At 36.0% G+C, this 72,089-nt stretch overlaps 2 protein-coding genes and 1 long non-coding RNA gene across 3 annotated transcripts; 2 read left to right on the top strand and 1 right to left on the bottom strand.

Annotated features, from left to right (window-relative positions):
• Nucleotides 1-23,791: 23,791 nt before the first annotated feature.
• LOC132063353 (uncharacterized) lies at nucleotides 23,792-29,024 on the top strand. Its single transcript, XM_059455858.1, has 6 exons — nucleotides 23,792-23,982; nucleotides 24,071-24,146; nucleotides 26,813-26,957; nucleotides 27,056-27,370; nucleotides 27,457-27,716; nucleotides 28,465-29,024. Exons 1-6 carry the CDS (start codon nucleotides 23,916-23,918, stop codon nucleotides 28,733-28,735), a joined length of 1,134 nt encoding a protein of 377 aa, XP_059311841.1. The 5' UTR covers nucleotides 23,792-23,915; the 3' UTR covers nucleotides 28,736-29,024.
• A 2,142-nt stretch (nucleotides 29,025-31,166) lies between these two features.
• On the bottom strand, nucleotides 31,167-37,018 carry LOC132063355 (uncharacterized). The gene is made up of 3 exons (XM_059455859.1): nucleotides 36,720-37,018; nucleotides 35,451-35,548; nucleotides 31,167-31,895 (listed from the first exon to the last, which is right to left on the bottom strand). Exons 1-3 carry the CDS (start codon nucleotides 36,885-36,887, stop codon nucleotides 31,331-31,333), a joined length of 831 nt encoding a protein of 276 aa, XP_059311842.1. The 5' UTR covers nucleotides 36,888-37,018; the 3' UTR covers nucleotides 31,167-31,330.
• Nucleotides 37,019-38,980: 1,962 nt separating this feature from the next.
• LOC132062522 (uncharacterized) lies at nucleotides 38,981-42,344 on the top strand. The gene is made up of 2 exons (XR_009416200.1): nucleotides 38,981-39,077; nucleotides 42,002-42,344. It is a non-coding gene; the product is annotated as an uncharacterized LOC132062522 (long non-coding RNA).
• Nucleotides 42,345-72,089: the final 29,745 nt, after the last annotated feature.

Consider the following 72,089-nt stretch of genomic DNA (forward strand, 5'->3'; position numbering starts at 1 on the left):
AGAGTCCGATATCCGATGTTTGTTCCGGAATCGTGGATTGAGTGAGCGCATGGACTTCGCAGGTCCCCAAGGGTAGTGTTGATGAAAATCCTCCGTGGGCAAAGATCCGGAGTCTCCTTTGTTTGTTGGGCAAATATCTGAGACGAGTAGCACTTAGACTTCGCGAGTCACCCTGGGTTGTGCTATTGAGACGTCTATACTTCCTTCTTGAGTACATGTGTACACAGCATTGCATTTGCATTCATACATTATTGCATTGCATTGCATTATATTATTTTGTGATGATCTGGTGATTTACTTGTGTTGATCCGATTCGGATTGGATATATTGCGACTTGGCACACTTGGGTTTAGATGCTACAATTTAGGTGATGACGTATATTGGTTCTGACTTGTGATTGGCTTATACTTGATGATTTATTTGCTTATCTTACTTTATTGTCTGAATTATGTTAGCTATACTTAGTCGGCCTATGATACCTACCAGTACTGTGGTTTTGTACTGACCTGCACTTGTTGCATTCTTTCATGAGTGTAGAGTTCCAGATTGGATCTTCTTCCGTCTCCCGTGGCTGATAATCACTATCAGGATTGCTTTGAGTCTACAGGGTGAGCACGAGATGTCCGCTGCCTTGAAGACCCTTCTTATTTATGTCTTACTTTCCCATTCTGAGACATATACAGATTTGATGTATTATTATAATTCTAGACTTGTATATGTCGGATCTAGATGCTCTTGTATGGCTTAGACCAGACCCTGGGTGTATTTTCTTATTTCCGCACTTTCTCCTATACTATTATCGTAAGACTTACGTGATTTATTCTCTTCCGCTTAATTGATTTATTTATTTATGCCTTTATTATCGTTGGGTTGAGGGTTCACTTACCGAGGTGTATGGGAAAGGTAAGTGCCCGCACCACTTAACCAAATTGGGTCGTGACATGAAGTTACACGTGTATACCACTCCTTCATGCTTTACTGGATATCCGTGTTTAGCTTGTTTAATTGACATGCACCTCATATTATGATTGATAATTACATTGCCACCGTTGTGATATGGTAAAAGTAGATATTTTTTTTCGTTAGCAGTATTGGCCTAGAGTTGGTATAAAAAATACAGCCAACCAGATTATTCTTTACAGCTTTCATTGAGAAGAATTCATATTTCTCAAATGTGTTCCTTTCCTTGCGGTTTTCTTGACTCAAAAAGAGCGTTGGTGATAGATTTCGTCATGATGCTCTAGTAGTTTCTTATAGTTTATTTTTGAAGTTTTGTGTGCTTGTTAATTTATCTGATGTAAATACCGCTAATCAGTTATGGGTTTATTATCTTTCTACGGCTGCTCAAGTTTCTCCATTGCGGGATCAGGGTCTTACGTTGTGGGTAGGGAATTTGGTCAGCTAACTGATTTGTTCGTTGTTCCTTAATTCATACAAAGTCAGTTTCTACTAATTAAATCCATTGGGCGTAAAAGTTTAGCTGGACTTGACAAGTATTTAGTGGAAAGGAAAATTTTAACATATCTAATGTATACATGTAATTAAGAAAAAGTATTTAGTATACCTGGAAAATGTTCACCACATATGCTAAATGATTTAGCCAGGTTCTAGACAAATGCTTTTCATTCGTTTTGACGATACAGGTATGACTTTTTTTTAAAAAAAAAAAATAATTGCGAATCTTCTAGATTTAAATTTGTTGCTCTGGATATATATTGGGCAAAAGCGCGTCTTGAGGGCTTGATGCTGAAATTTATCTTGATGTAATGGGTCTGACAGACACCATCAAAAATAAAAATAAGGCATCAATTCAAGACTGTGCCAAAGCAATGATATTTCTCCGCCCCTTGATGAGGGTTTGTAATTGAAATATCTCACTGTTAAAGATCCTCTTATGCGGTGGAATAATTTGAAAGATAGACATGATCACTTGAAGATGGTCATTCTTCCACAAGCACGTTTTGATTGGATTTGAGGGAACCTAATTGGTTCCGGATCATTTATGCCTCAAATGTGTTCCTGAAGAACAATAATGTTAGGAGGGATTATGATGTTACTTTCATATCCCTTATGATGTTACTTTCATATCCCTTAACGGCTAAATGAAAAATTTGCAAGAAATATATGGCCACTAGAAGTGACAATATTTTCTATGTAATGTTGTGGCTAATATGCCAACAATTACCTAGAAGTGGTAATATTTACATAGGCTTGTTGTGATTACAACTGATGATATCTTAAAGAAAAATCCTCTACATCATATGTAATTATGTATGCCTCGATTTGCTCCTGAAGTAGCAATAACTTAAAAGAGGTTCTAAGCTATCACGATTTGATATGCTTAAGGCACGTTCAAAAGATTCATTCCTGAAGAATGAGAACTTTTGATAAAAGCTATAAATATAGATTCATTCCTTGAAGTGAATGTGATAATAATAAAGCTTATCAATACAGACGTGCACTTGGTTGTGAAGATATCACGATCCACCTCCAGAAGAAGTAGAATATTTGAAAAGAAATATTTTGAATATTTTATGCTTTACTCCTGAAATAGTAAGGCTTTGAAATTTACTCTTGAAGTAGTAAATACTCTGCAGATTACTTCCGAAGTCATAAAACTTGCAACTTACTCCCCGAAGTAGTAAGACTCTGAATTCTACTCTGAAGTAGTAGAACTCTTGAAATCTACTTCTGAAGTAGTAGATATCTGAAATTGAAGTCTTTCGAAGAGGTCATATATGATAGCACCATTTATCCTGGATCGTAATTGTTACGATAAGAAAATAAATTGTAGTAAACCTGAAGTTTACTAGCGAGAAAAATGGTTATCATATTGAGACTATAAATTATTGGAAGATTGAATATCTTCAAGTTACTACGAGTACGAAACACGTATGTGATACGTTACCTGAGCATAATGGAATCACGTCACAATAAACCAAAAGTTTATGACATAAATTCTTATGCAATAGTAAATTAGAAGTTTACTAAAATAAATAGCCAGCATTTGTCATGGTAAACTTGAAGTTTACGGGTACAGCATTTGACAAGATCATTTTGGTCTTTCTGATTTGAATCTGATGTGCTAATCGAGTATTCGAAATATATTGAAGAACTAGAAGATTCTTCAAGAATTTATTTGTGTTGCTTGTTCTCATGATAAGTTGATTACACTGGCTAATGTTGGGATTGAATCCTCTAAATTCTGATAAATACAAAAGGTAAATGTGCGCCCCTTCACCTGCGATGTGATGTCTTGGATAGATGCATCCATGAAACGGTCACATATACATTTATTGTCAACTGGCAGTTTGACATTTACGAAGTTGCTTGCTCAAAATAATTGAGTTGGAAGCACAATTTTTAGAATATGTAATCAAGACAATTCATCTTGATAATGTTGGTTTATATCTAAGCTGGTTTGGCATTGGTTGCCTCCATAATATTGCTAAACCATTGCTTATGAGAACAGTTCTTCCAATGTTGGTCTGAGATATGACATATTGCATACAACGGCACTTGTATGCTTTAGACTAATAAATTGTGATAAATTCTCCCCTCATAATTGGTCAGGGTCAGGAACTAGATATTTCCATCTTATAGCTTTTGATTTGCGATATATGATTAATGGATATAACATGATGCACACAGATGGACTTCCCAAAGAGATGTGGATATGTGTTAGTTTTTCTAACATAAGGGGGAGAGAATATGCATCTAAGAAATATGTTGTGAATTATCATCAGTATGATCCTCAAATATATTCAAGTCAAATAAGCATTTGCTGACCCAACTATTTCATATTTTATCTGCAAAATGCTCCTAATGTCCCTGAAGGACAGAGTCTACAACATGCATGAGCATGGTAAACCAATCGGTTCCAAATGTAATAATCCTTGAAAAGGGGAAGGAGCAAATGATCATAATAAGGAGGCAATGTGCTCTTGAAGAGCCTACGATATAACACTTCATAAACCTATGAGAGGTTCAGGTACCTGAAAATATGAAGTGATGAGATCTCAGTAAGTTATGTCAAATTGTGAACCGATACAAAATGATATCTCATCGACGATATCTTTGATATAATATGGCGCGCAATATTGTATAAGATTGTGAGGATCTGAGTTCTACGTCTCTTAAAGCTTGCTGACGTAGAAATAATTACCAAGTGATATGATACATCTTGGTAAGCGTAAACTTTATTGGACCTGCAGTCCAGACATTACAAATTCTTGAGGAACTTGTTCATAATCCTTATATGGATTAAATTGGGTAAGGTGAAAGTGATTTAATCACCTCAGTGAATATTCATTGACGAAGGGAACAAAGATAATCATGTTTACCCTTATCTCTTTATGATAATCAGAATCTTTCATATTTTTGTGCAAGTTGATGACTTGAATACAGTAGGGGAGCCAGGAATTTTGTCAAGGGTGTTCAAATTTTAAAGGAGTGAATAATTTTTTTAGCTGAGTGGGTGTAGAAAACATTTTTTTTTTTTTATACTGATGCATGGGTGCACCCAAAATTTAAATTCAAATTACATATCATTTAACTAAATCATACGAAAACATATAATTATGAAACTATCAATTGTATAAATCAAAACTAACAATTTTAGCTACTAGTTGAATCATATAAAGAATGGCACACATCAAAACTAATGTAAAGAAATAATTTTGAAAAAAAAAAAAAGAATAATCATGCAACATAAAAAGAAAATGAGTAACTACTTCTCTAAATTGGTACAGTAAAATAAAAAGTTATAGTCCAAAACAATCTACAGGTAATATGAAAAAAGAAAAAAAAATAATAGTTGAAATGAAAGGAAGCCTCTAATTTTTTTTCTTTTTTATCGGTTGATTTCTTCTGAAAAAGTAGAAACGAGAAGAAGAATATGGACATTTTTACTTGACGTTTAGCATTTTATATGACACATTTCTTAGTTAGTTATTTATATAGACATGTAATTAATATAACAAAAAGATAGAAACGTATATGTTAATGGGTTCAAAATTAAAGAAGAATTAGTAGGAGTAAATACGTACTGCTAGTAGAGTCTACAGCACGTCTTAGCTTTGTCAAGTATTGTTTTTATTTATTTTCTTAAAAATGACTAGAAAAGGTTAAAAAGTGCCACGATCAGGAATCGAACCGTAGACCTCCATCGCTTCAAGTGAACACCCTTACCGCTGGACTGTCTCAACCAAGTGTCTGAAAGGGTGTTCATTTGTCTATATATCAGCATATCAGAGAATATTTATTTTACCTATATACACGGTATAATTTTTCGGTGACGGGTGTTCAGTTGAACACCCTTACTTGGTTGTAGCTCCGCCCCTATAAACTATATACTATTTGTTATAAATAATATGGCTATAAGAAGAATATTTTAGAGAAAGAGAGGAGAATTCTTTATTTCTCTTGAGTGATGAATTTATAATGAAAGAGAACCTCTATACTTATAAGGGAAAACTAACTTGATCCCAAAGTCACTAACGGTAATTTTTCTCCTAAAGATAGACATCCACAATAATAAATAATATTTATAACACTCCCCCTTGGATGTCTATTTGATGGATAATGTGTCATCTGATAAAATTATTTATACTGGTAAACTTCAAGGTTACCATGCCATGTGCTATTTGTTTTAGTAAACTTCTGATTTACTATGGCATGAGTTCTTTTTTGTATCAATAAACTTCTGGTTTACTATGACATGTGATTTCATCATGCTTATATTTTTGTAGTACAATATGGAGAATAGAGAGGGTAACCTTTCGCATATATATTTCGTACCCATTATGATTTTGAATATATTTAATCCTCCCATCCTTTATAACTTCAATATGATAGGCATTTACTTTAGTAAACTTCGGGTTTACTACAACTTGTGTTTCGATCATAACAACTTTGTATTTTACAATCTAGAACGAATGACATAATAGTATTTAAACTCTTCGAGTGTCATCAATCTATTCTCAATAACCAAATATTGGTTAGACACTGCTGGTGTCACGATTCTTGTAGACGGACAACTAGGCTCTTCTGGAGACCTTGATCATTAATTTTGTACTTTCAACTAATTCTTAGGCATGTATTGTTGGTATCATGAAAAGAAAATTTAGTTAGACAATGCTGGTGTCATGAAAGAAAACAGTAACCAAATGAACATTTTATAAATTTATAAATAACAAAAAATAAACATTATGTTCTAAACTTCAAAAGATTTCAAACATATCCTTCAAGGACATTCGCCATTAACAACTGAATATTTTGTCATAGTGCTAACCACATAATTATTACATCATTCAAGAAAAATATATAAATTTGTTATTTCCCTCGAGGAAATCGATAACAACTAATCATACTATATCGATATGGTTATAGTTAAAAAAAAAAAAAAAAAAAAAAAAAAAGATATGTTTTCATTTTCTTTAGAATGATACTTAATAATAAAATTAACCAAGATGTTTCTGCGTACGACAAATACGTGATGCAATAACTTTCATACCACATGAATAGTATGTATATCCTTTATTATTTTGCCTCTCCAAGAGGTAAGTTGCGGTATTTCTTTTATTCACTTCGGGGAATCAAACCTAATCATTTAAATGCACTTTATACACAGCTTTCAATAGCTCATTATTTTCTCAAACGCAAGAAGACATTGCTTCAGAATATTTTTTAAACATTTTCAATGTCTTAATACTTCAGGAGTAAATTTCTAAGTTAAAATTCCTAGTAAATTTTTGAGTTTTACTACTTCAGGAGTAAATTTCAGATTTACTACTTTAGGAGTAAAGTTCAATGTCTTACTGCTTCAGGAGTAAATTTCGAATTTTACTACTTTAAGATTAAAGTTTAAAGTTTTACTACTTTAGGAGTAAAATATACATTCACAATATATCTTCTCAATTATTCTAGTTCTTCGGAAGGTAGGGCGTGATATTTTTACAACCAAGAGCAAGTCTTTGTTTATAATCTTTACTAAACATCATCACATTCACTTCAGGGAGTGGATTTATATTTGTCTTTATCAAGAGTTTTCATTCTTCGAGAATGAACATAATCATCTGAATGTGTCTTTACCAATCAAATTATGATTGCTTAGAACCTTTTTAAGATATTGCTACTTCAGGAGCAAATCGAAACATGTATATAATGTATAGAATTCTTCTCTAATATATCTTCAATACCCATAATAACCCTAACGAGTCGATTAAAATATTACCACTTCTGGTGATTATAAATATAAATCAATTCAATCATAAAAGACTTGGAAAATATTGCCACTACAGGTGGTCATATGTTTCTTGCAAAACTCTATTGGAGTTAAGTGGACCTAAAATTGTTATCCAATTTATAATCCTTTCATTAAAATGATTCTTAGCAAAACAAGTGTCAAAATAACTACTGTACAACAATACGTATACTTGGCACACATCTTAATAGGTGATGGTAAACATAATAAATAAATCAAGAGTAAGCAAAAAACCCAAATCAGTTACCTGTATCGGCCACAGATCGAATGAAGATTTGTAACATATCATACCAAATAAATGTACTTTTTCTCTTGATTTCTAGCTCTTTAAATAACAATCTAGCAAAATCAGTAGACTTGGCTTCTTTAAAATTTTCATTTTTTTTAAAGACTATATAAAAAGACATAATGGAAAACCATATAATTGCCCGGTAATTAACAATCTTATGACAATATTAGGAAAGAGAATAAAACTTACCTTGATCACTTATATCATGCCAAGAAAGTTCTGCGTTGCTAATCTGCAATTTAGCATACCATTCTACCAAAGGCTTTGAACAATTAATATATATGATTACACAAATACCAAACCGAAACACTTAACTTCTGGAGAAACAGATCTATAAGTTTTACATATACCCAATAAAATCCTACTAAATATATTGTACAAATTCTCTTCTCTTTGCTCTTTGTTGCTAAATTTAGAATTCATTCACTAAAACAATTAAGTTATCTCTTGGCAATACTGATCTAGTTAATATAATATTATCTTATACCGTGAGAAAGTAAGGCTCATTAGATCATAACAGCCAGAATACATACTGTTAGTTTTCTCTGGAAGCAGAAGCACTTCGTATGTGTCATACCCTATTTTAACCTGGGTCAAAATAGTTTACAACATCCGGGTAATTCCGGGGTTAATTAAAGTTAAGGAGTCGCCACCTAATTATTTATGGTGAATTAGGGCACCTAAGGTAATTAAAGTAATTATCTAAAGTTAATTTGTTTTAAAGTCTACGAAACCAAAATTCTGAGTAAGGGTTCAACTAACCTAGAGGGAAGGTATTAGGCATCCTCTAAGTTCCATTAATAATGGTTAATCCGACCGGACTTATAATTAATTAGGCTAAATATAAATATAAGGTTGTAGACAAGAAAATAGCTTTGTAAGTATTTGCTAAAGTTATAGATAGATATATGAGGATGATAAAATAAGACTTGTGAAAATAAAATAGTGCTTCTAATGCTATAAAAAGATATGATTTATAGATAAAAAACATAATAGTTCTATTTAAAATAAGACTTGTATGAAATGAGACTTGTAGAGGAGGTACAACAAACGTGAATTTTAGATGAAGGTTGTATTGTATGAATATTGTGATGTAGAAAAATCTAAACTTGTTTTTGTGAATAGGATGCAAAAGGAAGTGAATTTCCTTTCTCTTTTATCAACTTTTTTTTAAAACTAAAATATGCATCATTCTTGAAAATGTGTTTATAAAATATACTTTGAATTTATATTTACATATATAAGAAAATATATTGCAACGTGAATTCCAGATTATTTGTAGCAAGAACGGACAAAGAAAATAACTTTTAAAATGTTATAAAGACATACTCTTGAAAATCAATAAAAGTGAATCTTATGGAATTGATTGGTTTTCCTTAAGTTAACTACCCATTATTAAACCAAATTTCACTAATTTGCTAAAGTTCATCTAAATTAACAAGCAAAAATGTTAATCATACCACACACATTAAATGCATACAGAATATAAAGATAGAGTAGATGAGTCAAATGGGCTCGGCCCACTTTCTTGACCGCTGCTGATCCGTTTCATTGTTGGGCCATTAGCCCGATTTTCCTTTTTGTATTGCTCGGATCCGAACGAGAGGATTTCGTTGGGCTTTTAGCCCAACACCAAATGCGGGAAATGGCGAGTCCAACTCGTATGCGAGATGTCATGCATAAAAAAAAAATGAAAAGAAAAGGATTAGTATACGATCAAGGAATTATATTAAAACATATGAAATGTAAACTCAAACAAACCAGCAGATTGTGTATATTCTATGTATATCTTAAGTATACCTTATATATACACACTCATGAGGTACATAGAAAGTCAATATTTTAGCTGCTCAAAGTATCTGATGAATAAAGAAAAAATAGCTAGCCTACAAGAATTTATTCCACATCTTGAATCACACATGCCCATTGGGGCTGTTGGACGCCCAGTTACATTTTAAGGGATGTTTCAAAACCATTGGGGCCAAAACAGATTTATACCATGTTGAGATAAACTTAGCAAAGTTCAACTCATATCATAGCTTGACATCTGGATGTATGTTTTTAAAAGGGCTGTCTCAAAATAATAAACCAACTTATAAGATCCCATTGTTTCACTCTCAAAACTGATTTCACAATTTGAAAGTTGTGATTAAAAAAAAATCGAATTGTTGAAAGATGTTACTGAATTGTGAAAAAAAATATTCACGCCGAGTTACGCACAACAGGCAGGTTTGGAAGCTCTTTGGGACACAAAGGAATACTTTCAAGAGATCAACAACTACACTAGGCATTTAAACCATTTTATGCAGGAACCTTAACTGGATGGGATCAGACCACATTTCAAAACAGCCATTCTTTAACCTAAATAGGAATCTACCAAAAGGAAAAGGGGAAATCATTCCAAGGGACCAAACATCAGCTTTCAATATCTAATCAGGCAATACGTATTGTTGAGGAAAACACTCAAATGCATTCAGGGAATCATCTTGGCAGTTATTTAGATGTGACAACACCTAATCCTACAATGAAACTAATCCTGGACAATCTATATTAGTTGATTATTGTTTCAAAAGAACACTTGCAAACAAAAACATAAAGGGGAACGAGCAGATACGCCAAAGGCCATATTCCAAAGTCATGTTTTTATTAACTATCCCTAAGGTTCAAACAAAGACAAATACGGTGTTTTTGTTTCGAACAATAAACCAATTCAAACTGTATACGATGGAAAGAGCAATAAAACTGATAAACACTTTAAGGCAGCTATATCCAACCAAAACTAAATTCATACTCACACCATCATTAACCTATCATTTACACTTTTCAAGACTATTGGCTTGGTTCAATCAAGCACCGAGAACTAAGGCCTCTTAATAATCAAAGAAACAATAATCTGTTCCCCCCTTTCTTTACTCAGACTAGCATATAAATTCCCCATTTCTTGTCAACAACCCATAAACAATTAAGCAAGAGAAAACATGAATGACATTCACTACAGGTTGTATGACTAACACAAGTTTCGGATGAAGTTATGGGCAAAATCAACTATATGGCAGAGTCTACATAATACAATTTCAACTTAGCAGATATCCAATCAACGAGGCTGAGATCAGTTTGGAGAAATTAAATGTCTATATGTCAATATTAATCTGAACTGATCTGAGCTAGCCATAAATCATATTGACGGCTACATTAGCACATATTCCATTAACTAAGAGGTAAGACCTAAATAGATATGCTAAACTACTACCAATAACAATTCAAAAACTAATGACACAAAACTTAAACTAAACACAAACAAAAGACAACAAATGATGAACTAATCAACACCAAATAACTTAACAGAAGAAAGATTACCGTTTTCGAGTGCAGTGAAATGGGTATCGACGGCCTCGAATCTACCTCGACTCCAAAGTAAAAGCCGAATTTATAAAAGATGGATAATTCAACACTCCAAATGAGCGTTTTCAGATATAGTGATAGCAAAGATGAATATTTCAAGAGGGATTAAGGTGTTGATTGTAATTTAGAATCCGAATAAGTCCAGATTTAGAATAATAACGAAAAAATAGAAAAAAATGTTGAATCCTGTCCCCCCTGGCTACAGACATAGCGATGTATTTATAGGTAAACAAATAGCTAGGGTTTCATTTGGGCGGGATGTTGAAATCCAAAATTCGAAATTGAGTCAAAGAAACCTGCTAATCCGAACGTTGAAAGCCCTTCACGTGACTTGCTTCAGATGTTTGCCCGAAATGGACCGAATCTTTTGTTCTTTGTGAAGCTGTTCTGTTTTGAGGCGAAAAAATGGGAACTCTTCCTCTGTCAACAACAGAAAAAGCAAGCAAAGCTGAAAAGACAATTTTGCATGGAAATGGGGGGGGGGGGGGGGGGGCAAGGTCCGTATAAGCTTAAAGGGTTTTGGTTCTTGGTTTAGAAGAGGAAAGAGATGACGAAGTGAAGGGGAAGATAGTCATGTGCGGCCATTTTGGTTGAAGGGAACTGATTGCTTCATTAGGTTTAGGGGATAAAATATTGGGCCAGTCGGGTCGGGTAGAAGTGTTGGGCTGCTGGTGTGGCCGAAAATTGATGAATAATTGGGCTGCTTTGGCCGAAAATGGGCTGAAGAAATCATGAATAATTATTCCCGGGTTTCTAATTTAATAAATAGTATAATATATACTATGATAATTAGTGATTAGTATGTAGAAAATAAAGGACTTAATAAAAATGATGACGAACCATTTTGAAATTTGTGATAAAGTAATAATAGCGATGTCGATAGTAAAAATAGTGAAGATGAAAAATAACGATATTAATAGTAGTAGCAATAAAATAATAGTAAAAATAAAGTATTTAGCTCGTTGATAAATTTAGAAGCTCCAGGAAATAAATTAGAATAAGGAGGGGCAAAATTGGGTGTCAACAGTATGTACCTTAAGTTTTCTTTTCTTATCAAGGCAACCATCTTTAAAAATATGCATGATCATTCTTGATATAACCTTCTTATTTTTCTGATTGATATGGCAGACGAAATACTAAGGTTTCCATATGGCTTAACCTAATGAATTCGAAGGTTGTCGGAAGAGATTAAAATATAACTTAAAGTTTGAATATTAGAGTCTCATGCTAATAACGTGTTATAAAATAATAAGGCTACAAAAAGAATATTGTAGAGAAGAGAGGAGAATTCTTTATTTCTCTTGAGTGATGAATTTACAATGAAAGAGAACCTCTATATTTATAGGGGAAAACTGACTTGATCCCATAGTCACTAACCCCAAATTTTTCTCCAAAAGATAGACATCCACGATAACAAATAATTATCTGATTGTTAGAATGTAACAACCAAAACATTTTATAACATATTTAGAATCGATATCTATGTAAAGTCAAGATGAAATTAAAAAATGTTCTCTCCAAATTTTCTCTCTGACTTGGGAGATGTTCCCACCTTTTCTCTCTCCTTCTAAAACTTTTATGGGAAGACCTTCTTCTTGTTCTTACCATGGGAAAGCAAGCATTTTTCATTTCAGGGGAAAAATCTTTTGAACTCGTTAGCATCAGGGACACAAAGAATAGATAGTTCTCCCTTATCGAAAAGAGCAAATGATTTACCAGCAGAATCAACATTGATGATAATAATATTTGATGGATATGTGATGCCATGAGGCAAGCATCACGGGGGGCGGGGGATCTCTACAGAAGATGGGGTAGAAAATAGCAACAATAGCTGTACAGGGTGTATCCAAATTCAATATCAATGGCAGATTTCTTAGAATTGAGGTATGGCAAGGTGAAAGGAATTTAGCGGTGATCATTCCAGAGGTGAATTACAACAGCAGTTGGGTGGATTTTGTAGGAAAAAATCTTCGTTTTCTAGGGCACTCCAACATCACTGGTCCTTTTTATCCAAAGATCCCCACTTTTGAAGACGTTTTTTGAAGCGATAAAATTGAGAGAAGATCTATCTTCACCATTTACTTCTAATTTCAAAGACCCAGAACACCCACTCTCCGGATGTTTGATAGGTATCGTCAATGATCCTTTCAACATTAGCCCTAAATACGAAACCATTCAAAATTGGTTCTTGGGTTGATGGAAAATTACAGCTGGCCTTAAAGTTACCCCAATGGATCACAATACTTTTCTTTTCGAACTCCTTTCGAGATAAGAAGCGATGAGAATTAAGGTTGGGAACTGGTTCAGAAATGGTAGACATTTGGATTTGCAATGGTAGTCGCCGAAGTTTGGTACTAAATCAGAATCCAGCCGTCCAGAATTTCTTTGGGTCAAAGTTTTTAGCATTCCCCTTAGTGCATGGACAACAGAAACCTTAAGAAGTATTGGGGCCAGTGTGGTGGCTATGTCGGGGAAGATGAAGACACGAGAAAGAGAAATCACCTTATTAGGCTCGCTTATGTGTTAAAAATACACCAAGTTAGGCGAAGGTCGATTAATCCATGGGGGGAAGGAATTTGAAATTGTGGTAATTATGGAGAGTTGGGCAACTTCATTACTCTCTTGGTCCATGCCGATCACTTGTCAATGATTGTAGCAGAGATAAATGCAGGAATATTGGGTAGCGTGAAAGTTGATAGGGACAGGTCTTTGTGGGATTGAATTCCAGTGAAAAAGCACTAATGGGCCCAAATTTAAATTCATCTAGCCCTACAAAACCTATCCTTAAGCAGCAGCCTAAAGACCAAGGTATTAAGGGAAAAGGTTTATTGGGCCATCAAAGTGGTTACTACTCAAAAGGCCCAAAACAAAGAAAGCAAAGGCCCAACTATTATCCAAGATGGAAGGCAAAGTCTGTTATTAATAAATAAGATCCCTGCTGCAAAGGGATTATTCCATAGAGCATCATAATTCTTTTGATCTTCTCTCAGAAAAAATTCTAGCATTATCTATTAAGGGCAAGGAAGAAAGGGGGGGGAGCCATCCTATTCCCAACTCATACGGATGACAAATCGGAAGACGAGAATGACTTGGATTCATTTTCTTTAGTGAATTTCTCCCTTTTCTCTGGCATGATCAAGAAGATATTTGCATGCAAGTGGTGGACAAACCAACAATGGTGGAAACATCAAGGTGGACTAAAATTAAGATGGTTAAAGCTTGCAAATTATTCAGAGTAAACGCCACAAGTTTTGAACATGACCTCTTTGATATTATTCTAAGGATAGAGGAGAAGTACAAGGCACAATTATTAGCTCAACAACAAAATGAGGCACAGGGCATTTCCACTCCTAAAAAGGGGAGAAATACAGGGGAAGCAAAGCTAAAAAAACTGGAATAGGGTCTTCAAGACAATTGTGAGAAGAAATGCAGGGGCGGGTTCCACAATTCTCAAATCCTAGATGAGAATAAAAATCTTGAGTTGGAATATGTAGGGGCTAAATGACGAAATAAAAAGGAGGACTTTGAAGTCATTGATTCGTAAATGGAGTGTCGATATTGTTTGCCTTCGAGACTAAAATCGTAAATTGGACCATTTTCTCTAGTTAGAGAGATTTGGAGTATATGGATATCTTGGGCTGAACATAAGGCTATTGGGAGCAAAGGGGGAATGTTAATTTTGTGGGACAAAAGTGGCAATTTGTTGATACTCAATCGGGAATACTCGGCGACTCGGATTTGAGAGTAGCTAAGGAGACTTCAAATGGACCTTCACAGGGGTATATAGTCCTCATTCTAATCCAGAAAGGAAAGAGTTTTGGCATGAGTTATCAGCAGTCAGAGGCCTATGGTCGAATTAGTGGGTAACTGAAGGAGATTTCAATGTATGTAGGTACGAAAGTGAAATACTCAACTACTCCACAAACTCTAAGGCAATGTGTAAATTTTCCAACTTAATTTTGGAGTTGTGATTAATTGACCCCCCCCCCCCCCCTCTAGAAGGAGCACAATATACTTGGTCAAGATAAGAAAATCATTCTCGAGCATCAATAATAGATCGATTTTTATTTTTTAACGAATGGAGTGATGCATTTAAAGATGTGAAGCAGCTAGCTTTGCCAAGGGTGATTTCGGATCACAACCTATCATCCCAGGGAGTGTGGAGATTGGGAACCTTCACCCTCCTATTTCAAATTTGAAAATATGTGGCCAAAAGCAAATGGTTTCATGGACATGATAAAAGAATGGTGGCAATCTTACTCTATCACCTGGTTCCCCGATTTTATTCCTTTTTTACGTAAACTCGGTCCATAAAGAAGGACATATCGTTTGGAACAAAAAAGTGTATAAGCTAGAAACCGTAAGGAGGAAAGCATTAGATGATTTGCAAAGACCTTAATCAAAGTCGTCGATCAAAGAGCTCGAGTGAAAGCGTATGAAAAGGCAAAAACTTTGACCTTAAAAATGGGCATCGAGATTGCCTTTTGAAGAGATTTCATGGAGGCAAAAATCCGTATGCACATGGCTTAAGGAGGGTGACAAAAACACAAAGTTTTTCCGGAAAATTGCCAACTCTCAAAGAAGATACATCCGCATTGATAGACTCTTAGTGTGGCAAACATCGTGGAGGACAAGGTCCGGATCAAGCTAGAAATTCGGAATACTACTAGAAGCTTTACAAAGAAAGGAACATTGGAGACCAGCTGCCAGATTTTAAAGGTGTTGCCTCTTTATCAGTAATTGAAAGTGAGAGTTTGGAAGCACCTTTTGAGAAAGTAGAAGTTTTGGCTGCTTTAAATTTATATGCCCTAGACAAAGCACAAGGCCCGGATGGTTTCACTATTAATTTTTTTTCAAAAGGCATGAAGCTTCATCAAGAAGATCTAATGGAGGCGCTCAATCATTTTCATCTCAATTGCCACATGGAGAGATCTTGTAATGCATCTCTCATAGCCCTCATCCCTAAAAAGAAAGAGGCAATAGAGCTAAGGGACTGCAACCCATTAGCCCAATTAGTAGTGTGTACAAGATTGTTGCAAAGACTATGGCCGAAATAAGAAGGTCATAGGGAAAGCGGTTTTAAAGTACAAGTGCATTCCTCGAGGACGGACAGGATAACGAATGCTTCTTAAATTGCTAATGAGGTTCTAGGCTAGGAGGCTCAAAAGTGATGAAGTAGGACTATTATGTAAATTAGATATTGAAAAAGCTTTTGATCAAGCTATGCCTTGAAATACACGATCGACATCATTAAAAAAAATGAACTTTGGTAACGGTGGCTTAGATGGATAAAATTTTGTATCTCAATGGCGAAATACTCGGTGCTAGTTAACGAAGTCTGTAGGCTTCTTTCCCCGAGAGAAAGGCCTAAGACAAGAAACCCCTTCTCTCCTTTCCTTTTCATTTTGGCTATGGAAGGCACTTATCGGTGTTGGGTAGGGCGAGGAGTTACGATGGATTCAGGTTTTCATGTGGGCGAGAAATCCAACTAGTTCAATCAATGTCACACATACGCTTTATGCGAGATGATACTTTGATCTTTGTGGTGCGCGGAAAAATCTCAAGTTATCAATGCCAACCTCTTCTTTGTTGTTCGAGGGCATTGTCGGTCCGTATATCAACATGATAAAAAGCATCATCAATCCACGTTAACGAGGTTCAAAACTTGAAAGAGTTAGAAGATATTCTTTCTTGCAAAAATAGGCTCACTCCGACTACCTACCTAGGTTTACCTGGGAGCCAAATTCAAATCCATTGAAATCGGAATGGGGTGTTAGAAAGAGCGAAAAAAAGGCTTGCTACCAGCGAATACCAATACCTTTCAATGGGAGAGCGATTGACTTTGATTAACGGTGTTCTAGACGGCATCCCGATCTACATCATGTCTTTATTTCCTATGCCAAGCTCTATCCTAAAGCAGTTTGATAGGATTAGAAGGAAATTTCTTTAGGAGGGTAGCAGTGAAACCCACAAGTTCTCACTAGTGAAGTGGTCAATAGTGACTCGGCCAAATTTCTTGGAGTCTAGGAATCGGGAACCTCGTCTTTACATGTAACCGGAGTCTATTGATGAAATGGTTGTGAAGGTATGGACAACTTGAAGCGGGTTACTGAAAAAGATCATCATTGCCAAATATGGAGCCCTAAATCATTGGAGTCAAAGAGGAGCACGTATCGCATGGTGTTGGGCCATGAAACACATCGGCCACTTCCATCGGGTTCTCTTCCAAAATATATCCTACAAAGTTGGTAATGGGCTTCATGAAGTTTTTGGGAGGACGAATTGGATTGAAAATGAAGCTTTAAAGGATTGCTATCCTGGTTTATACCGAATTACTATCAATCGGAAGGCTACTATTGCGAGAACACGAGAGAGAATAATAGCTGGAGGCCTACACTTAGAAGGAATCTCAATGACTTGGAGATAAACGATGTGATTGCTCTTCCTAGCATCACTTGGGGAATTTACTATGGATGATCAAACACCTGACAGGATTTTATGGGGAGTTTCTAAACAAAGGAGATACACCGTCAAAAGAAAAGCTATACTCTTTTATGCTCTCGAATGGTTTGTTAGAGGAATGGCCATGGAAACATGTTTGGAAGACCAAGATGCCTCTCAAAGTCTCATGCTTCACATGGTATGCCCTCGGGGAAGCTATTCTTACACGGATAACCTCGGTAGAAGGAAAATAACTCTAGTTAATAGATGTTTTTTTTTACAAAAGCTTGGGGCCCAACTACCCTTTCGCTACATTGTCATTGTCCACCGCCGAGATGCGGAGCTTCTTTTTGCTATTTTTGGGTTAGTATGGACCATGCCGCAGTCCATAAAGGAAGCATATATTAGTTGGAATTATTGGAGAGTTGACAAAGCCATCAAAAAGGTCTAGAACATAGTTCCTGCCATCATTTTTTGGGTTACTTGGAATGAGCGAAACCGCAGGGGTTTTGATGGGATTTCAATTCCTCTTCATACTCTAAGAGCTAGATGTTTAGTAGGTTTGTTCAGTTGGAGCTTTCACTCCCCTGTTAATAGTGTTGGCACCTAAATTTTGACCTCCCATAATTTGTTTTGATTACCCGGAGTCCTTGAATATCAAACGGAGTGAAATATGTGTTTTTATAAGCCAGAATAATTTTATAAAATTATTTAGCCAATTTTGCTTAATAAAGTAATTTCTATAATAGTTTAAATTAATCTAAGTATTTTATAATTATGATGTTTTGCTAAATTAACCAAGAGAAAATAGTTTACAACAATTATTTACTTAATAGTTTAAATTGTCAAATTATCAAATTATTAGGCATTTCACTCTATTTTCAAGGAGGTGGATTAATTAAAATAAATTATCTTTTGCCCCTCAAGTTTTAATTTCTGCATAATCAAGTCATATTGATAATTTTTTTAATCACAATTGGTTTGGGTAACTAATTATGGTTATGTTTGTAAATTCTCTTATAATATGTTGATTACGGCTACAATTGAAACAATCAATTAACTAGCCAAAATAGGGCCGCAATTGAAAATAGCAAATTCATGCTTCAACTCAATTAAGTCCCATCCCTTAATTTTATTTTATTTTATTTTTTAGCCATGTTTTTGATTGATTAATTTCAATTTAATAGCCAATCAATCCCTTAAATTGTCCCTTTTATTTATTTTTATTTTTTTACCCATTAATTCTTTTCCTTTTTCTTTTGCTGTATTAGTATATATATGTACGTGTAATATATGTATGTATATATATATATATATACACACACACACACACACATATATATATATATATATATGACATATATATATATATGTGTGTATATAATGTGTATATATATACACATAATATATATATATATATATATATATATATATATATAATATGGCTGCCCTTTTCAGAGGGGGCCGAGTCCAACCCAACAAAGGCTTGACCCAACCTAAGTGCAAGTAAGTGAAAGGGGATTAAACCCCATTCACAAAATCAGATGCCAAACGAGCCTTTGCTCGTCTCTTCCCCTTTCCCTTTGCAAACCCTAGCCGCCTCCATGGTTTTCTTCTCTCTCATCGTCATCAAAGCCATTTTTGGCAAAGTTGCAGAGGCCTTTTGCCTTTTTACAGTCTTTGTATGGCCTCAACGGGTAAAGCATTTAATGTTTTCACCCGTTACCACCACGAATCAACCAAACGGGTTGTTAACAAGCTTATTTACTTGATTTTTGATATTTTTATTATGTGTTCAATGGTCTAACACTGCAATCCTTTAATGGTTTTTGTTTGTTTGCGATTTTGAATTTTGAGATCTCATTGGTTCGCGATGAACTTTTCAGATCTGAGTTTAGTTGGTCGAATATTGACCCTTGATGCATAGTTGACCCAATCTTGACCCTTCAAACCCGAAAGTGTGAGGAAAATCCCCAACTTGGAGGATTGTCCCACATCGGGTGATTTGAGGTCTTAAGGGTCTGGGGAATTCTATAAATAGGGTCTTATTTTTTGAAAGAGAGAAAAAGGAAAAAAAAAAGTTTCTTGAGTTTGCAAAAATATTGAGAATATCAGTGATTTTTTGAGCTTCTGCTTGAAACCTTTTAAATTCTTGATAAGTTTAAAGTTTTTTTCTGTTAAATCTTCTCTTGAGTGTTCTTGTTGGCTTGAGGTGTTTGAAGTAGATCCCCAGGTTCGATCTCTTCGAGGTTGTGCCTTAGAAAGGTAATTTCCCTTTTTTTAGGTGCTCTTTATACATTATGTGCTAAGTTGTTCTTTATAGTAGTTTACTGTTGTATTGGATGTATGAATGATTAGGATGTTCTATCTTGTTTATATGGTTTTTACTTTGGTCTGCTGGATGATTGTGTTTTAGTATTTTATGTATCAGTCCTGGTATGTTGTTGGTTTCATAAGCAATCTAAAAAAAAAAAAAATACAAATCATGATAGTCTAGTCTTGTGTTGGTTTGGTTGATCTATAATGGACATATCATGTTGTTGTTGACTTAGTTTTTGAGGCATGACATTAAAGAGGTTATATGTATCACTCTTGGTTTGTTTAGATTCAATATTAACATGTTTCTTTTTCCCTTCCTTGCTCTTCTTGAATGAACATGCCTAGTCTGCGTTTGACTAGAGAGGCTTGAACTTGCTTTTCTTATGGGATGTTTATCAAAGACAAGTCAGGCATTTAACTTGAGTATAGAAAGAGTGTTTGATTATCTATTTGTTGTTTGGTTTCAGTAATCTTAAGTTTGGCTGTAACCTGTCCTGTTATATGTTAACCTTAAACCATAGTGTGTCCTGTTATATGTTAACTTTGAACCATAGTCTGTCCTGTTATGTGTTAATCTTGAACTACAAATGACATAGGGGACTTAATGAGAACTTATCTCAGGAGTCAATAGGGAAACTAACTTAAAACCAGTTTGTTATGTGTTGAATCTGCTACCTAGATGTCAGTTATTTTGAGTATGGTGAGTTGGTCATTGTGTGCTATTGTTCAAATTTTTAACATGAAAAGAGAGCAACATAAAAATGGTACAGTTAGGTCTTATTTACAACTAAGCTTGATTAATGCAAGGTTTGGCTCTAGTTAAATTCTGCAAATGGTGTTGATCTGTGTTAAGTTGGAACTTGACTTAGTCTTTAAAAAAATGTAGATTCTGGTATAAGGGATGTAGTTTCATCTTTGTTTAAACCTCTTGCTAGTTGTTTGAGTGTTGTCTTCCTCTTTGATTAAGACCATGTCTACATTTAAGCAACATAACTTGTATTCCCTTTCCTACACTGTTTTGTAGCAACTCATTGAAGGGTCATGTTTGTCCCCTGTTTAAGTTTTTGCTGTGAAATAATGATATATCATGATTTTAATATGTCTGTATGTTGATCCTATATGCATTATTTGACCTCTATGCACTGTTTGGCATTATCAGTTCTAAGTGTCCCTTTTTTTTTCTTTTCTAAAAGTTAACCAAGGCAGTTGGCATGTATATCTGTGTATCATCTAGTATACCCTCATCTAATACATTAATAGAGAGCTTTGAGTGGTCATTAAGGATCAAGCTTAAGCCCTCCCCTGTGTTTGCCATGCCTGGGGTTCAAAGAAACCCCTTGGATCTTGTGCGACATCGGGAATAAATGGGGGTAAGAGCTTTCCTATAATTGACCATTCAAGAATCTCTATGGATGTGTGTGATCATGTATACTATGGGTGTATATAGATATATTCCATCTCTGTTTTGGTCTAAAGATTGAATGTTTTACTTGAATTTTGTATTGTTTTTTTTTTTTTTTTTTTGGAAGTTCTTTTTATTTGAATTTGATGGTTTGTTCAAATGTTGGCCTAAGTGTGTATACATGATATTGATTCCTTATCTCTTTTTTTTCTTTTTTTTTTTGTTTAATCTTGGAATCCCCTCTTTGCATTTCTGGGTCATTTCTCTACAAATACAAGGATTGGGCCTACTTCTGCCAGAGTTGAAATTCGTTGTTTGCAAGGGAAGCTATGTTTTTTGCGAAGGCCCAACATGGGTAAAAACTGGGAAGGCCCAACTATGGGTGAGAATAGTGTTAGTGGGTGCGGGTAGCCCATTAACTAAATTTCTTTGCTCCCTCTCTCTTGCTTGATCATGTTGATGTATTTATTTGTTGTTTTGTAAAATTAAACCTCTACTATTAGTGAAACCCTCATGAATATAGACTAGGATTAACACTTAACTAAGTAGGTCATTATTTTAAATGGGCGCAAATCTTTTTTCTAACAAAATCTCGACTTTTATGAAAAAAAAAAAATGTTTTGCTTACTTGGCCTTTGAACCATTTTGGGACATAAAAACGGTGAAGATTTGTTAAAACAGTCTTGAAACTGGGTTAAATGGATTATTTCAGCAATGTAAAAGCATTTTTGAATTAGTTTTCATGAACTAAAATTGGTTGATAGCTTTGAAATTTAAATGGTCTCTCCGACTGAGTAATAGTCCTTTGATACAAAGAAAAAGTGTTTTTGATGGATGATTCGTTTTGGACCTGGAAGTCCGCCTTAACTTGGACCAAAACCATTTGAAAACAAAAAAAAACGTCTGGGCTGCTCTTCCTTGAGAAAATAAGGCATGTTTTGGATCTATTGAACTTGAGGAATTTGGGCTAAAAACTGGACTTGGACTGAAACTGAAAATAGGCTTTGCGTGAGGAATGACTTTTGAAAACCAGTCCCTTGGGCTGAATATGTTGTGACACGCGATGGGCCAAATTCGACTGGATTAAAAAAATGGATCTTGGGCCTGGTTCAAGGTTGGACGGATCTGGTTATGTGGAATATAGTATGGACATATTGGGCTTCACTGAAAATGGGCTTAATAAAATGGACTTATATATATATATATATATATTTATATCAAAACGGGAATATATCCCATATTTTCATAAGTATAAAAATCGTAATTACTAAACACATTTCGTTAGGACTAGAATAGTAGCAACTCTACTCGGGAGCGATCCCGGGTGTGTCCTAGTTCGGAAACGAAGTGGGTTGAACACTTACGTGGATTTTTAAACCAAACCCCCTTATTTATAAAGGGGAATTTTTGCCAACTTTTTTTGGAGATGATGATATAAATGCTATATTTTTGCGGAAAAACTTTAACACATAAACAAATGAATAAACCTTACAGTGAAGCTCGTAGGTCAACCGTATTCTACGGATCCTTAATACTAGGATGCTTAAAACCTTCCCTAGGGGATCACCAAAACCCTTACCTCGAACTCTGATTCAAAAGACTTTTTCTCGGTTTGAAAAAACTCTTTAAATCCGGTTTTTCGTGATTTTCCTTTTGAATAAATTAGGTGGCGACTCTAAAAATATAAAATTCAAATAGAGCACCAATAACCTCGTAGTAACTTTTATGTCTTAACCCGCATAAAAGCGAACCGTAACAAATAGCATTAACAATTACCTGGACTTTGTTAGCTCCATGGTTCTTGCATAGTCTAACTTAGTTTCCTCTCCAAAAGCTTACTAGCTTTTATTTTTGCTCCAAAATCTCCCAAGCTTTTGCTTTGTAAAATGGCACCTTCCAGTTGCCTTTTTTAATGGAAACTTCTTACTTCATAAAAAATAAAAAATAAAAAAGCATTTTATAACATATTTTTCAATTCAATTTTTCACCACTATGTCCGCATCCTTTTCTAGATATAACAGGTTGAAATCTCTTATAATTTCATTTTGTTTTTTAATGGAATAACTCAATGGATAAAAGGTTTAAATGCTATGCACAAGTTCATTACCTTCAGGATCCTTTCTTACTCCCCATTATTAGCTATATGGAAAATGATCAAAAATATTCTGGAACTATTTGAAATGGGCAAGATTTATCCTCTGTTAAGAGTTGGGTTCAAAAATACCCTCACCATTACGTTTTTGCTAGTTGGAGTGTATTTTTGAGTAAAAAACATAATGGTGAAGGTATTTTTGAGCCAAAAACGTAAAAGACGGTAAATCTGACCCATTTCGAATAGTTCAGGAGTATTTTTGGCCCCATTTCCTTAGCTATATACTCCTTTTGTCTCAAATTTTGTCGTGCTTACTAAAAATAATTGTCTCAAATTATTTATCGTTTTGAAAGTTCAAGGCATAATTAATTATTTTTTCTCTATTTTATCCTTAGTAAAATTTTATCATTAATGTAGATTACACATAAATAAAATAAATATTTAATGAAAAAAAATTATAATTTAGATATATATAAGAATAAAGTAGGTCAAACACCCCTTGTAAATTAATTTTTCTCAAAGGGCGTTTAAAAGAAAAAAACCACAAATAATTTGAGGCAAAGGAGTATGAAAATAAAAAATAAAAAAGACGTACTTATTTAGGGTCTGCACGCATCCCACGCAAAGTTTTAGGCAACATTTTTTTCTAGTATGTCAAACATTTAGTGGGTTAATATTTGTTGTTAATGAGTGTCCCTTGTTGCAAATGTTCATCTCACTTGTGAAAATGATGAAGCCAAGACTCGCTGCTTCAATTTATGCTCTAATGACAGGTAAAAAAAAAATCTCCGTAAAACCCTAACATTTTACTTTTTTCCAAATAACTCCTTCCATTCAAGACTTCATTTTTTCAAACCACAGGTGAATGTGCCGGAATCTACAAAGCCATTAAACCAGAATCTCAAACAATCAACGGTTTAGGTCGAAGCTGTAGCAGGTAAAACACGCTTTAAAGTTAGTGATTTAATAGCTTTTAATTGGCAGTTGACATACTCAGCGTAATTCCACAAATGGGATCTGGGAAGGTTAAGATGTAAGCAGACACCCTACTTTTGTGGGGGTAGAGAAGCTGTGTTTTTGATAGGTGAGACTGACAAAATAGCAAATATATAAAACAAGTGCAGCTAGCGGTGAAGCCAGGATTTTTATTAAGGGGTTCAAAAATATATAGAAGTAAACACATGAAGAAGCCTAGGGGTTCAACATCTACTATATATACATAAAAAATAATTTTAACCTTGTACATACAGTGTAATTTTTCACCGAAGGGAGTTCGGATGAACCCCTAGCCCCTTGCTGGCTCTGCCCCTGAGTGCATCAACAGATATTAATACACATCGGAGAAATGGAAACTACGACAAAGCCTAAAACATACTACTAAGAATACGACAACACTCTGTCGAAAAACCAAAATCGTTCTTCGGTGCGCCAATAGTAGGAGGATCAATACAGTATCTATAGCCGTTTTACAATTTTTATTCTGGTCATTTTTGCTAATTTAAATCATTTTTTACTAAATTTTTTTCTATTTGTAATTTGTCTTGACTTTTTCATTATGGATTGCAGTTCATCTATTCGTTAACTTTTTATTGTTCATCATATAAATAGCAAGAGTTGGTTTGATTTGTGTGCTTGTTCTACTTCGAAATCATTGGCCTATCCACAATGAGTTCAATCCCAAGTCACTTAGGGGTCGTTTGGTGTAAAAACAAGGTATCCTGGCGTTGTGATACAATGATTAATAATGCAAGGATTAGTAATACAGAGATTACTTTTTATTGGGCATTTGGATCATTGAATTAAAAATTCGTTACACAATGTATAACATAAACTTGTGGTTTGTTTAAACTGTATAAGGATTTTGAAAACGGTTTGAGGAGACCCGCGAGGGTAGTTTTGGCATTTTGATTGTTTTATCTATGTATAACTCAAACATGGTATTGTTATAGTTGCGTTAGATTTTTTACCTATGTCGTTACAAAAATCGACTAAATTTCCCCTATGGTGTAATGGCAAAGGCTTTCCAATACGTGGGGGTTTCTACAAAGCAAAAAGGTCAAATTTGCCTTTAAAACGTGCGAGATGGTCCAAATTTACGGCTTAACTTTGCAAAATGGTCCAGGGATCTCTATCTTACCTTTATCTTTACTACTTTTCCCCGTCACCATTTTACCTTTACTAGAAGATCACCAGCCCTCAACCACTATAACTCCAACTTGACCATCATAATACTGCAAGTAATGATTTAGGAGTTGAATACCATGTATATGGGTTTGTTTTAGCATTGGGGAGTCGTTATGGAGTTGTGGCGCCGCTATTGGTGATGGAGTTTCAGCAGAGAGGTGAGAATTCTACTTGGTGGTGCAATTGATCATTGCTTGAGTTCTATTTGGGTTGATTTGAGGCTTGAGGCGGTTAATATGATCTTGGGAAATAAAGACCTAGTTTCTAGAAGTTATGAGTGTTGAAGAAGGCATTGTTGCCGCCAGAATAGTGACCATGTTCTTCAAAGTTCAACGGCAAATATGAACCATTTCACATAATTCAAAGGGCTAATTTGATCCTTTTCCTTTGTAAGAACGCCCACGTGTTAGAAACCTTTCATTGTAAGTCAACAAGGGCAAATTTAGCCCGTTTTTGTAATGACAGAGTAGTTTTGACCCAAGCTATTAACAGAGGAAAAACATAGACCATTTCGCAAAGTTCAAAAGGCAAGAAGTCTCATCAGCTTTAAGTAGTGTTATCCAAGCGCAAAAATCTTCTAAAGGTCCTTGCGCTTCAAGCGCAAATAAAGTGTGGGCTTTAATGAGAAATGGCTCAAATGAAGAAAAAATATGCTCCATGAATATGTATGTGTAGTCCAAGAATAATAATCAGAACATATATATGAACAAAGTAATTGAAAAAATATTACGATAAAGTGCAGTAGCAATTGTTTAGTGATGCATCTGAAAGGGAGCCTTGGCGTAACTAGTAAAGCTGCTGCCATGTGACCAGGAGGTCACGGGTTCGCGCCATGGAAACAACTTCTTGCAAAAATGTAGGGTAAGGTTGCGTACAATAGACCCTTGTGGTCCGGCCCTTCCCCGGACCCCAGAGCATAGCGGGAGCTTAGTGCACCGGGCTGCCCTTTAGTGATGCATCTTCAGAATTATTCTCATTGGCAAGGAATAGTATGCCTTAGAGCCTTGATGACGATACTGAAGCGCTCATAAAGCAAGGGGAAGCGCTCAATGTATTATGCGCCTCGCTTCGGGGCTTAAGCGTGCTTTAAGAGTGCCTCTGACAACACTGGCTTTAAGTAATTATACTTTATATGAACATTGAAAACTATCTGGAGGTTTTAGGTGGGATAATATAATCTAGTAAGATGGGCAGGTACATGAGAAATGCCACTTCGGGTTATAAAAGTTGGGAGGCAAAGAAAGGAGAAAAAAAAAAAAAAGCTTGGTGTTTTGTTTGTGCCCTCTCTTCCCCGCTAGCTCAACCTGTGGATTCTCCTGATTGTGGATTTTATAGATATTATTATTCTGACCATTCAAGACCAAATATCATGCTATCTAATTGATTATTGTGCTATTCTTACACCTTCAAGTTAACCAGCTTCCAGTTCCAAAGGTTTAAGAGCTCAGAGGGTTTACTATTTAAAGTCCATGATGATGATAATGACTTCTCAGACCTGGGTCCTCCAGTAGAAAGAGCTATTGGGCAGCTGAAGTTAGTGACGGAGAAGACTGATCATTTTCGGGTATGCTTTTCTGGTTTTATTTATAGCATAGGACTTCTTATCATTGGGTATGTGGAACTGATTTGCTTGAAGCTTTTACCATTACATTTTGATCTCAGAAACTTGATAATGGTAGAAAAGTATCATCTCACAAGTCTCGTAGCGAAAGCAAGCAACACATAAATAGTAGAATCTTAACTCTTGTTAAACCTCGTCAAAGTGAGGCTGGTAATGGTGATGATGCTTCTGGATCGACATATACAGCTTCAGATGCTGCTAATATGAATGGTCGGAGGTCAATCTCAGTTGGAAATGTACCTTCTACCATCACACCTTCTCAGCTTGTAGAAGCAGTTTCAGTCTTCGGAAAGGTCTGCACTGCTTCAATCAGGCATCTGTCTGATGGGCTTAACTGTTGGGACATCCAATTCGAGGTATGCTATTGATTTCTTGAAGTTCTGCCTTCAGCCCACTCAATGAGGAAAAGTTTGTTTATTAACTGTTGTTAACTGTTGGCAAGAGCTTAGAATCCTGCAACAGAGCAATTAGAGCCGATGCGCTAACTGTTGGGAGTTATCGTCTTCCAATCCAACCTCTGCGGACTTCTATGGTTGTTACTATCAGGATTGAGGACATTCCGAAAGATGCTTCCTTCGGTGAGATACACTCAATCTGTAAATCAGTTGGCACGACTGAAGGGTTGGCATGGGTAAGCAAGGATGGTGTAGATGCCTTATTTACAGTTGAGAATGACACAGAATCGGAATCGATCCTCAAAAAGTAAGTGGTAGTTCAACCTGGAATAAAAGCTCTTATTGTTACTGCATTCATCTGTTTTCACTCTTGTGGGTTAGGGGGTTGGGTTCTTGTCCAGTATTTTGCAATCTCAAAAGTATAAAACTATTCTCCTGGTTTCCTTTTGGAAGTAGTTGGAGGAGAGAAATCAATCTAGAAACCACTTCGCTTCATTACAGCATCACCATTAATCATATTCAATATTGTTCCATGTAGTTTTTCAATGAGTCTTGCATTTATTTGGCACGTTCAATCACAATAAAACACATGAAATAAAATTCAAATATCCTCACATCACCTTGTTGTTTCCTTTGTCTTTTTAATTTCTTCAGATCCGAGGGTCGAGGACTGAACTTTTCAATATTTTTAAAATGCTAGTGCTATTCTTTTTATTTTTCTATTCTATTTAATAGCATCCGTACTCCATTTTCTTTGCATGTTCCATATTGTTTGCATATAATGAACTATGAGAGACTGATATTGACAGAGAAAAAAATACGAGAAGACTGATATTGACATCTGGTCAGTTCATTTTATATCTTAGCAGGACATACTGTTTTCCATTATTGGTGGATAGTTGATAACCTGTGATATTTCATCTATTATTTGGTCACGAATTTTAATTATGCCTTCTGAATTCAAATTGTTGATGTTTCCAATTTGCTCTTGCCTTTACTAGAATGGATGAGAATATACTTTGTGTAAACTTGGTTATGTATTTTTCTTTTCTTAGGTTGAATGGTACTATCGTTGGAGGTCATTGCCTATCAGCTTTTTTACTACCTAGCAACTCATCATCTGCTTCCATGTCTGAAAATGAGGATGCTCGGCGCAAGATGGCTTTACAAATTAACAGCTACTTGACAGAACTCAAAAGGCAACTTGGGAAAAAGGAGGAGGAATTTCCGGTGCTGAAAGTACAGATGGAGGATCTTCAGATGCTGCATGAGGGGATAATGCACCTTGAAGATCTGCCTTCTATCATTGATAAATCTGACATTTGATTCTTGATTGTCAAAACATCTTCTCTATTCAAGAAGTTCACTTGCTAACAACAGTCACTCTCTTCAAGCCTCTTCGTCTCCCCTTCCCACAAACCCTCATGGGCCTCCTCCTTGCCATTGCTTTTAGCTGCTGAAATGAACCTTTTGCAGCCTGTCCCATCTTGTAAAGGATTGGCTGCCCTAAGTTTAGCACCATCATATATGCAATATTGGTGCTGACGGCATCGAAATACTCAAGGGGCTTTTTGCAAATTATCCCTATATGAAATGTTAGTTGAATTTTCCCTTATGCATGTCCCTACTTTAATTTCTTAATTTTCCGATTTCATTTTCATATTTGCTGGACAGGGAAGCTTAACTAAGCTTCGCCTGACTATCCCATTAATAACGGGCATGGCTGTGTATTCTTGCGAGAGGAAGCAAACAACATATTGATGTCCTTTTGACCAACCGTAAGTCAAGAGCCCTTGTTGTTCTCTGCACTTTTTTACTGACTCATTTCTGTTAACTGAAAAAGCAATCACTGGTGGAACCCTCTAAAAAAAACTATTGGTTGATGATTTGTTTGTGATGGTTGTTACCATTGATTGTTTTCCGGTACTTGCTCTTCATTGCGTCTGGCTATCTCCTCCCCAAATTCACTTCAAATTTCGTTAAACAAACTTGGATTTATAGTTTCAAACTACCCAAATGCATGCAGCATTGGAAAGGAAAATTTGATTTGTAGAAGTTACGCATGGGAACTAAAGAAAGAAAAATGAAATACTCGGGGGTCACCTTTGGCACACCCTGAATTTCGAGCTGGTTGAAGGGACTACTTCGTAAACATGAGGACCTATGGGAAGTACAGGAAATGAACAAATTTGAGGACAGAAGGAAATTGTAAAGTGGATCGCATTAAAGGAAAAGGAAATCGATTTGCCTGAATCTACTGTGATTGAGTCTTTGACAAAGAGTAACGGTTTGTTGGCTTGATCTCATGAATTTGGTAGCAGTGTAAAGTCGTTGTTTGACAAGTAGGAAATTGGAAGTCAGAACTGCTCTAATTCGGTTAACATACCTTTACCCTCTATTTGGATGGTTGTTTCTCGCGGTTCATTAATGTACAGTATGGTATGGTACAATATGGTGTTGTATTGTATTGTACTGTATTAATGAACACAATGTTTGGATAGACTGTATCGTTTGTTGTGGTTTAATAACATTTGTATTGTTTGGTTTAATTTGTATCAGTGATCTTGTATAATAACTTATAAGTTTACTAAAATACCCTTAATTCTTAATTAGAAATTAATTTATATATATTAATAAAACTCAGGTAAAGAATAAAATAGGAACTTTAAAAAATAAGTAGGTAGCGGGTGGGGGTGGTGGAGGGGTGGGTGGTGTGAGGTGAGTGGTTGTGGGATGAGAGTGAGGGTAGTGGGTGGGGGTGAGTGGTTGTAGGGGTGGAGTGGGGGTGGTGGGTGGTGGTGGAGGGGTGGGTGGTGTGGGATGAGGGTGGGGGTGAGTTGTTGGGGGTGGGGTGGGCGGAGGTGGGGGTAGTGGGGTGGTTGGGGTGGGGTTGGGGTGAGTGAGGGTGGGGGGTGGGAGGGTTGGGGTTGTTGTGGGGTGGGGTTGGGCGGAGGTGGGGGTAGTGGGTGGTGGTTGGGGTGGGGTTGGGGTGAGTGGTAGGGTGGGGGGTGGGTGGATGGTGGAGGGTGGGGTATAATGGAGAAATGAGATACATAACCACGGAAAAATCACCAAATCCATGATTTCAAAAATTGGGACTTTTCATGATTATATAATCATGGAATGAATCACGGGTTTACAACACGTTACCGCATAATTTTAAAAACAATGAAAACAAATATGATTTCACAGAAAACCATACATTAATGAACCACGGGAAACTACCATCCAAACGGGGGGTTAAAATACCTTGATTTATATGACTAACTAGACAAAACCAAAAAGAAAAAAGAAGAAAGCATCGACTGAAGACTTTGCCTGGTCGCTTTGGTCTCTATCCATAATTCCAGTAGTTGGTTAATTTTTGCACACGTGCAATCCGAACCTTGTTTCGTCTGCTAAAACTCTACGATTCAATTTATTATCCAAGCTAGGCGAATATCCATTCAACCTTCTCCTGAGCTAGAATAAACATCTATGTAACATCAAATTGGAAATAAAGTTTCTCTAGTTCTTCCACGTACTTGATTAATGACGAACAATAAATCAAACTCTCAGACGCCTTATCATCATAATTCATACCACATTGAGAGATCTAGTTAGCATGCAGTTTCTACCACGGAATGAATATTTATTTGGTTGATTGCTGAGACATTTTCTATACTTCTGCTATTGTTAACATATTTTGCCAATCCAAAAATAAGTTTTGAGAGTGGAGTGGCATGGGACAGGATAGTGAAAGAAGACGAGAAAAGAATGGTAAAGAAAGGGAACTGTGTTAACAGAGGGTCATGGAACAGGACTGTTTTCTGAAAGTTGTTAGCTTTGAGCATAAGGGGTACAAGCCATTCTCTGATAGTTCTAGTTGTACACAACCACCTTACTTGAAGTTCTCATTAAGGTCAGGGACACATATTGTGTTTAATCTACAGGTTCATCTCCTTTCGGTCCCATATTCAAAATTCTACAGGGATCATCCCCATTTTCAGGTGCTGATTCACTCATTGCGGAGCATTGTTCAATCTTATATTCCCTCTCATCAACAACTAAAGACTTCATGTAAGAACAAGGCCGGTCCTCGGTCTCCATATGACTAGGCTCCTGCCCTGGAGTAAAATGCAATTCAAATGATGATGGTCCAGGAGGTTGAGTCCTCATTTGCACGGACCGCAGAAGTGCAGCTCTCCTTAAGTCAGCAGAGTGGCATATGTCACTGGGTGATGATGGAAATCGACCCTCAGAATCAGAGCCTCGTTGACGAGGCTGTGAGGATGTGGCAGCAGGGAAGTTGCAGGAATGTGACGGGTATGATGTGGAGGGAGGACCTGATGAGAACCCATTCAATGGTCTGTGATATCGGTAGGGTGAGACTGGACTAGTAGGTGTGCTCTCAGGTTGGGGGGAGCTAGTATTTGTCAAAGGTTCATAGCATCTCGAGTCATCTGAATCTTCTGACATTGGGGAATATTGAAAGGACATCTCGTCCCTGAAAAACAAACACAACAAGTCAAACAAAACTTGATTACAAAGAAGCAAGGAGACAGGCAAACTACAGGATCTTAAATCTTAATATGTTAATACATTTCATATAAGCTTTTACAGGCACATTGTCAAGTCGAAATAGTTAGGACATCCAAATCTAAGAAGAACTCAGGGAGTCTATCTCTACGGGTGATTCACGGAGAGAGAAATCAAAATTAAATGTTTAAATGCTTCACAAAAGCAAACAGATCCAAAAGCATATGCATGATGATAGATTGCTCTATCTACAGATTCCACACATTAGTTTGTGTATGTCTTTCTCATCATATGTGGTTCTGGAAGGGATTAAGAAATTCTCCCCAGACACTAAACTGGACCAAAATGACCAAGACTTCACAGAGCATAAAATTTGAAACAGATTTTTGCACGATTCGTGCTGTTTATTTAACAGTAGACTACAGTATCCTTGACATTTGCATGGTGCATCAATTTTCTTGCAACAATATATAAGGCAAGTCACCCGCTTTTAGGATTTTGGAACAACAAAACCATACAGCGGTGACCCCTCTATTTCACTTCAAAGTCAAATGACGATATGGTCTGTACTTCCTCGCCAACCATTTTTTCCTCTAAACTCCAAGTGCCGCGACAGAGGAGTCACTGCTTGTTTCATCTAGAAATCTTTTTATATGTTCCCACTGTTGGTGCATGTAAAGTTCTCAACGCTTTTCACTTTTCGCAACAGAATTGCTTTAACAGGCAGTACAAGGTTTCATAGAATCATAGTAGAGGAATCTAACTATGATCACCACAGAATCAGCGAAGACTAGTCAATCTCTTAAGAAGGACATGAGACAGCTGCCAGATGACATATACTAACTCTAGTTTTCTGTCATTCATCATTCCAAAAAGAGCTGTCACCTTTTGAATGTCCATTTCTACACGTTTTGAGGGTTCTTTGACAATACATAAACTAATTTATCTGTCAAAGATGCACAGACATGAAACCGACAAGGCAGAATCCCGCACCACAGTATATCCACTTGCAAGTAGACCCATAGAAACTGCCGTCCCATACTATTGGGTTTCATCAGTTTACGGATCTTAAGGGTGTTTTTAACACACTCCTACGTAGGACCAACTCCTATAGCTTAATATTATGGCGATGAAATTCAAGAAATCAAATGTGTGAATGCGTAATGCGTATGGGCCTTTTTCCACAAGGAAAATATGTTTAAGAAAAGTTTGACATAGCAAAAAGTTGAGGTGACTACTATGCTTCTTACCGTGTTTGTTTAATGCTTCCCACTTACAGAGTAACATACTAGAAAAGGGAACCTTTAGAAGATGATGATGATGCAAAGATTGAGGGACTTGTGACTTAGGTCACAGGTTCAAGCCTCGCACCAGGCAAACTAAGCCTGGTATTCAAGTGGAGGAAGGTAGAGGAGCAAGTGCATTATCCCCGAGTTTCAAAGGCTGTCGTTGGTCCCAAGGGTTGGCCCAGACGGATTTCTTGTTCATAATATTGTTTAATAAGGCAGGTAAGTTTCAATTGAAAATTGGAAATGGGCAGGACAACTACATAAATTATGCAAGTCGTGAAAGTTATTGGATGTTGAAGTCCCCATATAGACATAAAATAGTTTACTTGTTATAGAACACTGTTGCAGCAAACAATGCTTCTATTTACATTTTCTCAATTCGGAGGAGGGTGCTTGACCAAAATACACCAGTAGTTCGATTTGTAACCAGCATCAACTAAAGCATAGACTGCCTGAAAACAATTGATGTACATAATAGAAGAAGAAAAGCAACTTCTCTGTCTGCTTTCATTCTTGCTCTCTCTCCATTTAACTGCAGTCCTCTCAAAAAAGAAAAGTTTTAGCATAATTCATTGATGTCCATAGAAAAAGAAAGTTCATGACTAGGTTTTCTAACCAATATCTTATTTCTGTTGTGACCAAACTAAGCAATAATTGGCATTACTCTGTTATTTCAGAAACTAAACAGAACTTCTAACATTAAAACGTATCTCTGGGTTGCATACAGGAGTAGTTCGTCAGTAGTGAATGATACAAAGTAGCTTCTATGAGTGGCTAATATTGAAGGTAGGGGTTTGAGTGTTCAATTTAAGTGAAAAATACTCAAATGAAACTATTCAAAACCTATGGAACCTTTGTCAAAGATAGCTCGTAAACAGGGGCGGATGTAGCCTCTCGGCTACGGGTTCATCTGAACCCATAATTTCCAACACAAAATATGGATATGTATGTAAAAACCTACTTAAATCTTAGTAACTATTAGATTTGAACCCGAAATTTTAATGTTACAATGAATTCAATGCTGAGCATTTTAAAAGTTGAACCCATTAAATTTAAATTGTGGATCTGCCTCTGGTTGTAAAAGACTACACACAAATAGTACGTCCCAACATCAACATTTAGGTAGAGGTATCAATAGATCTCTTTCTGAACAATAAAGTGCTTCCCAAGACTTAGCTTTGTAAGAAGAAAAAGTTATGCTTGGTTTTCAGTGGACTTATAGATCTTCTTGAGTCAAGGTTGATACAGTAACGAGCTCACTGGCAAGGATGGAAGGAGAGAGGTTTCAATTAGAATCCCCATCATGCACCAAACCTTCCTTCGATTAAAATTAGAGTAAGATAAACCTAGAATAATCACAGCGAGAAAGAGAGTAAAGAGCCTAGAGGTAAAGGCCATTTACCAGGAAAGCAACCTCCTGTCTGCAATGGAAATTCTTCCTTTTCTTTCTCTCTCTCTCTTTTTTTTTTTTTTTTTTAATAAGAGAAAAAAACTTAAAGCACAAAAATGCATTAATGTAGAAACAGTAAAATATCCAAAATGCAAGGTACCTATGGAGGACTTCTTCACTTTAAACACAATCACATGTCAATGGACTATCATGAACATCTAACTTGATAAGGATTTGCACTTACAGAATAAGCTTAAGGTCATAGCGCCATTACAGACCTATGCTGCTCGAACTCTAAAACGTCGATGGGTGCATGTTGGATCCTTCAAAAAGTAGTGCATTTTTTGGAGGATCCGACACGGGTACGACAGCATTTTCTAGAGCCCGAGCAACATAGTTTTATACTTCCAGCAATAACTGAAGTTGAATTAAGTTGGACCAAAAGTAACTCTCTCCATATAATGAGAAACAGAAATTTCTCCCATCCTTAACTATGTGGCGGACCCAGGATTCAATGGTCCTGGGCACCTTAAAATCAACAAAAAATATATTGCTTTGAGTAGGATTCAAACTCGACTCCTTCATGACTTAGCCTAAAGCCTACAACCTTTTAACCAGAGCACCAAGACAACCTTTTAACCAGAGCACCAAGATCTTTTATTGCTTTCTGGGTGCTATTTATTACTTCATACCAAAATTTCAATATTTTCTATATGTCTACATAGAGTATCTGCCACGGTTAATGGGTGCTGGAGCAGCAAAAATTAGTACATGGGTCCGCCCCTGACTATGTGTTAAAATCTGTATAATTTTCTGTCTTCCAAAATAGTACAAAATTCATCACCTGATATAGAGCGTGTTTTCGGATCTTGATGGAGAATCCACTATATTATCTGGTAGATTGTCTCCCACTGTCAATCCATTTAAACTCGACGCCATTATCTGCAAATTCCTCAATTTAATTCAGAAATAGCAAAAGCAGCTAAGACATGAAGGCATAAATCACAGGCAAAGCACACGCATTTCCATCGATAGCAACAAGTGCAACTTCAAAAGTTACAATTAACATAAGAATGACAACAAAAAATTTATCAAACATTTGTATACTTTTTTTTTTTACCTTGTTAAAAAAGCGCCATCCTTTTAACAATCAATCAGCCACATCTCAATCCTAAACTAGGTGTAATTAACTATTTGCATCCTCTTTATCCAACTCTCTGCTCAAACCAATTTCATTCCAAGAAAAGCACTACATTTTTTAGAATTCAATAATCTAATAAATTTGAACTCTCGAAAGCTACTCCCTCTCTTTCCTTTTTTGGTAACTCTTTAATTTCAACTTTCCATGTGGCATGTTTTAGAACACAAGATTAAAGGTCATTTTAGTACATTCTACATATACTTAATTTAAGACCACAAGATTCAAAATTCTTCTATACTTTCTTAAACTCCGTGCTAAGTCAAAACAGACAAACAAACTGAAACAGAGAGAGTACATAGAAATAAAATGGTGGCAAAAGACTGTTACGGAAATTGGGATTTAGAGAGTACTTCCTCCGGTTCATAATAATTGTCCACTTAGCCTTTTTATCAGGTTCAAATTAAGCACGTAAGAAAAAGAAATTAATTATTTAGCACGTAAGAAAAAGAAATTAATCATTTTCTTTCAAATTTACCCCTATTTAGAAAAGTGAGTTTTTATGTAATCAAGACACTATATTAATTAGGTAGTAGTATTTAGCTAGGTAGTTTAGTCAATATACCTATTTTTTTCTTAGGAGCTACTCCATTTGTCTCAATTTATGTGATACACTTTTCTCTTTAGTCTAACCTTTAATGAAATGATTTACAACCATACAAATATCTGTGACTTGTTGTAAACACAAGTTTCAAAAGTCTTACTATTTTATTTCTTAAACTCCGTGTTGCACCAAAATATATCACATGAATTGAGGCGGAAAGATTAAAGAGTGTGCTAAAGGCTAGGTGGACACTTATTATGAACCGGAGGGAGTATATATTAACAAAATCGACGAGTTTCTAATTCCACGTCCACATACACATTAAAAAAAAAAAAAAAAAAGAGTAGATATAGAGAAGGGGGCATTTTCACCTCACTAAGATAACGTTTGTGAGAGTGGAGATTATCCACATAAACTTCATCTTCTGGGTCTCTATTTCTCTTATTATTACCACTCGGTGATGACGTGGCTGATGATGACGTAGCTGCTGTTGCGATCGCCGGAGCAGATGAAGGCGACGAACCCGTATCCGAGCCCATTATCCGAATGTGAAAACGGATCCTTTTTTTTTTCCCCTGCTTGTTGAGTTCAAATGTCAGGAGTGATGAAAAGTAGAAAACTGATTAAAGCAAAACTAAAAGTTAACGGCTTTAATTATCCAAAAAGGTGAATATGAAAATGAAAATGAAAAGAATTTCCCATATTGGTTGAAATTATGCCAGGTCATTGTCCACTTGTCAGAGGCAGAACGTAAACCCATTTATTTACGGGCTAGGGCCTTTAACTTTAGGGGCCATTCGCCTATTTCGGGGTGGTCTTATAGTATTTGTCCCTGAAATTTGTGATCTTTATTTTTTGTCCTTCAAAAGTTTTGGCCAGGTATAAGTTTAGATTTTGCTCGGCAAAAATTTACATTTAGCTTCAGCTTGTGTATCATAACAGACCACAAGTTATATCAGACAAGGTAAAATTTTCAACACTTAACATAATCTGAAAACTGACATAAGTTTAGATTTCGCTCCGCAAAGTTTACATTTAGTAGGCGTTTGGCCATGAAAACAAAAAATTATTCACTTTATTTGGAATTTTGAAGTTGGAGTTGTGTTTGGTTATCGTTTTTGCAAAGAATATTCAGTTGTTTGAATGTAATGAAAGTGAAAAAAGTGAAAACAAGATTTTTGGTATCTTTCAAATTCCAAATACAATTTCAAGTTGTAGTTGAAATTTTCATGGTCAAATACTGATTTTCAAATAAAGTGGAAAAAAAATCCATAAAAAAAGTGAAAAATTCTCATGATCAAACGGGCTAGCTTCAGCGTACATATTTGAAGTTTCAAAAATATATATTCGCAATTAAAAGTAGGTTTTTGTAGCTTATATCACCAATCTTCAACTCTTCCAGTGTATTCAAACTATTTCAATAACACCCACTTAATTAAACTCAAATTTCATATTCGAAATTCAAGAACCATTTTTCAAGCTTGCAACAATGATTATTTAATTGATTAAAATCCTTAAATGACTACGAAAGCAAAGTTTTTAAAGAGATGGTTGCACCCCTTATATGGCGTTATACAAAGTTTTCAGCTTGTAAAGTAATTTCCCTCAAAAAACTGACATGTATATTTATCATCCATAGCAACTATTGATGCCAAATTAGTCGATGATTAGGTGTGGTAATAGTAGCTCAAAAAAATTGGCATTTGTTTCAACTCTTTCTAAACCCAGAATTGAAGAATGCAATTGAGCCAACAAGGTGACCGTGGCCAACTGCAGAAGCTGCAGCCCCTCTCCTCCATTTCGCTGCTTGAGGATCACCCAAAACGTATTCGAAATCAACCTGGAAAACGTCATAATTCTTTATATATAATACGTGTATATTACACACACACACACATATATATATATGTTGTACTAGAGATACACGAATATACATGGAAGATATACACAAATATATAAAAGGGGTATACACTAATATACATAGAATATATTGGGAAGATGGAGTTTCTTCCCCCAAATTGCAAGAATGATAAGATATGATCTAGTTTCACATATTAAGGGTTTGTCTGGTATGAAAATGATTTTCAAAAAATAAGTTACTTTTTGACAATTAAATATACAAAATACTTTGGGAATACTTCACTTATAAACAATTTATGGGTCAAAATTACATATTCATAGCCCATATTTTAAATTACAAACCTACAGCCCAACATTTCATGGCCCAACATGAATATTCACCTTTATACAATAATAAAAATACAACTTTATACACCTATTGTAGACAATATTTACACCTTGTATAAAAGTGTATAATAATGTATAAGACTAATATATAATATTATACAAACTTATACAAGAGTTATTTATACATGAGGAGGTTTATACATAATGTATAAAGGGTGTTTATACATACTTCTACACCGTATAAAAGTGTATATTAGTGTATAAGAGGTATTTAAAACACTTACCGAAACCCAACCTAAGATCTGGTCCTTTGGCGCAGCCCACCCATGACAAAGAATAAGAAAAATTTAACGAAACGCTTAGATTCTGTTATCAAGGTTGCCGTGGTCGTGACGGCGACGGCAACAAACTTTATGATGGGTGAAACCCTAGATCTGCATCGCTGGTGACGGCAACGGCAACAGGTCCCTACACGCGGACAACGACAACACCTTCCCTAACCCGGCGACGGCAACGGCGCTACATGTAGGGCTGGGCGTTCGGTATTCGGTTCGGTATTTTCAAAGTTCGGGTTCGGTAATTCGGTAATCGGTAATTCAAAGCATATACCAAATACCGAACTTTCAAACTTCGGTTCGGAATTCGGTAATCGGTAAATCAAACTTCGGTTCGGTACGATGTATTCTGAATACCATATCAAGTCAAAGTCCATCGTATTAGAAACGCAAGTATACTATGCAAGGGTCAATGTAATTAGTAACAACAAGAACATATTCTTAAAATAAATTGGTAAATTGTATACCAAACCGGACAAAAGTTCCGTAATCAAGACATTCTAGTTAGATCTTTAAAAATCCTTAAGTTATTTCAATAACAAACGACAACCCCAAAAAGTAGCTACTTATAAATTCTTAGTCCAAGATCTCATAAGTCATAATACAAGCCTTCTAACAACAAGAAAGGGCATTTGTGGCAATCCAAGAAAAGAAAAGATCTTGTCCACCGAAAGTGCAAACTATTTCAACCCCCATTGAATCATTGATCATCACCAATATTTTCGTAACCAACTTTTCTCATCTCAAAACAAACCAATCACTCAATCAAATCATCCGAAAAATGCTAGCGATTTTGAGAAATCAAGGCTAAATCCCCGAAGCACTTCAAAGCCCAAACAATGAGACAACAAGCCAGCTATGAAAGATGGTTTCTTGCACAACGTTTCTCATCAAGACATTCAGTTCAAGCTATTATCAATCTTGGTTCCGATGGTTTCTTGGCTTACTCTTCCGACGACCCAAAATACAAATCGCTTTATAGCTCTTGAACGCAAGAATCCGCAAGGCTCAAGCCTAATTAAATGTAAATCAAATGCCTAACAAGATTCACTACTTGAACATAACATAACACATGAATGAACTAGCAAAGACACGTATATTAATGTTGCTAAGCTTCTTAAAGACTCGAGAAGATAATGAGCTTTTTCACTAATACGCGTTCTGCCTACATGATCAGCACTAGAACATGTACTCACAGATAACTAGCATTCTAGCAAGAAAATGAACACTATGCAGCCACTGAGTGGCAACTGTTTTTCCATGATTATGCAGCTGAGCTGCAAGGACTTTAATTTCTAAACTAGCATAATCGCAAAACATCAAAAGCTGTATGTCGATTTTGTATAGTTAAGCCTTTTTGAAAAGAAAATGAATGCTGAAAAGGCTTGATGTGAATGAGCCCCAAGGGCTTTGTTCTAGCCACCGGCCCGCGCGGGATTCTCGCTATAAAAAAAAGCCTTGATGTGGAAGAGTAAATACACCTGAGATATGAAATACATTGGAAATGAAAAGCATAGGTCGTGGGTTGGACTTGCAGCATAATGGTGCCAACTCTACAGCTAACATTAATAACTAAATAGTATGCTAGCCCTTCTGGGAAAATAGACCAACTTAGACAAGGAAAATTAAATCTCTAAGCCACTTTCGACACCTCGACTCAAAAGCATATACTCAAGCAAAAAATGGAGAAAGGGATCACTGCCACATAAAACTTCAAACCGCTAATGCTTAAATATAAAACTAGAGGGGAAAACAATTTGAGAAAAAGGACAGAGAAAGCTTAGCACAAAAGTTTAACATATCTCATTACCCATAAATAATAAACTTCTTCTCATACTCGTATTAAGTTAAACTCATAGGCAAGACATTTAAATACTTGGCAACCATTTGAACTTATATATAGCAAATATCAATAGCAACAGATGTCAAACATGACTCTTTGTTAAAATGGATGAAGAACTAAAAGAAACTAACCCATTAATTTGAGCAAGATTGAAACTGAGATTAACTTACACGAAATAGAATTAAACTACTAACTCATACTAAATTTAAACAAATGGAAAACAGAACGGGGAAGATGATTAAAATGCTGGATGTATACAACACTTGAGAACAAACGTCATTTTGATCCTAAACACCTATTTTTGTAGAAAGTGAAGTCATAAAGGAAAATAACATATCCGACATGCGGAACACAATCTTAACAAAGACAAAGACTTAAACTAAACTCAATATAAAATGTACAAGGACACATTGAGAGAAGCCATAAACAATGGGCATGCTTACTTAAAGCCAATAGTACAAAGAACAACTACGAAGCTGAATTAATTCATGCTGATAAACTTTAACAAATCATGCTGGAATTTAAACATTTAACTTCAACTACTTGTGAAGAGGTTCTAACGAAGCAGAAAATAAAACTACCAGATATTAAACATGGAGGACAGGAACGGAAACTAAAACAAAAGAAAAAATACTAAAGATCACATCGAAATCAAAACAGATTGAAAAGGCATCAAATGCTAAATTACATAGCAAAAACTACTTATCTAGTTTAAACGAAATTAAAACTAATCTCCGCTAAATCGAAAATACACAAAACTAAATAAAAGCATTAAAGACAAGGAAGAAAATTACCTCCAAACGATGTCGGTTAAGGGGTTAGGGATGAAGGCGGTGATCATCGATTTACGATGGCATGCGATGCTTTTGCTACTTAGGATGAATAGAACCGATCGATGACGACGAAGGATCGGGGTGAAGTGTTACCGTGTTGGACTTAGGGTCTTAGGGATTTTTACGGATCCGGGGCCATCCGGCTATTGGATTTCCGGATTTGGGCTATCGGGTTATTGGATTTCCGGACTTGAAATGTTTTACAACGGGCCTTGCCTTTAGCCCCTTACTCCCGTATTGCATTGTAATTTAATTCTTATTCGATTTACCGAATTACCGAACGGTATAATTGTAAATACCGAATACCGAAACCGAAATTCTAAATTTTATATTTCAGTACCGAATACCGAACCGAATTATCGAATGCCGAATACCGAAATACCGAAATAGCCGGTTCGGTTCGGTAATTCGGTATTTTATGCCCAGCCCTAGCTATATGTAAAAACAGCGGCTAGAGCGGGTAAAAAAATAAACATGGGCTAATCCGGGTAAATATTTTCTTCAACTTGTCATACAGTGTTATTTTCCCAAATACTTTTCATTAAAAAGGAAAAGTATTGAAATATGATGTAATATGGGTGTATACAAGTATATCACACTGTATATCAGTGTATACAGGCAGAGCTAGTTAAGTGAGTTCTTAGGTTGATAATTAGCTTGTGATTAGTTTTAATGATTAGATGACATCTGTCATTAGCTATAACTGAATTCAGTTACATATGCGCATTATATAAGTGCATGTGTGCTATGTAATTATGGCTCGATCAATCAATAAAAAATATCTTCTTCTTCCCTCTTTCTCTCGATCACACTAAAACTGCCATGGCAGTGTTGGGCTTCAGCTCAAGCTGTTGAGCTCATAATTTGATATGGTATCAGAGCGGAGGTCCTTAGACTAAAAACCACGATCACAAACACTCCATTAGAGAGGAAAAATCGAGCAACAACAACAACAAAATGGTTGATTTAACTGAAACTGCAACGAATGTAACAATGGCAGTAGATCATGATCATCCACTCTATTTGTAAGCATCAGATGTACCAAGTTTAGTGTTAATTCCTACAAAACTCACTGGACCAACAAATTATACATTGTGGAGTAGATCTATGTCTTTAGCTTTGCGAGGAAAAGGAAAATTAGGATTCATTAATGGAACTTATATAAAAAGTAAATACAAAGGAGAGTTAGAAGAACTGTGGGAGAAATGCGATGCAATTGTGTTATCGTGGATTGGAAACACTATTTCTAGTGAGTTACTACCTAGTATTGTGTATGCAACAAGTGCCAAACATATTTGGGATGAATTCAAGGAAAGTTTGACTAGTCGAATCTCACTAGAATTTATCATCTAAGTCATGAAATAGTGAATTTGAAGCAGGGAAATGATACAGTTACTGGTTACTACTCAAAAATGAAGGTGTTGTGGGATGAACTGGATGTCATGATACCTCTTCCATCATGCTGTGATAAGTCCAAACAATACACAGATCATCTCAAGTCTCAGAGATTGATACAGTTTCTCATGGGACTTAATGAGAGTTATAGTAGTATAAGGAGCAATTTACTTGCAAAAGGCTCGGTGAATCGTGAACGAAGCTTATGCGAGCTACCACACAAGAGGAAAGCCAAAGATCTATGGGTATGATTGATGCAAAAAAAGAGGTGTTGACTATGTATGTAGGAAAGCAACAGGAATACAGATACAAAAGCCAGTGATTGGAGGGCCACCATGTGGAGAATGTGGCTACAAGGGACATAAAACAGTTAATTGCTACAGGCTAGTTGGTTACCCATCTGATTTCAACAGCAAGAAGAAGGGAGCACAAGCTACAGGACAAGCTAAGCATTTTGCCAATTCTGTCACAACTGATAATGCAGGAGAATGTTCTAAGAACACATCTGGTGGATTATTCACACCAAAGCAGTATCAGGAGGTCCTTGGCAAGCTGGATGGTGCCTCTATTACCAATTGTGTTGCTAATATGGCAGGTATGACCTCTCTATTGTCCAAAGCCTATGAATGGATAGTAGATTCAGGAGCATCACACCATATCACTCCTTGTAAAGAACTGTTAACAGCTTTAAGAAGTCTGAATGAGCAACAACATAGTGCAGTACAAATTCCAAATGGCGATAAAACATCTATACTACATACAGGAGATGCTAAAATATTAGGAAACCACACAGTTAGTAATGTGTTACATGTACCTGAGTTCAAGTTTAATCTTCTATCAGTCTCAAAACTAACCAAGGAGTTGTGTTGTGCTGTGTATTTTTTGCCTGACTTCTGTGTGTTTCAAGGCCACTTCAATGGCAAGGTGATGGGGATTGGTAGAGAAATGAATGTCTCGTATGTAATTCATGATACTGGACAAGTAAAAGCACCTACAGTAAGCACTACTATGGCTATAATAAAGATGGCAAGCTTTGGCACAAGAGGCTTGGTCGTCCTTCACTAGTTGTGATGCAAAGATATACCATTCTTGAAGGTTCATGTGGATGAAAGTGTTCAGCACAACTGTGATGTCTTGTCTCTTAGCTAAACATCAAAGGCTAAAATTTCCTCTCAAAGACAGTAGAACTACTGCTTGCTTTCAGCTTGTACATTTAGATCTACGAGGACCCTATAAAAAACACACTTATGATAAGAAGCAGTTTTTTGTTAATATAGTAGATGATATTAGTAGATACACTTGGATTTGTCTCATTCAAAAGATAAAGTTCAAGTGTATACTGTGCTGCATGATTTCTTGTGTTTAATAAAGACTTAGTTTGGGTGCAATGTTAAAGCGCTAAGGACTGATAATGGAACTGAGTTTTTTAACTGCAAATGTACTGAATTGCTTGCTGCTGGTGGTATCATACATCAATCTAGTTGTCCTTACACACCATAACAGAATGGTGTAGTTGAAAGGAAACACAAGCACATTCTTGAAGTTTCTAGAGCCTTGAGGTTTCAGAGTGTTGTTCCTATTCAATTTTGGGGTGATTGTGTGAGGATAGCAACTTATCTAATCAACAAATGGCCATTCAGACATTGGGTGGTCTAAGTCCATATGAGTTTTTGTTTAACAAACCTCCTATCTTATCTCATTTGAGAGTTTTTGGATGTCTGTGCTACGCTAGTAAACTGCCTAGAGGTGATAAGTTTAATGAGAGAGCTAGGAGAAGTGACCTATTAGGATACTCATAAACACAAAAAGGATATAGACTCTATGACTTAAACTCTAAGGTCATATTCTTCAACAGAGATGTGACCTTTAGGGAAGACATCTTTCCTTTTAAGTCGACACCTTTCCTTTTAAGTCTGACCTGTCTGATTTACAGGATGAGGATATATTTCATGTGTTACCATCTGAGATTGAGGAATCAGGGAGGCACATTAACCCTTCCTCTATCCCTGATGGTATACAGGATGTTCTGCAACATTATATTCATGATGGAGTTCCAGTTGATCCTGATATGTTAGATAGAATTGCTTCTCCGGATGCTGATCCTGCTGACACTGAAGAGACTGACACTGAAGGGAGTGAGCTGGGAGCACTTAATAGCAATGATGCTGACAATGTGGATGTAGCCATGCAGTTGAATGAAGTGCCAGTCCACTTTGAGGAGAACCAACTTGAGACATTTGTGCCTATATCACTTGAACATAACAATGAAGATAAGGAAGTCCCTATAGCTCAGGCAGAACAACAAGACAGACCAAGTAGAACAGTAAAACCACCTGCTTGGCATGGTGATTATGTCATTACATATAAGCCAATAATACATTGTTCATATCCCATAGGTGATCATATCTCATATGCTCACTTGCCTTCATCATATCAGGCCTATTTAAAGGCATTCTCACCAGAGTGGAGCCCAAATCCTTCAAGCAAGCCTCCACAGATTTATCATTGTGATCGAGGGCAACGCAGCGGAGATAGATGCACAGGAAGAAAATAACACATGGAAACTGGTAACTCTACCACCAGGAAAACATACTATAGGATCTTAGTGGCTATACAAGATCAAATTGAAGGCCAATGGGAAGTAGATAAGTACAAGGCCAGATTAGTGGCAAAGGGATACACACAGAAAAAAGGATTGGATTACCATAAGACCTTTTCTCCAGTGGCAGAGATGGTAACAGTTAGGACCTTGATAAGTGTTGTAGTTGCAAATGATCGAACTGTTTCAAATGGATGTAAATAATGCATTCTTGCAAGGAGATCTGGATGAAGAGGTATACATGTCATTACCATAAGGTTTTCACAGACAAGGGAAGAATAGAGTGTGCAAGCTAGAAAAGTCATTATATGGTTTGAAACGGGCATCTAGGCAATGGAACATCAAGTTAACTACAACTTTGATCAAAGCAGGATACATGCAAAGTGCTTATGATCATTCCCTATTCACAAAAAAAAAAAAGATGAGAAGCTGGTAGTTATTCTAATCTATGTAGATGACCTACTCATAACTAGAAATGATGTAGAAAACTGATAGCCAAAGCTAAGGAGTATCTGCACAGTCAATTTAAAGTTAAGGACCTGGGCACTCTTAAGTACTACTTGGGGATAGAAGTGATTTAGTCAAAGTAATGTATACTCACCAATCAAAGAAAGTACACTTTCGAGTTGATAGAGAATTAAATCCAGCTGTTCTTAAGCGCCTTCCACTCCATTGGAAGTTAATGTCAAACCCACCACAAATGAGTACGATTACGCTTTAGAAGCTAGTGAAGGCATTAAAACATATGATCCATTACTGGAAGATATGGGAAGTTATCAAAGATTGGTTGGAAAGTTGATCTACTTGACTATAACCAGACCAGACATTTGCTTTGTTGTACAACTATCGAGTCTTCCTACGTAATTGCCCAAGAGGTCACATTGACGCAAAGAATGAGGGTGGTAATCACCAAGACTAGGTGTGTTGCTAAGGAGAAATACTGGTAAGAAGTTGACAATATTCTGTGACTCAGACTGGGCATCATGCCCAAATACAAAGAGATCAAGAATGTGTTTTGAATCAGTCAGGGAGATCTTTAATCTCTCGAAGTCAAAAAAAGCAAAGATCCAATGAGCAAAGAGTCTACCAAAGTCGAATACGATCAACGGCAAGGAAATAGCCTTGTAAGAGCTGGCTAATGTGTTTGTTGAAAGATTTGCAAGGAAAGTTAAGCTCCCAAATAAGTTACATTGTGATAGCAAAGCCCATTCAAATAGCCGCTAATCCTATCTTTCATGAAAGCGTACAAACACATAGATTGTGTCACACCCCAACCTTGGGCAGGTGACTTGGCAAGACCGAAGGCCCGAGCGAACCAACCATGGCATCTACAGACATGAATATGAATAAGAGGCCAACAAGGTCGAATATGACACTAACAAGAACCAAATGTATCATCCCGCACGCAAAGAACCCAACAACGACCTATATATATATATACTAAGGCCAACAAGACTATATAGTCACAACTTAATCGACAATGGCCATGCAAAACATATATACACCGACAATCGGTCCGCAGCCTCTAAAAGAGCAACACAATATCAACAGACGGATGTGGCCCCACATACCCCAAAACTATACATATACATATGCATTTGTACCTATAGACTCACAACCAAAGAACTCGAAGAAATGAGTGCGACACTTAATCGTCGATCTCGTTGTCTTATCATGGATGAGGCACGCCGCCCTCGTTTATCAAGATCAGCAGTATGAATACAATAAGAAAAAAGATTTTCGCATTTAAATATGTACTGAATATGTAGGGCGGTAAGCACAAGCACAAATAATGTAAATAATATGAGAAGAGATTTACAAACAACCTGAAACTCTGTTCAAAGCCACTGAGGGCGACCATAACCACAACATAAATGTAAATGCATGCCCGTAAAATCATTCCTCACTGTGGAGGCATATATCATATCATATAACAATAATAAATCCCTCTCGGGTGAGCTCATCATCATAACATCATCTCTCTCGCCAATCGATCAAGTGGCAATGCACATGATATTTATTTACCCGCCGCCTACAAGATGGCAGAAAGAAGAAACATGTCTAGGTGCACATATAAGTGCCTACCCGGCCGACTATAGCGCGGATCGGTAATGAAAATAAACACACATATATATAAGTGCAATGCAAGACCAACCTCAAAAGAGATATCATGACAAGAGTCGAATTGACCTATCGTCGTTATCCTTCGACTAGCGTTATTGTCCCTACGTCCTTTGGTTTCCAACTATGAGACAACCAACACAAGAAATATGAAAGTTACGGAGTACGGATTTGTTTAAAGTAGACATCATGTTCAAGCTATCAAGAACTATGATCAATATGAACGTTGAAAAAAGAACGAACAAAAGAATTTTAATTTCTCGAGCGACGGACAAGGAAGGATGAGAATACTTAAATCTTCTTCGATGTGAGTTATTCATGAGAAAAGTGGCAGATTTAATCATATTTATCAATTTGAAGGAAAGCAGCTCGAATTTGATGAAACAATCCAATAAACGTTCCTTCGAGTTCTAGTCATGCCGAAAGATATAAAGTTAAGGACCCTACATACCTCGTTGATAGAGCTACACGCTCCTTCCGGTCCTTGAATACCTTATGAACGACTACCTACACAAAACGAACTATTCAAGATCAAAACCAAACTCATAGCTCATGAAAATCTTCACTTATACATTTAAGCAAGCAACTCAAGGCATAAGTTTGTAGGCTTTTTCAGAGCTCAATTTTCCCGCAAAACGCCACAAAATTTTACTTTCCTACTCCCCTCATCAGTACCATCCTATCCGTACCACCATAACTCCAAGCAACATGTTAAAACTATATAAAACACCAACAATCAACCCAAGTCCATAAGAGTTCATAAGAATTGCAAAAGCTTTATTCTATGGGGTTTCTACCTAATTTCTAGGTTTAATTACTTGTAAGGCTCAAAGAGATGAAGAGAAGGTTAAATCATACCTCAAAAGTTGAATAATACTCTACAACTTAATTTATTTCAAGATGAAGCTTTCTTCCGAAAATCGAAACAACGAGAAATCTACGATTCTATGATTGTCACGTGATTCCTTATGTTGTAATCACTTGATTTGCCTTTTGAACTTAGTCAGGATTGATGGAGAATGAATTTGGGAGAGTATAAGGCTGTTCTAGGGCTTAATATTGATGAAAATGAGGGCCTAAAACGTTGGGGCCTCTATTTATATCACTTAAGTTGGGCCCACTGCCTCAGGCGCTTGCACCCTTGTACGGAAATGCGAATTTCTTTCACTGATGTCGTATCGACAAACGGTTAAATGCGCTGTAAACTAGACTCGTAGACCTTCGATTTGATAGGTGGATCACCCCATAACTCCAAGTATATTGAGAGAAAAGTTCTTTCACATCTGACCCAAATTTCAAGAAATTTACAAACGTAACTTGCGACGACCTTTGTCGACTTCCGTATCACAACTCATTTGACTTCAAAACTTAACGTACGACTATCATACTATTTAACTACCTCAAAAAAAAAAAATACCTTCTTACCATGTTAGCAACCTTACGATACGACAACGCACGAAAACACGAGGTTTAACAGATTGATTGTCATTTCATTAGAGAGAAGTAAAAGATGGTCTGATTCAGCTAGTCTACATTAACACAAAAATACAGTTGGCAGACTTGCTAACCAAAGGTCTAGGTGTGGCACAACATCATTTCTTTTATGCAAGCTGGGAGTTCTGGACATATTTCACCCACCAGCTTGAAGGGGAGTGTTGAAATATAATGTAATATGGGAGTATATTAAGTATATCGCACTGTATATCAGTGTATACAGGCAGAGCTAGTTAAGTGAGTTCTTAGGTTGATAATTAGCTTGTGATTAGTTTAATGATTAGATGACAGTTGTCATTAGCTGTAACTGAATTCAGTTACAAAGGCACATTATATAAGTGCATGTGTGCTATGTAATTGTGGCTTGATCAATCAATAAAAAGTATCTTCTTCTTCCCTCTTCCTCACGATCACACTAAAACTGCCATGGCAGTGTTGTGCTTCAGCTCAAGCTGTTGAGCTCATAATTTGATAAAAAGATGATTTTTTTCGCCTATGTATTTCTCTGATAGTAATTCATTTGAAATGGTTTCTAAATTTTAGAGAATATTGAATAATGAGATAAATATTTCTTCTAAAAAGAAGGAAACATAAAATGAATGAAGTACGAGAAAATGAAACAGAAAGGTATGGCAATTATAAAATTTCAATCTATTCTAACTTTTAATGTCGTGAACTCGTCCACGCAAAGAAGTGAGTACTGAACAATTGTCCCTTAAAAGCAGACACGTTGTTGGAGCAAATGGCATTGTCGGGCCATATTAGCATGTAAACTGTCAATTATTGTAGTAAGTACGTGATTGCAAAGAACTTGTCCCCAATACCAAACATCATAGGAGCCTAGGAGCTAACATGCTTCCACGTACACCATTAGTGCAACAGATCACCATGTTAGTTTATATCATTTCATTTAGGCCAAACCCATCGCCACTTACCGTGTCCGCTTCTTTCACTAATACCTCAACCGACCTTGTTCCATTTAGACACCTCAAAGGCAAGAATCGATGTTTCATTTAGACACTTTTTTTCGAATCAGCTAAAATTGCAAAATGAGTGTCATCCACTCGCAACGACGCGGGGTGGTGACTAATTAAAATAGGACATATGGCAATTGGATGTAAAATAATAATTTAAAAATCAATTACAAGATAAAAGAAAAGGAAAAAATTATTTTTCACCAAAATAAATAAATAAATTACCTACTTTTCTAAACCCTCCCCCACCCACCCCACCCCTCCTTCCCCCTTTCTACACCTCTACTACACGCGCACCATTTTTTTCTTCTAAAGGCTCCATTTTTATTTTTTTTATTTTCATTAGATTTTGATCCATTTTGAAAGCATATAATTCAAAATTTGGCACTAATCTATAGCCCCCAATTCATTATTTTTTTGTTTTTTTTGCCCTCCAATTCGGAAATTTGATTTTCGAATTTGAAGCTTTAAGTTACGTTAATGGCGAGTTCCTCAAATCTCAACCAAATAGAACCAAATTTCGGATTCGAACTCCTCACGACGTTCGGTTCTTTGAGATATCACCCACCGAAAATGGAGCTCGCTTGAGGCAACCCGAAAATTCAAATTGGAAGCTTTGAGCTTCAACAATGGCGGCTTTAGCTTTCTTCTTCAATGGAGATATGCTACATTCGGGAAAAAATTGCGATGGAGAAGGCGTGTTTTAAAAGAAAAAAAAAATGTGACCTCCATGGAAGGAGCTTAGAAGCTCGGAAAGAGAAAATAATTAAATCAATTAGGTGCGCTAAATATTGTTCTTAAGAGCATTAAGAACTTGTTCATGATGTATTCAGAGTTTGGTTGAGAATCAAAGTTGTTTGAATGATTTTTGGAGCCGGGTTTGATGAGGAACTTATTGTATGTGCTGAAAAAAAAAATTTGCAACCAGGTGGTGTCAATTTGTTAATTTGTAGTGGAAGGGTTTGTCAATTTGTTATCACTGCATATGCCAAAAATTTATCCTATGGTAGTGTTGCGGTAGCAAGTTGATGGTTTATGGTGGAGGAAGTGTTGGAATGAAAGAGAAGGAAGAAGAAGACATAAAAAATAAAATAAAAAATCGTAAAATTAAGCTCTTCACGCGCCTGTTTTGTGTGAAGGTCACACAATTTTCCAACTCAGCGAAAAACGCCTAAATGAACCATCAGTTGCCCACCTGAGGTGTCTAAATGGAACAAAGCACTTGGGTTTCAAAGAAAGTTTTGGAAATTGGGCTGATGTCTGACGATGGGTTTGGCCTTTCATTTACCTTTTTTCGGATGAGTTGTACGGAACAACTTCCACCTTTGTATTTTTCTAGGGAAAACAAATCTTTTTTTCAATTGAGTAATTTTGTAGTTAAATAATATGGCAACGGCATGCATATTCTGTTGAGAAGTGTCAATCAATGAAAGGAGAGTGCGCACACGGTCAAAAGTGACCTACTATAAATCTAAATGAGAAATCTTTTCTCTGGAGATTTTTATTTGATTCCATTTTAAAGGATGCAGACCTTTGAAAGTGATTGGAATTAATTTGTGTCTTAAGTTAGTTCTGTTCAATTTAATTAGTATTTTTAATAATTCATTTCTATAATTTTATAGTCCCTTCATTTTCGTTTCTGGTTCAATTTGCATTTTGCACTTCTCTTAAGAAAATATTACAACAATAACAATAAATCCAGTGTAATTCCACAAATGGAGTCTGGAGATGGTATACCTTGGGAGGTAGATAGGTTGTTTCTGATAGACCTTCGACGCTGAATAAAGCAATAACGAATTAAAGCAAGTCAAATAGGGAAAAGGAAATAGTGACTACAACACAACATTATATTAAGCGAAGAACAAGAGGGAGTAAATACTAACAGAAATCAAAGGACAAGAAATTATAGGAAAATAAATACTGCGACTACTAGTAAAGAAGAATATACGAGACAACGCACCACTACCCTACTAACCTTCTAACCTAATCTATGTCCTCCACAACCTCTTATCTATGATCATGTCCTCGGTAAGCTGCAACTGCGCCATATCCTGTCTAATCACCTATCCCCAATACTTCTTCGGTCTACCTCTACCTCTCCTGAAGCTATCCCTAGTCAACCCGTCACACCTTTCAGACTGGGGCATCTGCGCATCTCCTCTTAAGAAAATATTAACTCATTTATTACTTTAATTACTCCTATTAACTATGCTTTGAAAATTTAAACTTAGACTACTAATACTCTGGTAAGTTTGAGAAATGATAACTTAGAGCCCGTTTGGATTGGCTTATAGCTTAAAGCTGTTTGCAGCTTATAAGCTGAAAAAAATAAGTTGGGGTAGGCCAACTTATTTTTTTTTTGGCTTATAAGTCGCTTTCTACTTTATAAGATGCTTTAGATAAACTAAGTTAAATGGGTCCAATTATTTTTTGAGCTTATTTTAAGCACAAAATGACTTTAAGTCACACCCAAACACTCAAAAAGTTAAAAACAAATTTTTATAAGCCAACTTATAAGCCAATCCAAACGGGCTCTTAGTGATGAGGGTAATTAAAAGAAAACATAAAGAATATATTTTGTGTCCAAACTTCTGACAGACTTAGTCGGCGTTGAAATTGTTAGGATTTAGGGCCTTATTAATTTTAGTGTACGTGCGTTGCACGTGTCTATCACGTTAATTAAAAAAAAAATACATGTACAAGAATAACAACTTACATGAAATAGCAATTGACGTTGAAATAGATACAACATTCATTTAAATGACAAAAGTAAATTTATTGCATGACGTCTTGGTCGAATTCAAAAGAATTGAATAACTTTCAAAGTTGGAATTTGCAAAGACAAACAATTCACTTAAGTTAGTTATATAATATTTGTAGTTATAATTATTTTATATAAAGAGATAATAATAGTATGCTATACATTATTGTTGCATCTCACCTAATATCTCTTCATAGACGAATTTCTTGGTGCGTGTATTTTTTGTTGCTCTATCATATGACCAAACCTCCTACTGTCACATTGATATTCATCCTAAAAGTGTAGTATACAGTTGCTTATGTAAGAAAATATGTGCATTCAATACAGTAAAGGTTATTTGATCACATACTTTATTTATTGTCATCGAAAATCGGTACAAATAACTATTTACTTTAATGGAGCATACTTGATGTTAAAAAGGATACTACTGTAGAAATATACATGCATAATACAAAAGGATTCAGTTAGAAAAGTTGCAGTATTTCCTTTCTCATGGCGCAACTTGATTAATCACAGAAAATGCCGAATAAATTAAGCACACCACTACTTAGAGACATGAAAACTTTACAATCAATTTGAAAATTTGGCTTCTGACTATGAAAATTATCATGTGATTAATGATTTGAACAATTCAATTATCAGAGATTAAAAAATAATCACTACTTTTGACTCAAAAAGTGCATCTACAATAGATTTATATTAACTCGCAATAACATGATCTAAGAATTGAATTTTCATTACTTGAATTTTGCCTACAATTATTGTATGAAAAAACACCGGAAAATAAAAATATATGACAAACTTACAAAAACTATGATTCAATAATTCTGCCTCCAAAAAGCCGCCATTTATCTCTCTCTCTCTCTCTCTCTCTCTCTCTCTCTCCGGAGAGGCCTGTTTTATTACATAGTTTGAAACCATGCTTTAAATTACGTTTGAAAGATACAATGACATATTTTAAGTTGTATTTTATCTTATAGCTATAAAAACCCACAAATTGTGAAAACTATCAACGCATTCTCAATTGTTATACAATCTTACCAAATGAGCAAGTCATAGTTCATAACAAAATTAGTACACTATTAGAAGACCTTTCTAAAAAATACAAAATCAATTAATCAAACTCTAGTTCAATAAAAACGAAAATTTAACATGAATAGTAATGTAACTACTCTTTAATATAATCCTCCCACATAAATTAAAGGTTGGTAGACATAAATAAAGGTTGGTAGAAGTTAATGAGATTGGTAAATAATTGATGAGGGTAATTGTTAAAAATATCTACCAACTTATGGGTCTTTTTTACAAAATATAAACTTATGGGTTAAATTTTATATTTAAAAAAGTTGAAACCATGGTTTTAAACCCCAAATCATGCCTTTTTGGATGATTTGGGGTTTAAGACCATGGTTTGAAACCATAAGTGAAAACGCATGTCCAAACGCTAGTTTGGGATCATAGTTTCAAATCATGAGTTGAAAACGCATGGCCAAACGCCTACTTAATATATACAAAACAAACTTAGCTTTAAAGTGTTGGCTTCCAGGAACCCAAACCAATGAGTAAAAAAAGAGACAGGAACAATAACAATTTATACAAATACGATATAAAAATTACGGAGAAGACTTCCTATATAGTTCTACTAAGAAAGTATTTAATAAATAAAAATATAATTTATTTTAAAATCATAAATATTAGAAAAACTAATATGGAAGATATTATAATTATGTTACATAGTTTAAATAAGGAAATAATAATAATGTAAAATTCTAGTTGATTTGAGAATCCTAAATATTATGACTATAATTAAACTTTTAATTGATTTCAAAGTATTAAATATTAAAAAATTAATTATAACTTTAAATTGGGAGTTCCTTATAGGAAAAATTACATAGGGTACCTACTTAAAACTCTTTATTACAAAATATATAGATAGTTTTCCTTATTTACAAAACATAACGATATATTACGAAACATGACGGATTTTCATATATTTTTTTTAATTTATTTTTTTTTTTTTGCTCAAAGGCTTAAAAAACTACCTCAAATTTTTGTGTATGAAAAATGTATGAAATGTGATGTGTGAGCGAAATTTTTAATATAATTTTCATACACAAAATTCTAAGCGAAAAATATTATATGAAAGTTTAGGCCTTGAATATTATTTTCGATGAAAGATATACACATTTCGTTTCTTACAATGTTGTTGTAGTTGTATTATATTTTTCAAACCTTTTTAATATGAACTTTATATACAAAATTTGAAATTATTTTAAGTCTGTAAAAGTGAAACATGTTGTAAATTTTACGGAAATCTAACATCTTTATACACGAAAATGTGAGATATTTTAAGACTTGATCGAGATACAAATTTCATGCATACAAATTTTGAGCGTAATGTTTAAGCCTTGATCGAGATATACACATTTCATATGTTCTTCATACATAAAATTTATTTAAACGAACTTTTTAAGCCACTCTCCTTGAGAGCAAGATATACATATTTTTTTTCTATACACAAAATTTGAATGATTATTTTAAGTCTTGAAAATAATTAATATCAAAGTTGTATACAATGTTGTTTTTCCGGATTATTAAAAATAAAAGTGTCCTAAGAAAATAAATCAAGATTTTTTAACATTTTAAAAAATAATCAAGTTTTCCATATTTTTAACAAATCCATTTTTCCATAAAAAAAAAAAAAATCATTTTTCGGTTTTTTTTTTCTTTTTCAAAAACAGGTTTTAAAAAAAAAAAACAAATTTTCAATTTTTTTTTTTTAAAAAGGGTTTTATCCTTTTTTACAAATTTCATTTTTTATTTTTTTTTTTTTTTTTTAAATGGATTTAAAAAAAATCAAATTTTCAAATTAAAAAAAAAAGACGGGTTTTAAAAGCGGATTTTTTTAAGCCTTTTATTTTTATTTTAAAAAAAAATTGAACGAGATATAGACATTTAAATACATAAGGAGAGTGTATGTCACTCTCCCATAAATTTTGAGCGAATTTTTTAAGCCTTGAGCGAGATATACAAATTTCATACATAAATTTTTGAGCCAAAAAAATATTTAAAAAAATTAAAAAAAAGCATATTTTGTATAGGGTTTGTAATGTTATGTTTTATAAATATAAAACTATCATCACGTTTCGTAAATATTTCTCGTTAAGATATATATATATATATATATAGTTGTCCCTTCCTTATATAGACTGAAAAAAAGTTGGAAAAGTAGTCCTATGAAGAGAGTTAGAGAAAAGGCCATAAATAGTCCCTTATCTATGGGAGTAGGTCTAAAATGGTCCCTTAACTATACACTTACCGGTTTTAGTCCTTTACCTATTCAAAAACTTATCAAATTTGATCTCCGTCTATTTTTTATACAAACAAATAAAACCCATAAACCTCCGTGAGATTAATGTTAAACCATTCTTCAAACCTGTCTCTCTCTCTCTCCCCGCTTCTTTTTCCTCGAGTTCCTCTTGTTAAAAAAAAAAAAAAAAAAAAAAAAAAGAGCATTCTGGCACTGGTGTCACTCTCGAGTCTCTGAAATTCGAAAAGACAAACTCAGGCACACAATTTCTGTAACCATTCTTCTCAAACACTACTAAAAAACTGGCAAAAATCGACGGACTGCGTCGGTTATTTTTTGAGCAAAAATGCGAGAAAAAATATAATTATTTTTTATATTATTTTCTAAAATAAATCGATGGAGTCCGTCAGTTTTTTTTTTTTTTTTTAAAAAAAAATTATAAAAAAACCGACTTCGTCGGTTTTTAGAGCGAAAAAAAAGTATAAATTAAATCAATGTAAGTATATGAACAAAGAATATCAGTGTTCTAGTGGTAAAGCCCTTTAATGCCAAGGAACATACCGAGGTTCTATTCCAAGTTCCTACATTTCATTCTTTAATTTTCAAAAAAAAAAAAAAAAAAACGACGGGAGTCCGTCGGTTTTTTCAAATTTTTTTTTATAAAACCGTTGGACTCCGTTGGTTTTAACCGACGCAGTCCGTCGGTTACGAAAAGCGAGAGAGAACTTGAGGAAAAAAGTTGAGGTTAAAGAATGAACTTGAGGGAAAAGAAGCGGGGAGAAAGAGACAGGTTTGAGGAATGGTTTAACATTAATCTTATGGAGGTTTATGGGTTTGTACGCTTTTTATATAAAAAATAGACGGAGACCAAATTTGATAAGTTTTTGAATAGTTAAAGGAATAAAATCGGTAAGTGTATAGTTAAAGGACCATTTTAGACCTACTCCCATAGATAAGGGATTATTTATGGCCTTTTCTCAAGAGAGTTACGTTCAAGATGGATAATTCCGGTTCCTTCCTATTAAGAGATGATAGTCCTACTTCCTTTAACATACACGTTACCTAAATAAGATCTCTTAGTTACTTTTCCAAAAACTATTTGCCAAAGTTAAAACGGACTCCAAAAATAATGTGATTTTTTTTTTACTTTTTCAAAAAATAAAATATGTCAAATATTATAAAGATAATTAAATAATAATTTGAGGAAAATAGTAAATGACAACTTTGTCTATTGTATAATCTTTTAATGAAGCGCAAAAAATTCAATCAACATTTCTAAGACCCTTCATTCTTTCAATCTAGGACTCTAAAACCTAAAAAAAATAAAATTACGTCCTATAATAATTACTTTACCATGCTCCCTTACTTCATCTTTTCTCGTTTAAAAGAGTACTAGACGGCCTACGCCCGTGCTGCGCACGGGTCCAACACCTTAGATTATAGTATATCTATGTGTATGTAGTTGTGTTTGGATAGTGATAATATATATGTATATATATACTATGTTCAAAACACGATTAATATAATATTGTAGTTTGTGCTCCGTATCTAAAACTTTATTATATTAGTGTTTGCTACGAGTACAAAATCGGCAAAAATTTATTAATATTTTTTAAAAAAGAAAACTTGTTTGAAAGGAAACTATTTTTCTCTCTTTGAGATAAAACAATAGCAATATTTAAGCATCAGTTGATACTTTCAATTTTAATTCGATTAATTTAAAGGTGTAAAATACTTATTATTTTTTATCAAATTTTGATTTGGATAATTCTAATTCAAATTATTAAATTAATTTTACATGTTTAAAACGAAACAAAGTAGAAATTGATTTTCTATTTAAACGAAGAAATACTATTTTTTAATTTTTGGTAAATATTCTCGGTTTAGCTCATTTTACTTGTCATGTTGTCTTTTGCATGATTTTTTAAGAAAACGTCGATCAGAATTATAATCTGACTAATTTATTTTATTCATTATTTGATCTCCATTTGATTTTTTTTTTACGACATTAATTTCTTTTCACATTTATTAGAGTAAGAATAAAAATAAAAAAAGTAATTAAATTCTATCTTATTTTAAAATATAAATATTTTAAGTATATTTATTTTAGTAAACATAGCAAATAAATGACATAGCGAAATAGCAAATACAATAGTTTAATAGCTAGATTAGATCTCAGGCTAATATAAAAAAAAAAAAGAAAATTGTATTGTTTGGCTACTTAACCTTTTGAAGAAAAGCAATAATATGGGGTTTATGTTTTTGCTGTACAATAATTTCATTTGCTCCCACTAATGGATTGATACGCATGTGGCAATGAATCCATCATTATTGACTTAATGGGATACTTTGAAAATTACGTCAATATTGTTTGATTTTTAATATGAGGTGCACTTTTTTTTTTTTGGACATTATTAGTTTGCACTATTATTATGCATATATATATATATACTATGTTCAAAACACGATTAATATAACATTGCAGTTTGTGCTCCGTATCTAAAACTTTATTATATTAGTGTTTGCTACGAATACAAAGTCTGCACTTTTTTTTTTGACATTATTTGTATTTTTAATATGGGGTTCACTTTTTTTTTTTATATTGCTTGATTTTGTTAATATGGGGTCCACTTTTTTTTTTCGTGAGTTGGATATATATATATACTATGTTCAAAACACGATTAATATAACATTGTAGTTTGTGCTCTGTATCTAAAACTTTATTATATTAGTGTTTGTTACGAATACAAAGTCTGCACTTTTTTTTGACATTATTTGTATTTTTAATATGGTGTTCACTTTTTTTTTTTATATTGCTTGATTTTATTAATATGGGGTCCACTTTTTTTTCAGTGAGTTTGGAGATGGTGGGTTTTTTTTTTTTTTTTAATATTACTTGGTGTTGTGTAGTATGGGGCCCACCCTTTTTTTTTTTTTAATGGACGGATGACGAAGCATGGGTCTAAACCCATGCTTCTATATAGTTTTGATATTGCTTGATTTTATTAATATGGGGTCCACTTTTTTTTCCATGAGTTTAGAGATGGTGGGTTCCACTTTTTTTTTCTTCTTTTTTATTTTTTTTAATATTACTTGGTGTTGTGTAGTATGGGACCCACCTTTTTTTTTTTTTTTTAATGGACGGATGACGAAGCATGGGTTTAGACCCATGCTTCTATATAGTTACTAGATAAGCGGAGCCCGTACAGAGCACGGGCCCAACATTTTCTATCCTCGGATATTGCATTTTGATTTGTATAGGATATTTTTGTGCCACAATTTCAGGTTTTGAATGAGAAAAAAAAAGTTAGGTTTTGACTCATTTTATAAAAATAGTTTGTGTGTCACAATATGATAGTAATTCCCCGTGGATCATCATAACTTCTGATGGATGAGCAAAAACTTGCCTTGCCAAAAGTCCTTGAGGATTGTCCGGACTTTAGTACAAATTATGTCATAAATTTAAAAATGACTCACAATTATAACTAAAAAAAATGACTCACACGTTTTGGTGGATCTCAGAATATGAATGGTTGGGCAAAAACTTGCCTCATATATGAAAGCAAAATTCTGACAGATCGTCTAAAGTTCTGATGGATTGGTAAACCTCTCTCTATATGCGGGATTTTTATTATCAAATTTGTCTTTTATTAAACTAAATAACTATGAGTATTCTAACGTAATAAAGCACATTTTTTCAAATATTATAAAGTTCAAGAAATGAATAATTTTATATTTCAAGATTCATTTATTGCAGCAAGATCGAAGGTAGCAACGCGATGTGGAAACTAAATTATGTAAAAACAGTGAACGAATGTTAAGAATTCCTTAATTTAGTTTTGATATATTTTGATAATAACATGTTTCGAAAAGAATATTTGTCATGACACACAATTATTTGCTAGAACTCTTGAGATCCAACTTCATTTTATTAAGGTCAAAAGGAACACCTGGGTCATCGATACTAATTCGTTGTTAGTTTCGGACTATGTAATTCTGAATAAAAGAATCTATAATTATAGTAGTATGCAATTTATTAAGAAAAAGAATAATAATCATAATTTAATGTCAAAACAATTGAATCTAAAAAATCTATTCTCTAAAAAATGAAAACAAAAGCACTACGCGACATTAGTACATGGAACGAATGATGAAACGGGAAGTTAAGTTCGTCGAAAATCAGAATTATTTCCCAGCGATTGTGTTTTTAGCTTGAACACACCCTTTGAGAAAGATAATTTTAAGAAAATAATTATTACTTTTTTTATGATATAAATGATTATATATTTTGGACTAAATCTAAAAATTAAAAATATCCAATAATATGACCGGGAGAAGGCAGTAATGTATACGTACAGCAAAAACAAATTTGAACTATGAACAGGTTCATAAATATGATTATATAAGCAATGGGCAAGTTAATTGGAAAAAATTATCGGCCATAGTCATAATAATAAATGACCACACTTGAAATCAATACGGCTATATCAAAGGGCTAAAAAGTCAAAGACAGTCAAAAACTAATAAAGCATGTACAACAATCAACTTATTTGGAGTAATTACCTAAATATGAAATTATCTAAATACCTTAAAACCCTCTTCTATAATAGTACAAATAAAGTATAAATATAAAAAATATAAATATAAATGTGGGCCGCAGTTGCTTTTGCTATTTCACGTTCAATCCTTTGTTGGTTCCCTATTCATTTTTTTTCTTTTTAATATATGTGGACCCCATCTTTTAATTTCAGTTGACCATTGAGGGAGTTCATGGTCGACGATCCTGGCATGAACTCCCTCTTCTATAAAGTATAGCTAGAGATTGCCTGCGCTATCCAACATAACACATATTAAACATTAGAATATAGTTTTCATTTCATTTTAAAACAAAACGGATTATACGCACTGTATATTTTTTGAGGTTGTTATTTAAATTTTGATTTCTCTCAGTTCAGTGATCTAAATATTTATTCTTTCAAATGTCGTTGAATAACTCTTATATTAGGAATCAGGTCTAAATGCTCACTTAAAATCGTCTAAAAAGGCAAAAATATCACAAATATGTCAACTAGAACTATGATATTTACCTATAAACTAAAATTCCGAAGGAACTTTCATAAAATAATTCAATAATAGGCAAAAAGCATTCATAGTGTAATCATATACATGAGAAGTTTTAGCAAGTGTTTAAATTGTTGAGGGGCAAAAAAATGAAAGTGCTACTTCGATGCATTTGCGTTGCATACTGTACTGTTAATGTACCATAGTGCTTCCTCCCAGAGAACCTTTTTACGTTTTTCATTATACGTGTGATATCTGTTTTGAAATTGTGATTATTTAATTTGCACCGCATAAAATACTTTGTACCAATTTTTTTCTATTTTGATGATTCAAACTCGAAATCTCTTGTTAAGAATGAAGAAATTATTTCTTTCCATGATTTAATACCACAATCCAAACTAGGATTCTTAATATTTCAAGTTTTGTTATATATGTTGCCTTCTAATTCTCATTTTTTTTTAGTATAATGTGTAATTGGTTAAACCTTGTAGTAACAGAAGTAAAAAGGAAATAACTAATAAGTAGTCTTGATTTAATTATTTTGCAGTAACCAATGATATAACCCACCTATTCCTTGCGTTTCTGAGTATACATGTGAAGTATTTTTTTAGTACGCGTTTGATCATAGATATCAAAAACAAATTCACTTTTTTTGGAATTTTTAAAGTTGGAGTTGGAGTTGGAGTTGGAGTTGTGTTTAGCCATAGTTTTTGAAATTGTAGTTTTTGGTGAAATATAATTGCAAAAAAGTGAAAAAAGTGAATTTTTTTTGAAAAATAAGTTTTTTAAGTTTTTGGTATTCCGGAATACAACTTCAAGTTGTATTCGGAATATTTATGGCCAAACGCCCAAAAATGAAAAAAAATTCAAAAAAAAAGTGAATAATTTTTATGGCCAAACGGCACCTTAATTTGCTCGTAATAGTTATGCAAATATAATGGATCAGCAATCATATATACGTGGAAGCAAAGAGTAAACCAAATGAGATAAAATAAAAACAATAATTACCTTTGAAAAGCAGCGAATGCTGTCAGTGCACATGCATGAAGTTAGAGTTCAAGTGGGGCCGACCGTTCAGAAGGGTTTGTAAAAGGGTGATTTGGTCAACACTGCAAAGATTTTATACAGGTGCTACAGTAATTTATTTTTTCAGCCAATAAAACTGCTTGATTTCGTTACAATTACAGACATATCCTCATGGGTCCATATTACAACAGGCAGGATTTATTTGATGCCCTTGGAATGACGACGATCCTGCTTCAAAAGCTGGTGCTTCTATAATAGTAAAAAAAAATACTAGTACTTAAGTTCACTGTTTTAAAACAAACAGATAAGGAAAAGTAAAGAGTCTATCTAAAAAGTATGATTGAGCAAAAGTAAAGTTGGACGAATTAAAATTATGTTAGGATTCATTTTTTAACGATTTATTTAACAGAAAATTTTAGTTAATTTGGCGTCCTAAATTTTAGGTACGTCATCCAAATAAAGAAAGGTTTAATGACAAAATTTTGGATTTTCAAGTTTTAATTATTAGGAAAATTATTAAATGACTATTTTGTCTATTGTAGAGTCTTTTAATGAAGGGCAAAAAGTTCAATCAACATTTCTAAGACCCTTCATGTTTTTAATATAGTATAGATAGATTACATTGACCCAAATATTGTTTTTGAAATTTTTATTAGAAAACAAAGATACACAATCTTTGTTTCTAACTTGGAACCAGAACAAAACTAAAAATTTGTCAATATTAATCGACAAACTTTAATGGAATCCTTTTGACCCTAAATATTTTTTCATTCATCTACAAGAATCTTTAATTTAGTTATATATTATGTTTTTTTTCCTATAACCTTTTTCATTTTTGCTATTTTATCTGACCTAATATCTCTTTATAGATGGTGTCCTCAGATGCAGTTTTGACTATTCTGTCGTGACTAAAACACTAATTATTGGCATTGATATTTTCTTTACAAGTACAACATATAATTGTCTATGTGAGAAAAGATGCTTATTTCCACGGCCGTCAATCATGGACTATCAAAAGTTTATGATAAGGAGTGCGGAATACTAACCTATTCTACATTAGTTGCTAAAGCATAAACTTAAAAGTGGCAATTTGGAATTGAAAGTGATAGAAAATTTTACGCGGTTCTTTATTTATAGATAATTAATTGGTTGACACTTAACAACAAAAAGAGGACTTCTAAACCTAAAAGAGCACCTCAAAGTGCTACAAAATCTCCTAACGTGATTTTACTATCTTATTACTTTTCTTTTACAAATATGGTATATTAATTATTGCTGATATATGACCATAAAAAATGTTTATACAAAACAAGGTAGCGGGCAAAAGCCTTTTTGAGGTTTTGTTGTGAAATAAAATAAAGAGCGGAGGATAAAACCCGCTTGTTATGCCTTGCTTCTACTGTCAGATGTAGTCGAGAATTATAATTTTGTCCGATATATATATATATTACCTAAGATCCTAGGTCCTCCACTACATGCACCTCCACGATTAATAAATCCTACATCAATGCAACAAACGAATCAGCAACCATCTCAAGTATTAACATAGGCGTATGTAGCCTTATGTTTATGGGTCCAATTCAACCCCAAACCTTCAATGCAGAGCATAAATTAATGTATAAATATTATTAAATTGCAAAAAATAGTAGATATGAATCCATTACTTTAAAATATAATTGCTTCAGAGCTAATAGTCTTAACATTGAACCCATAGAGTTTAAATCCTGGATCCGCATCAGAACATTAATACTTACTGAGTTTATAAACTAAAGTGTCTAATATCATAATCTGGCTTGATATCAAGCGGAGAATCAAACCAGTAAGTATAAGCTCGGCAATTTAATCCTCTGATAAATATTTCAGTTGCCTAAAAGAATATTTTAGTTGCTTGATTCACTTCCTCGAGCAATTTGTTGCTCCTGAAGTTTTTATATCAAATTAAAATCTTAGTGGTCTATCCATAAACTTATTAGCACCAGATGACTAAATAAATACAAGCATACCTTATTACATTCATAGCAAAGCTGGAACAATGATTTCACTGCAAATTACATATCAAACATTCACTGCAAAATTCATATCAAACCCCAATATGTGAAAACAAATGAATTCATTAATGAAAAAGAAGTAAAAACTTATTTAACCTTAAAATGTAGAACAGTTAGATTTATACCCATTTGGGTGCCAAAGATATGCGGCTACATTCAATCAAGGATTTAAATAGCGTGATATATGATGAAATGGACAAAGAATCAAATCTAACCAAGTGTTGGATACGTATGACCTCGGGCTAGGAACCGAGGTCAATATCCTTTCGTCACGAGCTATCAGAGAGAAAAATAAAATAACACTCAAGAACAGATGGAAACTGATGCAATAAATTCGTATGATTGTTGATATGAATTCTTTCTCTCCTGTTTCTTTCCAACCCCCTTCATGAATGAAGGCCTCCCCTTTATATAGTAGAGGAGTTTCAAACCTAGTATAATTCTAAATAGAGCAAGTAAATGCGATAAATATTTCAGTTGCCTAAAAGAATATTTTAGTTGCGATCGCCGAGCAATTTGACGCCGAAATATCCTTAGTGAGGGCGGATATTTCGGTCTTATAGCAAAGCTGTTAATGCCACCAATCATCCTTCCTTTATCGCCTCGTACTGACCCCAACTCGAGCTCCTCGATCCCGGTGAGGTGGTCGTGCTGCACCCGAGTATAACCATGACAACGGGAAACCGAGTGTACTTGTGTCCTCGGTTTTTATGATTGTATATCGATAGTCCCCCCATTTCCCGTGGTGCGATTCTTGCAAGTAACGGCGGGGAATGGGAAGCTTTAAGTCCGGTGAAATCTCGGTCTTCGCAATGGCATGTTGGGTCGTTATTACTCGCCGCCAAATCTTTTTGGGGAATCCTCAACGAACCGAACTCTTGTCCCTGCTACGGATCCCTTAAATCTCCTTACATGTAAAAGCCCATGCCTTCTTTCTTTCCCATGCATCCTCACTTCTCCAAATCTCACTTTGTTCCTCCTCTAAACCTACTGATATTCCTGCATTGAATCCCACAATACTCCTCGGATTTTCAATCTTTGTATTCCGGTGGTGAAGATACGTACTGTTAAGGAAAACCTTCCACGATCATGGCGTACGTTCCATTACTGACTCAAGGTGAAGGCCCGTCTTTATTCATACCATTGGCTGGAACCGAAGGTCCCGATAGGGAGTTAGAATCTATTGTTGCGGGCATTGTCCCGTCGGGTTTTAGTTACACGAATGACTGTAAAGTTCTTCACCATCTTGATCCGGTGGAGGATTTCGAATCTCTTATCGATGATAGCGCCATTACCACGGTTAGGGAAGATTGTCGTCTAGGCGCGGACGTTGACCTTCTCCCCGTTGGGGAGGGTGTGAAAATAACTCATCATGTTCCTGGCTATTCGTTGTTGTATACGTATCCGCTGCCGTAGGGTTCGTCTCACATTCATAGGATAATCGAGGACTTAACACGCCGATATCGGGTTTGTATCGGGCAGATAGCCCCGCAAATTTGGAGGCTCGTGTTCTATATTAAGAAGTTAGCCAATTCGGCCGGTGTGGCTTTTACCCTCGACCACTTGCTTCATTTATATGTACCTCGAGTGATCCGCGGGGGAATCGTTCAGTTGATTCCTAGAGGAAGCCGAAGCCTCATTGACCCTGAAGACGATTATGATCAGGGGTGGCTAAATCGGCTTGTGATGGTACGCACGGTTCAGCCCCCGCCCTCTCTGGTTGATTTTCTAAAGTGTGGAACCATAACCGAACCCCGTCGAGCCTATGCTCGAAGGCACTATTTTGACGAGTGGGTGATTGCCCTTCTCGGGGTTTCTCGTAGCCTAGGGCGTTCTTAGAGAAGAATGGCGCCGAAGGGTGGAAAGGCAGGACCACGGTAATTTCTTAACCTGAATGTTTTTACCTTTATTCCTATGCATCATATCTTGACTTAATGTCTTTGGGTTTCCAGGACTTCGGTCGAGGAAGGCTCCGGCGAGATCGATGGCAACCGAGGATGTAGCTCGGGGAAGAGAACACAGTGCTCCACCGAGGCCGCCCCGGGCGCGGGGAGGCGGCGATTTTCCCATTATGCATTCGGGGGTTGGATCTCGAGTCCGAACTCGCCATATCATGGGGACTCGCCTGGAGATGCCTTTGGGTGAACGCACACCAGTGATTGTACTTGATGAGGAGGATCTGCCGGAACCGAATATCCCCGGGTCGTCTGCCTCCGGTGCAAGTCGTGGGGACAGCTAATCGGTATCATCAGCTACTGCCGCGTCCCGTGACTATACTCGGAGATCTCATCCTCCGACTCGTTATTTCGAACCAGGATGTGGCTGCTTTACTTTCATTTTTCAATCACCGGTCGTAGAGTAAGGTTTTTTTTTTTTTTTTTTTTTTGATGATGTACTGGCGTACCCGGCACAGTCGGGGTTTTATGAAATGGGAAAAGAACTTTTGCAATCTTGCAACTGGTTGTTATTGGACTTTATCGAGCATTCCCCGTGTGATGTTTTGTACCTAAACTTTTAGCATATGCCTTTGTTGTATTCTATCAATAATTTTTTATTCCATACTTCGCATGAACCCGGCGTGTCTTGCTTCTGGTTTGAATTTCATAATTCATAAACATTCATACCATAACCGAGCATCCGGTTAGTAAACTCGACTATGACCGGTTCGAAACAACACCCTTCGCGAGATATTTATAAGCTTTCACATGATCATGGAGGGATTTGTTCGAGGTTCCGACCTAGGTCTCTTCGGAATGTCGATTTGTTCGATCACGACTTGTTGGTTGAGCGGATCCCCCCCGGTTGCTTCTCTCGTACGCTTCCCATGATTAAATAGGATCAAGGTCCCATCCGTCACATCTGTCTGACACCGCCACGTGTCATTTTTACCTTCGTTGTGCTCTGAACTCTTTAATCTTCAAACCTTCATACCTTCATATCTTCATATCTTCATCCCTTCTTCTTAATCGCTATTCCAATCTTCAACCCTTCGTTTTAGACACCTTTATCCTTATACTCTCAAAATAACGAGCAAATCTTCAAAAGCTAAGGCCGGTGAGACATCCTCGGCTCCTAAACCTGAACCGCTGCTATCTGACTTCGTTCCTCAAGACTACTCAACAGTTCGAGATTTTAAAGTTGAGAAACCTTCTCAGCAGGGGGATCGAGGTGTCGAAATATCTGCATATCTGTGCACGATACCCCCGAATAAACTCGAACAAGTCAAAGAAGATTGTGGGTGGAAAGGGAAGGAGGTCGTTATTCCCGACCAAGATGAATCCATAACGACCCACGTAGATGGGTACTTGAGCGTTTATACCTATCCTTTCACCTTCACCACACTCAACCCTGTGGTGGTCGATTTCTGCATTTGGTATGAGGTCACCCTCGGCCAACTTCATCCGTCATTTTGGAGGATTATTGTGCTCCTCCGGTATTTCGCTACGAATGCGAATATTCCGTTCATGGTGCCACACCTTCTCCGCCTGTACAGCCCCGTGTCTTCAGAGAGGGAATGGTAAAACTCTCCAAACGAGCAGCAAAAACGCCCTTCTCCGGTTTAGATGAAGATAGGGATCGAGGCTGGCAAGGCAGGTATGTCCGAATCAGGACGGCGGACCTTATCCCTGCTGATAAATTACCGTTTCCCCGAGAAATGGAACCCAAAACGTAAGCAAATTTTCATCGATGTGGTTTGGCCGCGTGCCGTCCCGATTCTAAACCTTTTGTTTGTTCGTGTGTATGCGATCGTCGAATTAGTGCGGTTTCCAACCTCGACCAATGGATTGGAAAAATATGCTCCCAAACCGACTTATGCCGAACGCATCATCGTTTATCCCCGGTCCCGTTGGGAGGGCGGGACCAAACTAGCCTTTCTCCTTAAGTGTCATCCTTTTTGCCATCCGTGCCGTACCCAATTGGTTAAATAACGTAAGCTTCACGGGATTGTCAAAGGCCACCGATGAGGTTACCGAGGCCTCGGCCCGACGAGGATATCGGAAGTCGGTCGGGGAGGATCGATTGTACGGAGGAAAAGAAAATCCTCTGAATCATCTCAAGCCCCGTCCCAGGCTAAGAAAAGATCGAGGGATGTCACTCGAGAGGCCTCATCGGGAGGTACCCCGGCCCGCGCTCTGGATGCTGAGGTCGTCGGTCAATTATTGGACTATTCAGACGACGATGATAAGGTTTGGGGTGGGCATTGTCTTATTGACGAGCTCCTCGGGCATGACTTACCTGGTTCTGCTGCAGCTACTCCACCGTTGGTGGAAAGTTCAAGCCGAATCCCGTGTGATATCTCGAAGTCGACCGGTGTCGGGATCTCTCAAAAAGTTGGGGTCTCTCGACCTATGCTTACGCTCGAAGTCTTTGAAAAAGCGCCGGCCACATTGGTGGCTGGATCGAGGAGCAACTTCCTCGATATCGGCTCTAAGGTACCTCTTATCCCGCCTTTGTACGGTATTGGCTCCGTCCTCCGTCAAAGTTTGTGGCCTCATACGAAACGATAATTTGCATACGGGATTCTCCACGCCGCCATTGGTGGACATTCTTGCCGATCTTGAAAGCCAAAGCGGGGTGACCGAGCGAAGGGCGGCCCGGTCATAGAACGAAAAATACCCTCTCGGGCATGTTCGGGTTTCGAGCGTCTGTCCCGTCACGTGGCGGAGCGTTTCGGGGTTAATTAAAGCGGCCCCAGATTGAGAAATCATTTCACCCAATTAATAGTGTCGACCAAGTCGGAAGAGGTTGATTACCTTTAAGGTGTCGGCCGATATGAACATGTTATCGGGTCTGTTGGGGGTATCCAGGTATCGTATCTTTGGTGTCCCAAAGAGGACCATCGAGAAAATGGCCGAGGTTAGCGAATCGTCTTGTTCAACGAGGCTCGGCCACGCGTTGAATCGGGTAAATCTCATCCTTGAATTCTTTTACCCAAATTATTTAACTTCATGTCTTCGTTTTAATATTCGTTCCCTTTTTCCTTTTAGGCCTCCGTGCTTCACCATGCGAGTTTCCACCGGTTTAGGCACGAAGTGGGTCGGCTCAAGGAGGAACTTGACATTAAGAGTCAGGAGGTGGACGAGCTCATGGCCTTATATGAAAAGAAATTGGAATATATCTCGTCTCTCCCTCTCTCCCAATCGGATCCTCTAGCGAGCGGCTCGGAGTGAAGCCGCCGAAGCCAACCGGGAACGTGACCGATTGGCGAGAGAAGGTAAAGGCTTTGAAATCTACAATAAGTCTTTAATAGCCGATGCTAATACCTTTCTCGGGCCGGAGCTTACGTCGGCCAGATCGATCAACTCCGGGCAGAGCTCGATGGGATCAAACCTGAGCTTGATTCCCTCCACGAAGCAACCGTTGGTGCTGTGGCCGAGCGTAATATTCTCCGGGAGCAATTTCGATCGTCTTCGGAACAAACGAACAGCCTTAGCGCATCGCTTGCTGCTGCCGAAGTCGAAAGGGATCAATTGAGCCAGGTCATCACCGATTTGCAAGCTGAGCATGGAAAGGCTCTCGATCAGCTCTCGGGTTATGATGACATGCTCGAGCAGTACAAGGCCGATGTGACTGCCGCCGAAAAGGCCAGTGATCTTAGAGCTGAGTACGAGCGATGTTTGTCCCGGAGGAGGACCCTCGAGGAAGTTCAAGCCACTGGTGTGGACTTATCAAGTTTGATCGAGGAAGCAAAAAGGCTTGAAGCAGAAGCAAAGGCTGCGTTCGATCCCGAGGATTCTGATATTGACGCTGAGTCGGCCGATGAAGAGGCCGAGGAATCGGATGAAGAATAGTTCGGGGCCTCGCGCCCCCTCTTTTGTTTTTTGAATACTTGTTTTGAGGCCACTATCTGGGCCTTTGTAAATCTTGCTTTATGTATGAACGAATCGAAATTTGTGTTTGATGTTACAAGGTGTTTTTTCGTTTCATTGTTTGCTTGGTTTATGTCTTCGTTATAATTTGCCATATTGCGGCCAAGATAAAATTCGAACGGTAACGGCCCATGATCGGGCTTTGGTTCGTGCTGTCGTTAGTCTTGCTTTATTCATAATTTGCGGGCGACCTCGATTGTGATAATTTCGCATTTTTAGACGGTTTTAGACCATGGTCTTTAACTGTTATGCACTAGTTTAGACCATAGTCTTTAACTGTTTTTGCAATAGTTTAGACCGTAGTCTTTAACTGTTTTTGCAATAATTTAGACCATAGTCTTTAACTGTTTTTGGTATTTGGCAACATGGGATCCTTTTGACCGAAATAAGCCTTTTATTGAAAAAATCGGCCCGGGATACATTCGTAATTGTTGCCGTGGCAAGAACAGACTAAGTGGACACGATTCAATCGATCGTTTGGTCCTTACATCTGATCCTATTGTTCAAGCCTTGGCTTTTACATAGTTTCGACTTAACTCATGATATAGTAGTCCCCTAGTATTCGAGTTCGAAGTATGAGGGCTCGGGTACTACTTGATCGTAACATGCAGTCCCCGGTTTTCGGTCTCTAATCTATGTTCTACATTCGTAGCACGCTGTTCGGCGCTGCCTCATTAAAAACCTTGCCGAAAACCCACTTCGGGACAAAACGGTCGAAGGAAAAAAGAGTGCAGCACGTGCTTTCAGTCCTAAGTCTATGACTTCCGAGCTGCCGATGTGCCTTTTTCACTTCCCTCGGGTTGCATCCCTGCATGGATAGGTCGAATAAAAGAAAAAAAGAAAGTTATTCATACCTTTAACAATAATATCGCTTCGGTGTGCCACGTTCCGGTTATTTTTCGACGGTGTCCATCTTCGTTTTCGGAATTTGATAAGAACCTTTCTCGGTTATTCCAGTCACTCGGTATGGACCTTCCCAATTCGGGGCTAATTTCCCTTCGTGAGGGTTCTTCGTATGAAGTGTGACCTTCCTCAGTACCAAGTCCCCAATTTGAAAATGTCTGAGGTTTGTCCTCCGGTTATAGTACCTTTGCATCCTTTGCTTTTGTGCGGCTATCCGGATATGTGCAGCTTCCCTTCTTTCATCCACAAGATCCAAATTGACGGTCATTGCTTCATGGTTTGAGGTCTCAGTGGCATAACGGAATCTCAGGCTCAGCTCACCAACTTCCACGGGTATCAGGGCCTCGGCTCCATATACAAGGGAGAACGGAGTCTCCCCGGTGCTTGATCTTACCGTTGTGCGGTAGGCCCATAAAACCTCGGGCAGAACTTCCTTCCATCGGTGTTTGGAACCGGCCAGTCTCTTTTTTAAATTCTGCAATATGATTTTATTGGTAGACTCGGCCTGGCCATTCGCGCTCGGATGGTACGGGGTTGATAAGATCTTCTTAATTTTGTACTCTTCAAAAAACTTGTTGACCTTGCTACCTACGAACTGCTTCCCGTTATCACACGCGATCTTCGCTGGTACCCCAAATCGATAGATTATATGATCGTAAATGAAATCGATGACCTCTTTTTCCCTGACTTTCTCGAGTGCTTGTGCTTCGACCCACTTAGAAAAATAATCAGTCATAAGTAAGATAAATTGCGTCTTACCTGGAGCCCATGGCAAAGGTCCCACTATATCCATGCCCCATTTCATGAATGGCCATGGGGAGAGGACCGGGTGAAGCTCCTCTCCGGGTTGATGTATGGACGGGGCGTGCCTTTGGCATTCGTTACATTTCTGAACGAAGGTTTTGGCGTCTCCATCCATCTCGTTCCAGTAGTATCCTGCTCTGATCAATTTGCGGACCAATCAATCGGCTCCCGTGTGGT

Source organism: Lycium ferocissimum, chromosome 7, assembly GCF_029784015.1.
Source record: "Lycium ferocissimum isolate CSIRO_LF1 chromosome 7, AGI_CSIRO_Lferr_CH_V1, whole genome shotgun sequence".
In the NCBI taxonomy this organism is placed as follows: Eukaryota; Viridiplantae; Streptophyta; class Magnoliopsida; order Solanales; family Solanaceae; genus Lycium; species Lycium ferocissimum.

Excerpts from the sequence above, each read along its gene's own strand:
- LOC132063353 (XM_059455858.1), top strand. The coding sequence starts at position 23,916 with ATGTTCATCTCACTTGTGAAAATGATGAAGCCAAGACTCGCTGCTTCA. Across the intron at positions 24,147-26,812 it reads TTAGGTCGAAGCTGTAGCAG|CTTCCAGTTCCAAAGGTTTA; the intron begins GTAAAACACGCT and ends CAAGTTAACCAG. Across the intron at positions 26,958-27,055 it reads AGAAGACTGATCATTTTCGG|AAACTTGATAATGGTAGAAA; the intron begins GTATGCTTTTCT and ends TTTTGATCTCAG.
- LOC132063355 (XM_059455859.1), bottom strand. The coding sequence starts at position 36,887 with ATGGGCTCGGATACGGGTTCGTCGCCTTCATCTGCTCCGGCGATCGCA. Across the intron at positions 35,549-36,719 it reads ACAAACGTTATCTTAGTGAG|ATAATGGCGTCGAGTTTAAA; the intron begins GTGAAAATGCCC and ends AGGAATTTGCAG. Across the intron at positions 31,896-35,450 it reads GAAAACACGCTCTATATCAG|GGACGAGATGTCCTTTCAAT; the intron begins GTGATGAATTTT and ends TTTGTTTTTCAG.